The sequence below is a fragment of the Schistocerca nitens genome, chromosome 2, assembly GCF_023898315.1.
Source record: "Schistocerca nitens isolate TAMUIC-IGC-003100 chromosome 2, iqSchNite1.1, whole genome shotgun sequence".
Classification (NCBI taxonomy): Eukaryota; Metazoa; Arthropoda; class Insecta; order Orthoptera; family Acrididae; genus Schistocerca; species Schistocerca nitens.
In genome coordinates this window covers 736,819,148-736,891,236 of record NC_064615.1, presented here as the reverse complement: position 1 = coordinate 736,891,236, position 72,089 = coordinate 736,819,148, and the positions used below count along the sequence as shown (strand labels likewise).

The window sequence follows — 72,089 nt, the reverse complement described above, 5'->3', positions numbered from 1 at the left end:
CTTCATTAATCGAATTTTTATAATTTTAACAAATTGCACCAATTTCTAAATTTTTCACGCCAGTTAAGGCCATAGAAACATGGTCTTTTCTGAATATGCTGACCAAAATGTGCTCCTGGTTGCTGGAGTCGGAGATCGTTGTTAATCCGGACTTTTGAGTTCTTGTGGTGATATTTCCATAGAAACTTTAATGGCAAACACATATTTCTTTGTTTGTAAGTGGGAAGTGAAAAACCAGGTCTCGTAGACTTGGTTTTAGAAGCGTTTTAATATATAAAATATTTACTTAAGGGGCGATATAACGGAAAATGTAAACATTTATTTAAAAAACTATACAGCCATATTTATTAATGTACATATCTAAAATTTTGCATTTGTAAAGCAAAAGAGCTGTGTTTTAACTAAATAATATAATAAAATATGCAGGATTAAGATTTTATGTTGTCTTTTTTTTTTATAAAAAGCCATATCTCAAATTCTAATTATGCAATTGATCTGAAAATTTTATTGTAGTGTCCTAAGAAGTTTCTAAGATCACGGAACTACAGTTACGAATTTATGGTACAAAGTGTATCATTAACAGAGTTTTTAATTTTGCACTGCCAAAATTCACTTTTTTTCTACATACAGTCATCTAAAAATCAGAATGTAATTGCAGGATCTCGTATTTTTTAGTTCCAGGGAGACAGCAACACGTTTCGAACAGTTCCTGAAAGTTTCGTAGCATTAGCGCATAGAGTTTTTGAGAAAAGGCTTCTAATAACATAAAAAATGTAAAACAGAGAAAATTAGGTTCTAAGATTTTCTTCTCGTACTTCTACATGTAGCAAGATTAGCTCAATTTTAAAATCCTTGATACCGATACCGCCTGGCCTGTATTTGCAGGTAAGACACTGATCTTTTAGCTTTCTTGATCCTGCTCTCGTCGATGGTATAAAATACTTTTGTTGTAAACGGACCAGGATCTACACGAACTCTCTTCAGTGCTTTAATTCTGCCATTATTTCCATTATTGTAACATAAAACTGCATCATACACACCTATTTTGGGTACTTCAAGTCCACAGAACGTCGTTTTTGAGCATCTATCCCAAATTAAATTAGTGAGGCTTTCATTTGTAGTTTCGTTTCTTTCTGTGAAGACACTTTCTCAATAAATCAGGTTTTGTAAGAAACCTGAATGTGGGCTTGCTTGCATTCATAACAGGTTCTGGTAATGAGTGTTTATGTGAATACGTCTCATTTCTATTGTTGAACTTACACGAGTCGTCTTTCGAACACAGGTAGTGCATTGGTTTTTGGTCAGTGGATAGTTTGTGGAAAAAAAATTGCCCACACAGCACGCCTCATTGCCTCTAAATTATGTGTTCTTCCCGATATCTCTCCCATAAAATAACTGAAGAGAATCAATTTGCTTCAGAGTAAGCCTGCCTTTACTTCCTAGTGGTTTTCCATCCTCAAGTACTTCACCTTTCTTCTCTTCCAGCAAGCGACGAAGCCTACCACCAAGCCTCTTTTGGATCTGGCCAACACATTGCAACTTTTCTTTTGTTGTATTATACGGATTGTTATCTGTTACAGCTTTGAACGAAGAGGAGTCCCCATCAACAAGGTATTTAGTATATCAAACACCATACTGATCCCCAGATCTGGAGAACATCCTCACAACTGCAGCAGCCTCCATGCTCCCACTTGAGCCGCTATAATTTTTAGAGCATGCTGCTGTATGCTTTTCTTGCCACAGTTTCTCACTGTCTTCATTGTTGGACATTTCCCATGTTGCACAATGGCGGCAGTATTTAGACATAATTTATACATCTAAAAAGTTACTTAAGTCAATACCAATAACATATGTAACTCTATACAGAGATGTGCGACCCCTTTTCATCCAGTTTCCATCAACAGACACAAAAGCCAGGAACATTTGTAGGAGATTCACTGTCATGAATGTCTACCCCAGGATCTATTTCTTTTTGGTTTATTTCCACCAGTTACTCCGCTGATTTCTTCATAGAAACTTAGGAAATATCTCATACAGCATCAAACATTTCTTTATTTATTCTTTCAAACCTTGCACAAGGTGGAGGAATGTTCCGAAAACCACACAATAAATTACCTCCTTCCCTGCCCTGTCAAAGGCATCTCAGAACATGTGCTAACCTAAAATTGATTTCATAGGTGCCAGAGTCATTTTTTTGGAGGAGGAAAATGAAAAGTCATAGCCACACAAATTTCAAATTAATTTAAAATCGCAAGCTATTCCCACTTTTCTCTCTTAAATATCCATCATGCGTTCCCTAATTTTACAGCTAACACATGATCATGAAAACGTTATAACCTGGAAGAGAAACTCTAAGTCCGTAAGTCTGAATCCAGTGGAATCCATATCAACATCATACACTCACCTGTGCAATTCTCCTGTCCTAAGGAAGCTGAGAGCATATGTTCTTAATTTCGAGCTGCTTCCTCTTTTTTTTTTTTTTTTTGGTAAACCGATATCCATGATCCCTCCGTTTCCTAAACACAATTTTTCCCCCACTCATTATGCGTAAATCTTGATTTCCACGTAAAGGTTTGCGAATTCAATCTTCCACCCACTATGTGTTTGTATCGACAAAACGTAAATAAACCACATGCAAGAAAGTTTTCAGGCAGAAGAAAATAGCCTTCACACTGATAAGAATACAGCTGAAGCAGGCAGTTTCGCAAATGTCGGAAAAGGTGGGAGTGGCAGCCAGTGTAGAGTTAAACAGTTTAACAATTTAAAGGCATTCACACACAAGATAGATTCAACTGAGTAGATCAAGAAAATAATATTTTTGAAAAATCGATTTTTCTGACCAAAATCTATTACATCCCCCCTTAAAAATCCACATGCCCTATTTCACCCCTTTAAGGGCTAAGTTTCCAAAAACTCTGAAACACGTATTTTTTAATTTCTAACCGAGATGTCAAATAGGCCTACCAATTTTCATAGATATAGATTTAATATGCTTTAGTGGTACTTTAATAAAGTTTTATTTAAAAAAGACCTTTTAGCCATAATTTTATCCCTTAGTGGTTTAATTTCCAGAAATGACAAAACACGTATTTTATGTAGCTGCCCGGTAAACCAAATAAAAATTTTCGTAGTTCTAGCTTCAGAGATGCCTTAATAGTGACATGCTTCCAGAAAACCTTTCATCCCCTGATTCACCCCTTACGAGTGGAATTTCGAACAATTCCTTACTAAACGATATCTACAGTACAAGATCAACACTGTCTCCACATTTCAAGTGTATAACTTTAGCGGTTGGGGCTGACCGATCATGAAACAGTCAGTCAGAAGATTCACTTTTATCTACAGAGATTAGCGAACCCTGTGATGCTACGCAGTTGCTAAGTATATAGTGAAACTGCATATAAATACTAAATTCCTTGGCCACCCCCTATCTGTGTGCCCGTCTTCTCGAGCCCCTCTTTCTCTCTCTCCTCCTACCCCATATCTCTGCGCATAAACTCCTCCCACCCTCTCTCTGTCCATCTGCTCCTGCCCCCCTCCTTGCATCCATCTATCTCCGAATTTTCAGTGGAGTATCGTGTAAAAATTTGAAGTGAAGCTGTCAAAATATTTTTGAAATGTTTGGGCTATATCTATAGCCTATGTTCGTCCAAATGTTCATTAGAATATCGTGTAAAAGTTGGAAGTAAATCAGTCAAGAACTGTTCGACATTTGTGGTAACAACGCCTGTCTGCCTATGTCCGTCGGAATGTTAGTGTCATGTGAAAGTTTGAAATAAATAGATCAAGAACTCAAGAACTTTTCGACATTTGTGGTTTCTACGTTCTCTCTTTATACATTACATAGGTGTTAATATATTGTATATGTAGGTCTATAATCCTCACGCTGTTTCCTTTTTTTTTGCAAGCATGTGACAGCTAAACTGTAATACTGAATGCAAAGTTTTCTTTTATTTCTTTTCCTCACTTACACACACGCACAAACACACATAAATCAATCTGCGAGCTGTTCTGAGGTAATGATCTTTCACAACTGATTTTAATTTTCGACATTTCCGGTGAAGTTTCCCAAAATTATCTTTCATACAAAGCTGGTTCTGACAATTACGAACATAACAAAGACAAAAATCAACCAACTGCTTTTAGGCATTCTTAATTCATGATATGTTACACATGCTGCAACTGGCATAAATTTCTGAATTTTCTGTTGGATTAATAAGTCTTTTTGAAACAAATTTATTGGAAGAAATATTCATATCAGTGATAATGTCCTTAGAAGAAATAACTGTGGGGAAATGGCGCGTCGTCATCCCACTGTGGAGGCCAAAAAGCAACAAGTGTTATTCAGAATTACCGCTAAAATTGTCCTCTTGAAAGTGGGTACTTGTATGTGAAGGTAGCAGTAAATGAGTTGGTTTCAGTCTCCTAGTTTACCGAAGGATCTATAATCAGCAATGTATACCAAACGTGACCTATAATATTATTTGTAGTTCACAACACGCGCTCAGCGTCAAAGAAAGTCCACTTCGTAAACACGCTACTCCATGGTCGCACATGGTAGCTTTGGAATGACTTTGAGAAATATTAGTCCATGAGAAGACACATATTTGTACCTTAACTTCAAAGTCAGCTTGGTAAACCTCTCTCTTTACTCTCCGATTTTACTGCTTTCACATTATTATTTTCTGATATGATAGTTTATAACGGGAAGAACTTTGGTCATTGCGCCGTTCAAGTTCATAGTCCGCTCTGAAAATATTCCACTCAGCAAACTCGTTACTCCAGTGTCCGAACACCTAAATTTTCAGATTTCTTCGTGAGACGACAGGATTCACAATACAAGGTGCGACGAACAAAGCTCTATTCTTTCAGTGCGGATGCACACTAGGGGGGAATACGAAAAGGCGAGGGCGGAGTGTTCATGAGTGGGCTATGCTGCGCTTGTAGTGTGAAATAGGCTGGGATTTTGGGTGGGATGGAAAGCGTGCTCGGATGAGCAAGGCGGTTAAGACGCCTCTCGTGTTTAGCATAGATTTTCACCTGTTGGCAATGACATTTAGATGACGAAATACAACGAATGTCATTGAAAACCTTGAAATAATATATTTATATTTTTACTCTACAAGTCGTGATACTTATCGAAAACAGTCTCCGTTACACATCGGAAACACAGTGCAAAGCTATGCTATACACACGCTACTTCCTCGCCCACGTCCGACAAAAAGTCACTCCACTTCTCTCGAGATTCTTCTGTTACCGTTATACGCAGCGAGCTGTGGGTCACATTTCAAAACTCGTGTCTCTCGTAAAATTTACGTTAGTTACATTAACATACAATTTTATGCACGCTGAAGTATTTTAACAACACATTAATAAATAGGCAAGCACTCAATATGAGAAAATGAAAAATAACAGTGCCATGTACATGGCAGTTACAAAACATGTCTAAAAATAAACATAAAAATTACCCTGTCGCAAATCATTGATGTGAAAAGACAAGAAAAGAAAGAATGAAAAAAAAAAACAGACTATAGCAGTATCTTCATGCGTCTGGGAAATTTTATTTTAGTTTGTAAATACTTCTTCACCATCGGAAAGGTAATAATGTCCTAATGAAATTTAATAACAGACATCAAGAATATAGCTTTACAATGGTAAGTCTGCTACTCCTCTGTTCATATGCAATTCGTCTGTTGCTTTTCCCATTATCTTCCTCTGATCACCGTTTCCCTTATTTGTAAGCTCGCTTACTTATTCCTGCTGTATTATCGGTATCACTGCTGTGATTTGTAAGTTCGCTTACTTATTCGTACTGTATTATAGGTTATCAGTTCTCCTATTTATATCTTCGTTTGTTCTTGACTGTGGGTCACGTTTCAGTTCTCTTCAGTGCTGCACTACTTGAATCTAGTAATGCAACAAAACAATTTTTCTTTCTTCTTTCTTGCGCAGTTTCCTTTTCCTTTGTATGAGCGTTAGTGACTGCGTTTTTATAAATATTATTCTTAATTTATCTACAGCGGGTGCATTCCAACGTTTTATGCGTTACGAGAACGTGATAAGCACACGTATTAAGTTCATTTAGAAGCTTCTCGAAGCGCCTTATTTACTACTTCTATTCTTGTTCATATTTTGTTCTTATAATTACATATACTGTAACAGAGACTAACCCAGCCCTAAAACCGTGTACTAATAACATATATTACAGAATAATATAAGCAGCCTTTAAATTTTTCTAATGGTTTGCTCTGCCCTCTTTCATGAAAAGAAGCTGCATGTTAGACATACTTACCTACATATCCATTGCAAATTAAACAATAAATAAAATAATGCCAGTAAAATAGTAAAATTTATTAAACTTAGTCTAAGTTGAAGTTCAATAGGTTCAGTTATTCACGTATTTAATCAACCATCCTGTTGTGGATGTAGAAGAAGTTTATTGGCTTAGCGTTACTTTGGACGAGTTAACACACAAGCTCTCCTTACTCTATTGTTTCTTTAGTGTAGGTTATCCGTGACTGCGCCGTGTGGGAGCATTGAAATTCCAGCACCTTCAGAGTCACCTATTTTTTGTTGAAGCTATGTCCGCAATAGCAACAACTGATGACATACGACGTAAGTTTCAGTATTGAGTTATCTTTAAAACAACATCTACCAAATGTTATTAGACTGTCTAACATTCTGCGTGGTGTCTGTTTGTTCTAAGTCGTGTCTCCCTACCACTTTCGCGCAACGACGCTCTGAGCGTGTTTTTTAGGGAATTGACTAGTTTGAACCCGGGACCTGTTGCTGGTAAGGAGATGCCACACCACACATGACATGTAGAGTTCAGAAGAGTTCAGTGAGACTAGCGATGATATAATCAAATACTTAATGATTTCAGCGTCAGCTCCACTGCATTCCCTGTAAAAGAATATTAATACTAACTAAATTTAGTGGAAGGGGTTCAAGGCTTTCCTATTGTTAGTTAGCTGGTAAAATAACGTCGAAAAAGCAGTTAAGTTTACCATTGGAAATTTTATTCTACTCACAAAACATTGTTTATAAATTGCACTACTGATAAAAGGAAATATTTTTATACAGGATGATAAAAACCAACTGCGTTCAACAAAAATGTGAACAAATATTCCCTGAATGGGTTTCCAAGTTCAACAATGCATCGAAGGATGACCTATGCCATATCACATCTATAATCTAGGTTTAAATAAGTTTCACAAAAGAGAAAACTATCGAAATGGTCTACAGTGACCCTCAATTATCTTTAATTACTTATTTAACTTGTCGTAAATTACAGTGGCTGATGTGGCTTCTCAATAACTATATAACAGAAAAATCATCGCGTTTCAGATTTTTACTTCACATAGCAAATGTGAATACCATGAGCTTTAATTGACGATCGACACTAGTATTACGCAAAAAGGGGGTGTAACAGATGAGACTTCGGCATTTCTTAGTGAAGCTTTATGCGCTGTTATGCGGCATCGGGTGCGTTCATTACCTTGTCGTTGGTTAGGCAGCGTCAGGAGGCGGCGGGCGGCGCAGCTCCATACAGCTCGCCGTCTCGGAAGCAACTCTGTCTTCTAACTTCTCCTTACTACAATTTACCGAAGTTGGTTTAAAAAAAGGTATCTGGCTGTGTTTTCAACTGACCAATGAGGTACTCAATGTTAACCTTAAGCTCCGTCTACAAAAATTCTGTCTAGCCAATGAGAAACGTTATGCTTTTCGTGGTGGGGCAATGTTGTTAACGTTTGCAACGTAACACAGACGCGAAAAAGTCTCACGTTAAAACTTGCAGCTGGTGTGGCCCTTTTAGTGTTATCATAAGATCTATACTGTTCTTCTGGAGGGCTCTATCTTTTAACATCGGCTGAGGGTTGGTTTTGGCGGTCGGCTGGCGATGTGGGTGTCCGTCCTTTATCGTAGGGCCTACTAGCTTAACACGGCTCTGCTCTCGGCTTCTGTTCTCGTTTCTCCCCTCGGAACTGTGTCTGTTTCACGGTGGGAAGGTATGACATGTATTTAGGCGTTCTTGTGTTAGTCTGTGGTATTCCATTTGCTCACTCGTTGATCGTATTACTTTGGTTAATTTAATGTCAGGATTTATTCGGAGCTATGTGACATACTGCCGCATTTGCTTATCATGTCAGGGTTTTCATGGAAGGTGTTGGATGTGCCTGACACCTTACAACTGTCAACAAAAAGTTCTCGTCTTCTGCAATGTTTCTATTGCAATTCAGGATATTAATTGGTTTTGAAACTGTTTTTAATGTCCTGTGTTGACAGTCACTACAGTCTCCTAAATATCAAAAATAATTACACATCGTCTATTCCAAGAAATTGTCGCACAATTCATATTAGGTCGACGACTGTTTCTTCATTGTTTACTGTGTAGAAACCGCATGCAGCTCTATCTAAAGCTGTCTCTTCGCACCAACACTTCTAGTGTGTCGTCTGCTTGAGTTAGTTGTGGATGTTGCACAGTGTTCTCACAAATGGGTGCATCATCTTGTTGATGTTAATGTTGTGCAGTTTTTGTGTTCATTTATACAACGTAAAATGTATTTCTACACAAGGTTTTGGCAAGTCTTCACTGTACCTTGTTCAATGATGCAGTATTTTTGCCATTTACAAACCACAAAGATCACCTAATATGCATCTACATCTACATCTACATCCATACTCCGCAAGCCACCTGACGGTGTGTGGCGGAGGGTACCCTGAATACCTCTATCGGTTCTCCCTTCTATTCCAGTCTCGTATCTTTCGAGGAAAGAAGGATTGTCGGTATGCTTCTGTGTGGGCTCTACTCTCTCTGATTTTATCCTCATGGTCTCTTCACGAGATATACGTAGGAGGGAGCAATATACTGCTTGACTCTTCGGTGAAGGTATGTTCTCGAAACTTTAACAAAAGCCCGTACCGAGCTACTGAGCGTCTCTCCCGCAGAGTCTTCCACTGGAGTTTATCTATCATCTCCGTAACGCTTTCGCGATTACTAAATGATCCTGTAACGAAGCGCGCTGCTCTCCGTTGGATCTTCTCTATCTCTTCTATCAACCCTATCTGGTACGGATCCCACACTGCTGAGCAGTATTCAGGCAGTGGGCGAACAAGCGTACTGTAACCTACTTCCTTTGTTTTCGGATTGCATTTCCTTAGGATTATTCCAATGAATCTCAGTCTGGCATCTGCTTTACCGACGATCAACTTTATATGATCATTCCATTTTAAATCACTCCTAATGCGTACTCCCAGATAATTTATGGAATTAACTGCTTCCAGTTGCTGACCTGCTATTTTGTAGCTAAATGATAAATCTATCTTTCTATGTATTCGCAGCACATTACACTTGTCTACATTGAGATTCAATTGCCATTCCCTGCACCATGCGTCAATTCGCTACAGATCCTCCTGCATTTCAGTACAATTTTCCATTGTTACAACCTCTCGATACACCACAGCATCATCTGGAAAAAGCCTCAGTGAACTTCCGATGTCATCCACAAGGTCATTTATGTATATTGTGAATAGCAACGGTCCTATGACACTACCCTGCGGCACACCTCAAATCACTCTTACTTCGGAAGACTTCTCTCCATTGAGAATGACATGCTGCGTTCTGTTATCTAGGAACTCTTCAATCCAATCACAAAAATGGTCTGACAGTCCATATGCTCTTACTTTGTTCATTAACCGACTGTGGGGAACTGTATCGAACGCCTTGCGGAAGTCAAGAAACACAGCATCTACCTGTGAACCCGTGTCAATGGCCCTCTGAGCCTCGTGGACGAATAGCGCGAGATGGGTTTCGCACGACCGTCTTTTTCGAAACCCATGCTGATTCCTACAGAGTAGATTTCTAGTCTCCAGAAAAGTCATTATACTCGAACATAATATGTGTTCCAAAATTCTACAACTGATCGACGTTAGAGATATAGGTCTATAGTTCTGCACATCTGTTCGACGTCCCTTCTTGAAAACGGGGATGACCTGTGCCCTTTTCCAATCCTTTGGAACGCTACGCTCTTCTAGAGACCTACGGTACACCGCTGCAAGAAGGGGGGCAAGTTCCTTCGCGTACTCTGTGTAAAATCGAACTGGTATCCCATCAGGTCCAGCGGCCTTTCCCCTTTTGAGCGATTTTAATTGTTTCTCTAGCTCTCTGTCGTCTATTTCGATATCTACCATTTTGTCATCTGTGCGACAATCTAGAGAAGGAACTACAGTGCACTCTTTCTTTGTGAAACAGCTTTGGAAATAGACATTTAGTATTTCGGCCTTTAGTCTGTCATCGTCTGTTTCAGTACCAGTTTGGTCACAGAGTGTCTGGACATTTTGTTTTGATCCACCTACCGCTTTGACATAAGACCAAAATTTCTTAGGATTTTGTGCCAAGTCAGTACATAGAAGTTTACTTTCGAAGTCACTGAACGCCTCTCGCATAGCCCTCCTCACACTACATTTCGCCTCGCGTAATTTTTGTTTGTCTGCAAGGCTTAGGCTATGTTTATGTTTGCTGTGAAGTTCCCTTTGCTTCCGCAGCAGTTTTCTAACTCGGTTGTTGTACCACGGTGACTCTTTTCCATCTCTCACGATCTTGCTTGGCACATACTCATCTAACGCATATTGTACGATGGTTTTGAACTTTGTCCACTGATCCTCAACACTACCTATACTTGAGACAAAACTTTTGTGTTGAGCCGTCAGGTACTCTGTAATCTGCTTTTTGTCACTTTTGCTAAACAGAAAAATCTTCCTACCTTTTTAAATATTTCTATTTACGGCTGAAATCATCGATGCCGTAACCGCTTTATGGTCGCTGATTCCCTGTGCTGCGTTAACTGATTCATATAGTTCGGGTCTGTTTGTCACCAGAAGGTCTAATATGTTATCGCCACGAGTCGGTTCTCTGTTTAACTGCTCAAGGTAGTTTTCAGATAAAGCACTTAAAAAAATTTCACTGGATTCTTTGTCCTTGCCACCCGTTATGAACGTTTGAGCCTCCCAGTCTATATCCGGCAAATTAAAATCTCCACCCAGAACTATAACATGGTGGGGAAATCTACTCGAAATATTTTACAAATTATCCTTCAGGTGCTCAGCCACAACAGCTGCTGAGCCAGGGGGCCTATAGAGACATCCAATTACCATGTCTGAGCCTGCTTTAACCGTGACCTTCACCCAAATCATTTCACATTTCGGATCTCTGTCAATTTCCTTCGATACTATTGCACTTCTTATCGCTATAAACACGCCTCCCCCTTCACTGTCCAGCCTGTCTCTGCGGTATATATTCCAATCTGAGTTTAGGATTTCATTACTGTTTACATCTGGTTTCAGCCAACTTTCTGTCCCTAGGTTTAAGTAGTTCTAAGTTCTAGGGGACTGATGACCACAGCAGTTGAGTCCAATAGTGCTCAGAGCCATTTGAACCATTTGAACCTCGCTCGCGCGGTGGAATCAGAGCTAACTATTTGTAGTATCGTTTCCAGAACCGATCGCGGTCCTCTGGTTTGGAGCCGAGTGGAAGGCTTAGACCAGAGGCTCAGACGATTTTGCGGAGATGTATGAGAGCAGTTCTGGGACCTTTCTATAGACGCTCCTGCAGTTTACTATTAGCACATTAATATTGTTATTCCCTGTTGCATTTTGCCTACTCCTACCTTGCCGCGTCTCAGGAGGCGTCTTGTCGGGCCTAGGGAGGGAATTCTCTAACCTAAAAAACCCACATGTGCACTCCACACGTACTCCGCTACCCTTGTAGCCGCTTCCGGCGTGTAGTGCACGCCTGACCTATTCAGGGGGACCCTACATTTCTCCGCCCGACAGCGGAGGTCGAGAAATTTGCACCCCAGATCTCCGCAGAATCGTCTGAGCCTCTGGTTTAAGCCTTCCACTCGGCTCCAAACCAGAGGACCGCGATCGGTTCTGGAAACGATACTACAAATAGTTAGCTCTGATTCCACCGCGCGAGCGAGGTTCAAATGGTTCAAATGGCTCTGAGCACTATTGGACTCAAGTGCTGTGGTCATCAGTCGCCTAGAACTTGGAACTACTTAAACCTAACTAACCTAAGGACATCACACACATCCATGCCCGAGGCAGGATTTGAACCTGCGACCGTAGCAGTCGCACGGCTCCGGACTGCGCGCCTAGAACCGCGAGACCACCGCGGCCGGCGCGCGAGCGAGGCTTTCCGCCTTCACCAATTCCGCCAACCGCCTGTACGAACTGAGGATGACCTCTGAACCCAGACGGCAGGAGTCATTGGTGCCGACATGAGCAACAATTTGCAGTCGGGTGCGCCCAGTGCTCTCTATCGCCGCCCGTAGGGCCTCCTCCACATCTCGGATGAGACCACCCGGCAAGCAGACAGAGTGAACACTGGCCTTCTTCCCCGACCTTGCCGCTATTTCCCTAAGGGGCTCCATCACCCGCCTAACGTTGGAGCTCCCAATAACTAATAAACCCCTTCCCCCGTGTGCCTGCTCGGACCTTGCTGAAGGAGCAGCCACATGTCCACTCACAGGCAGAGCGGGCGATGCCACACGGCCAGCCTCCACATTTACCCTCCGCCTCGTGCGCCGCGAACGCCGCTGAACCCGCCACTCCCCTTGGGGAGAGGGTGGCCCAACCGCGCCCGGTACCCGCGAAGATGTCTCGACAGCAGGGACAGTGGGTGAAGCATGTACAACTACAACATTATGATATTACTGACGAATTCAATTTTTTTCTAATAAATATGCTTCAGTAATAATTAATAAAGTTGTTACATACGTGTATAGAATTAATGTTAGAATAGAGCGTCTTACCTTGGATGAAAGGGCTAACAAAAAAATATTTGAGGATCAAGGTGCACTTGAAAAAGTTCGTATAGCGTGTACTAACAAAATTGGTGCTTTTAATCTTAATCCGGAGCGTTCTGCAGGTGTTCCATGGCAGAAATATAGTAGGAGGAATAGATTTAAGTTTGTTATGAAAAGTTGTTTACTGTGTACATCATAGTACCCGGAATATTCAAAGTGGGAAAATTTTGTCAGTATTCTGACAAGATAGATGTATGACTAAAAAGAAGAGGGTGTATAAACAGCTAATCAGATATGCATGAAAATATTGGTTAACTGTCTTGTCATATTTAGGGAGGTGGAAATATTCAACTTTAGGAGTATACATACTGACAAAAAATGCTAAGAGTGATTGCCATAGTCTTTGACATAAAAAACAGTAGCGTGTATTAGTGCCATAGGACTGATTAAGCAAGATGAATGGAGACAGTTTTGAAAAGGTTTGAAAACGTGTACGTTGGGCAGCTCTTGATGACGGTCCCAGTCGAAATTTGAGAGTACCGATATCTAGAAATTTTGTGCTGAACAAAGTGGTACAGCGATTAAGACACTGCTGGCGTTTCCTGGAAGAGTATTGTTCCAACGCGATTTACCTTCCTCGTTTGGTTTTCTGTGGATTCCTTAACTTACCTGAGGGAAACGCAATGTCACGACAGAATTACTGCACAATCCTCCTCCATTCTAAACTTGTCCTCCACCTCTAATGAGGTCACGGTCGAAATTGCTTTGAAAGTTGGCCGCAGGATCGCGTCTGTCTTTCATAAACTCTTATTTTTATTCGTTTCTTTATTTCGAATCCTGGTGATGGGAACAAAATCGGAACTAATGGTCCGATACGAGGAGACAAGCTATTTGGTAAATCCTGGATTCAGTTCAATATTTTTCTGCAGAGTAATGGCATGTGTTCGAGTTCATGGGTCGACAAATCGACCACATCCGACTCATGAAGAGAGAAAATTTGTTGATTTTCACTAGATACCTATGTTTTGCACAGTCCTGGGTTTATGTGTTTGTTGCACTGAAGTGCCAAAGAAACTGGTATAGGCATACGTATTCAAATACAGAGATATGTAAACTTGGCAGAATATGGCGCTGCGGTCAGCAACGCCTATATAGAACAATAAGTATCTCGCACAGTTGTTAGATCGGTTACTACTGCTACAATGGCAGGTTTTCAAAGTTTAAGCATCTCCGAGGTAGCTATGAAGTGAGGATTTTCCCGGACAACCATTTCACGAGTGCACCATGAATATCAGGATTCTGGTATAACATCAAATCTCCGACATCACAGGGGGCGGAAAAAGATCCTGCAATAACGGAACCAATGACGACCAATGACGACTGAAGAGAATCATTCAACGTCACAGAAGTATAGCCCTTCCGCAAATGTCACCATGCAATCCATTCAACAAAACATCATCGATATAGGGTTTTGGAGCCGAAGACCCACTCATGTACGCTTGATGACTGAACGACACAAAGCTGTATGCCTCGCCTGGGCCCACAACATCGACATTGGACTGGTGATGACTGGAAACATTTTGCCTGGTCAGCTGAGATTCGTTTCAAATTGTATCGAGCTGTTAGACGCGTACAAGTATGGAGACAACCTCGTGAATCCATGGACCCTGCGTGTCAGCCCTCTAATGGTGTAGGACACGTGCTGTTGGAGTGATATGGGATCCCTGATACATCTAGATACGACTGACAGGTGACAAGCATGTAAGCATCCTGTCTGGTCACTGCATCCATTCATGTCCCTTGTGCGTTCCGACGGCCTTAGATAATTCCAGCAGGACAGTGCGACGCCCCACACGTCCAGAATTGCTACAGAGTGGCACTAGGAACACTCTTATGAGTTGAAACACTTCCGCTGGCCACCAAACTCCCCAGACACGAACATTATTGAGCACATGTGGGATGCCTTACAACGTGCCATTCAGAAGAAATCTCCACCCTTTCGTACTCTTACTGATCAATGGACAGCCCTGCAGGATTCATGGTGTCAATTCCTTCAAGCACTTCTTCAGACATTAGTCGAGTCCATGCCACGTTGTGCTGTGGCACTTCTGCGAGATCGTGGGGGCCCTATACAATATTAGGCAGTTTGAGAGGGGAGATTTCTCAGAAGGACAGATATCCCCAGGGAGTCATAATCCATTCAGCAGAACAATAGGTTAATGACCCTGAATGTAAGCCACCCGCTCTTACAACATGCCCTCGTGCCCACTTTGCCCCACAACTCATTTATACTTACATAGGTCACCAGGGTGGTACTTCCCTGTGATGTCCCTCTGAAATGTCTGTGCCCAGTTTCGACTGCCGGGGATATCTATTGGCTTTTGTGGTCGTATCCTCAAGAGCATCTGGTGCCTTTGTTGTGTGGAGACGTAGTTATTTTATCAAACACGCCAGATTGCGTCGTTTACGGCTGCACTTATCGATCCAATCATAATCTAAAGTTTTAAAAGAATCGCATTTCACTCTTACATGGAGCCCTTCAAATAATATTTTCTTTCGTATATATTAATTATGGTTGCACCGTTTATTATTAGCCTTTCCTGCTTTTTTCGAAACGCTCCAACATCCGAGCCATGCTGTATCAACTGTCCCATCCCCACACAATGCATGGCTATGTGATGGTGCTGATTGTTGGTGCTGTATGTTCTGCCTTAAATTCCTCCCACCGATAATAATTTATTGTTCACACTTCCTTCTTCTTGAAAAAAAAAATTCTGGCTGCAACAGCCAGAGACAGCGCTCTTTTGTGTTTATGATTGTATCAACGCTTTGCTTCCATTCTGAAGAAGTCTTTTGGTGAAAGCATACGCGAACACTTTTCCTCATATCTGCCTGTTGCTCGGTATGTGAGTAGCAATTAGTCTGGTTCTCAGTACAGTTATTCTCTCATGAAGTTTGTTGTAAACATTCCACTGTACTTCAACAGCAACAATGATGTAGAGAACTACACCACCAGAACGAAAAAAAAGACATTCATTACTCCACATTGTCGTAGCATGAATAGGGGTTCACAACGCTGCAAACAAAAGTTTTGATCACTTACACAGTCATAAAAAATTGAAATTTTAAACCAAACTGAAACGTTTCTCCTATTCCACAGAAGACTATTTATTACTGTAATGCGTAAATGATGATGTGTAGTATTATTGGCTAGCATATGTCTGTCTTTAATTCAAAAATAAAAAGAAACTAATAAATTATCAGCATGGAAGCATATTTAAAAAATTGATGCTAATATAAAATTACTCATTCCTCATCATTATGATTTATCATGCAAAAGATATATGAAACATGAAACTAATAACTAACTAACTGTTGGTTCTTTGAAATCCTCAGAATAAAATTCAAATACAAAATGAAGCAGATGATCAACGTAGGTGTACATTTCAATTGTGATACGTTTGGTTAATCCTGAAAAACTGACAGTTACTGGCGAGAAATATTCTGGAAAAAGAAGCCAATAGGCTGCAGTTGGAGAGGTAGGGCTATGTGTTACACCAGTTAGGCTATAATAACTAAAAAATGACTTGTAAGCTCTTAAATCAGAATATACATTTTACGGATCTAACCATTTGAGACAGTTTCCTTAGCCACATTTATAGTATTGCTCGATACTGGAACATGTTTACAAAACTATATCGTTCTTTTACCGTGTAAATTACTATTATTGGTCACACACTCAGTGAGGTACCTTAGGTAAGATTTCAAAGTGAGACGATGTGTAAATTACAGTGAAACTAATGTACTGATGATCTAATGAAACAAGAACTCAATCCTGCCAAGACGTATGCTTCTATGGAGTTCTGTTTCTTTCACGTTTCAACAATCGTACCTGTTTCTTCGGCTCTTCAGCGAATAAGTTGAGGATTATATGACGAAACTGCGAAAAACTCAAGTCGTTAAATTTATTCCAGTTTCTATTTTCTAAATCGAGAAGTTTTGTCATTTTATGGGTGAAAACAGGAAAATCGTGCCTGGTTCTTCAAAATAAATTTTGTGAGAAAGAAATTTCCGTCACATTGCGTGTTATGGAGCAATTATAAACGCTATTATGAATATTTCTGAAGTTCGTTTAGTAATTTACAGATGCTCCATTTGATGTCTACAAAAATAATATTTTTCTCATAGCTACGGAGGTTGTTGCCTTTTAGTGTTCCTTTTAACGCTTTCTGCTATTTCTTATGTACTTGTACGGATTGCCCCCTACTGGATGAGTGGACCAGCAGCTGATACTGCCTTCAAAGAGCGGTAAAAGTTCGTAATTCATCTTATTATTAGGTGTTGGAACATACTATAGAATGAGAAAAGAAATAATAAATCATCCTTAAAATCTCATGATACTCTTTACATATCTAAGAAGTCGAATGCAGTTCGCGCGTGTCTGACCCTGACCAAGTAAATGTGAATGCATGAATTCTCGTTGCGTTAAAGATTCTTGTGAACATGTACATATGTGAGAACTTACGTTTCTACAAACATATCTACTTTTAAGTCACTGAAATAATTATTATGCTGTTGGACGAATCATACACGAATATATTTAATGAATTAATTTTTCCTGTACATTTTGTGTACGTCTTACAGCGAATATTGTATTAATAGGTTTAGCATCAAGTAAGCAGTTGAAAAGTAAATGTAGGTCTTTATTACCGACATTTGTATAGATGTTGATAATGATTTAATGTTAATAAAATGAAGCGGTACATTGAGGATTATGAGTCAAACACGTACACGACAGCGCAGCATTTGGAAGATATCAACGTTGACCACTTTAGAATCAGTAAAGCATCACAAAAGTTACATTCCAGTTGTTGCGTTTAGTATGGCAGTAAACTGTGCCAGAAGTTCATGTAGGGCTCATATAACCTCATTCCTGGCTTCAGAGGAGATGTTAGTTCCATGTAGAAAGGCAGCGATTCGTTGTACGCCTCCCATTTTTGTGTCAGCATTGAGTTCAGTTCTGGAGTCGGATTACTGGAACAAAAGCAATAACATTTATAAATTGTATTGGAAACAGGTGTACAAGAAGACGTTTACAATCGATACCGAAAAGTTTGTCACATTTACATCTACATCGATACTCCGCAATCCATCCTACGGCGCATGGCAGGGGTACCCCTTACCACTACTAGTCATTTCCTTTCGTGTTCCACTCGCAAATAGAACAAGGAAAAACGACTGTGTATTGGCCTTCGTACGATCTAATTTTTCGTATCTTATCTTCAAGGTTGTTACGAGCAATATATGTTGGAGGCAAACAGAATAGTTCTGCAGCCAGCTACAAAAGCCGGTTCTCTGAATTTTCTCAATAGTGTTCCTCGAAAAGAAACATCGCCTTCCATCCAGGGGTCCCATTTGCGTGCCCAAGGCATCTCCGTAACTCTTGCGTGTTGGTAGGACCCATCAGTAACAAATCTAGCAGCCAGCCTCTCAACTGCTTCGATGTCTTCCTTTAATACGACGTGGTACAAATCCCAAATACTAGAGCAATAGGTCGCACCAGCGTCATACATGATGTCTCTTTTACGGATAAACCACACTTTCCTAAAATTGTCGCAATAAATCGAAGTCGGCCATTTGCCTTTCCAACCACAATCTTCACATGTTCGTTTCATTTCATATCACTTTGCAGTGTTACGCAAAAATAATTGAATAACGTGACTCTGTCAAGCAGGGCCCCACTAATGTTGTACCCAAACATTATGGTTTTATTTTTCTTATTCATCAGCATTAACTTATATTTTTCTACATTTAGAGCTAGCTCCCATTCACCAAACCAACTAAGAATTTTGTCTAAGTCAACTTCGACACATTACCGTACACATCAGCATCATCAGCAAGCGTCCACAAATTTTTACACCAGAACAAGCGAAAAATTCATATACACATGCGCCAGAAAATTTTACGTTTCTAAGATATTAATGAAAACACATTTTACAAATTTGTCTGATCAGATATTAATAATACTCGTAAGTATTTAAAATATACACATCTTGACTGTAGACATGCATGCATTTGAGGATAATGGTCTACCGTATCCTTTCAGTGACACGCAGCTGGGATGGAAATTTTCAGAGGCTTCCATGAACATTGATGAAAAGTCTGTACATTCGGAATGTAGTCTGTGTAAACGAAGTGCTTTACGTGACTCAATATAAATCATATAAATCAGTCCAATGGACTGATATGTGCAGTCGTGAAGCTAATAGAACTGGTTGCTTCCTTCATGTCTATGTTCGCTGCACAGGATGGTTGTAATTCAAGCGTAGTTACTGAAGGAGGTGCAGCGTGGGCTGTAATTACCGTATGGCATCGAAACTTGGTAGACATGCAAATGCGTTAATGTGTATCCGAGTAACGCTTCAGAAAAATTGTTTCTAATTTTGGTCACCAGGTGCTAATCTGGCGCTGAAAACTGTGTGACGGTACGATATACACGCTGTCATTTGACAAGCCATAACGTGAGTTGGCTATCGAGAAGATAGACCGTACACTATTAGTGAAATTGTTTTCTGTGAACGGCAGAAATTATTGCGCTGAATTGAGAGATTACCGCCGACTGAAAGGTTTGGGGAGGGGCCCGATATCATTAAATGGTTTAAAGAAGACGAGAATGAAATTCGAAAGCACTGGCGAGCTTGATGTGGCAGCTGGAAGAGGAAGGCGCCCTTGGTAGTGCTAGTGCTCGTGGAGTCTCATGAGAATTGTCCATCCCAAGATCAATAGTAAGGAAAGTTCTGCAGTCTGTATTACTCTGGTACCAGCATAAGATCCAGACGATGCAGCAACTGAAACTCAAGATCTGCAGCAATATTCTGAATCTTCGATTTCTGGCGTGGATCGAGGCTGATGACGTGTGGCTAGGCAATATTCTATGGATCAACGAGCCACATTTCACAGTGCAGGGTGCAGTAAATACACAGACCTGCCGAATTCGAGGTAATGTTAAACAGCGTGTTGTGCACGAATAGCCATTGCACTCGCCGTACCTGACTGTGTGATGTGGGAGTTCTCAAACACCTTAATTATCGGTCTGCTCTTCTTTGAAGAGAATATACCCAGAGGGCTGTCACGTCTACCCTGCCGACTGCACATTATCGAGACCGCCTTGTACAGCATATCATTCCCGCTTCGCAAAAGGGCAAAAATGTGGAGACCACTGTTTTCGCGCAAGATGGGACAACACATCACGCCACACGTCCAGTGAAAGATCTGCTTACTGCAACGTTCCACGAACATGTTACCTCAACAGGTTTCCCAGACGCGTGGCCTGCAAGATCGTATGGTCTAAATCCATGAGACTCTCTGCTTTGGGGGTATCTAAAAGAACGCGTTTACCGGGAGCACTTTCGGTCTCCAGCTGACCTTAATGCCAGTATACAGGAATACGTTGCTCAGATTCCACCGGAACTGCTGCGAGCATCTGTTGATCTCATCATTTTACCGATGCAGCATCCCGTCGACGTCTCCAGTGCTCAGATTCCACAGATTGTGCAAATGGAGGATAATAATAAAATCAACATTACGGCTTTCTTATTTGTTTGATCTGTTCTGTTCACGAAGCTTTCCTAATCCGTTACGTATGGAAACAATTCTATACGTCTTTCTTACATTCACACCACTAGATTTTTGCCTGGTAACCAGAATTAGCACTAGTATTTTTCAGCGTAAATCTACCAAATTTTCCTGCCATTCGCTACTTATAGACCGCACCTTACATCTGTCAATAGCTGCAATTTAACTTCAGCCGCTCGCTGCCTAAGACCCGATTAGTCTCGAACAATGTGACTGAAACGTGATGGGGACCATTACGCAAACAGTGCACCCGTGTTTATTAGTAGCTGGACGCCCTGTAATATGTCTGAAAGAGAGTTATGAATAAGACTGACACGCTGTTGAAGGCAACCACACATTCGCTCATCACTAGTGTCGCGTAGCTCATGCTAGGAGGGGGTATGCTTAAATATTAGGTCCAAAAATTATGCCAGTACTGTAGAATGCGGTGTTTGTGTTCTTTTGGAGTCTTCTTGTTTGATGGTTGTGAGATGGTTTCAAAATTATGTAATTCTAGCATGCGCTGATTTTTCGTATAGTTTCCGAAAGTCATATTTATTGTACTGTATGAGCCTAAGGCAGAGTGAAGAAAATAGTACTTACTCGTACTTAGCGAAGTTAGTCCACATTGCAGTCATCTGGTCTCGGAGAATAGCCCCGTCAGATGTGGGATCAAGCCAGAATGAAAGGAACATATATGCTATGTCGATAGCATGGCCCACGCCTGGAAGATAAGATAAAACATAAATCTAAAATAGCTATTTTGTTCTTATATTAACGTAACAAATGTAAGGAGCATTTGGTATTTCGTTTCTGTTGATTACAATAACTAGGAGTTCTCAGTACGAAATTCCGCACGCAATAACATCATGATCAAATTTATGTATTATAACAGGGAACCACCATAAGAAAGTTAATTATACAATTCTTGCGAAAGCCTCATAGCGATAAATCTATATATAAGTGATTATTAGATTGTGCATCAATAATCAGCGCATGTTGTGTTACATTCACGAGCATAGGATAAAGAGATAAAATTGAGGTATATGAAGATATACAACGCTGAGGTGGAAATAGTAAGAATACAAACTCAAGGAGTAACACAGCTACTGTTTTTTGGGATGAGGAGTTCGAGAACATGATCATTAACGTCGTACATTTATAGTCATAACTTGGAAAGGCATCGTATAGTTAGCAAAAGAAAGACTAACAATGAACTTTGATGTAATTCATAGTATGAGAGACTATGGCTGACATTGTTTACTGTTGTTTTATTTGGCTTCTCTCTTGTCTTTACTCTGCAGCAGAAGAAAGAAGCAAGACTATGCTTTATAGTCCCATTGAAGACGAGGTGACCAGAGGTGGAATGGGAAAGCGTGGGTACAAAATCGACCGTGCGCTTTCAGACGATCCATCCTGGTGTATACGGAAACGAAGGGTAACCTAAATCGGATAGGCTGGGCTGGGATTTGAATCCCTGTTTGCCAGGATGCCTCCAATTTTTGACTGCTGCACCGCCTTGCTTGGTACTGCGTGGTTGTAATTAAAGTGCTATTACTCAGGAAGATCCAGTGTGGGCTATAATTATCGTGTGTCACCGAATCTTGGTATATATGCGAATGAGTTAATGTGATGGAATCAATTTACGCTGAAAAAAACCGTTAGTTCCTATTTTGTTCAACAGGTGAAAATCTGTCGCTATGAACACAAGAAAGACATACAGAAATGCTTCCATAAGTAATGGATTGGGAACGGGACTTGGCAGAGAAGGTCAAATAAGCGAGAAAGGCATAATGTTGATTTCATCATTAACCGTTATGGATTGTGAAATGACAGCGTGGACGTTATAACGTCATACAAAAAATGTACAGTGACACATTTGCACCTGGTGGCCAGAATCGTAACTAATTTTTTTCCGCATTAACGCATTCGCATATCTAACATGTTTCGCTGTTATACCATAATAATTACAGTCCACACCTCCGTGAGTAGCTACACTTTAATCACAACCAACTCATACTGAACAGCATCGAGTCTGTTTGTCCTCTATGATATCGCAAGAGCATAACAGTAGAATTTATCTGAAGAGTTACCTGTTATCGACGATAAAAGCGGACACCTGGATCAAAGATACGAAGTGCAGACAGATAAACTCTTTGTTACTAGACATCATAAATCATTTTAATAGTTCGTTTTTGTTACATTATTTAACATACTTGGTTATGGATTATCGAGTGATAAAATACTTTTGTCTTTTAATTTCATGTGGGGACTGTTCTGTTTGCACCGAACTGTTCTTAATCACGGAGCTACGAACTTAATTTGCGTACATGAATTTTCCAGCGGTACAAGTAAAATAAGTAAGCATTTATTTCACTTGACGACAGATCAACCGATTTCCAGTCAGCTGACGATCTAAACGTTTTGAGATACAGATTAGTGGAACGAAATCTTGCAATGAGTATCTACATATGTTTGTAATTCTACATCTCTAAAATTATTTATTGGTGGTTAAAGTAATGTATTCTGTTATGGACACTGGAGACAGTAAAATATGGAATGAAGTTTTATGCCCTTCTTGATGTTCCAGTTACATCCCAGTGTTATCCTCCATCTGCTCCCGTTTAAAACTTACGCCGATCTAGGGAGCAGAGAACTAGTATGAGTTCTGTTTACCCTAACCATCGTTGGTATTCTGGACTGCCTGGATGATAAAACAGTAGATGAAAATTTTAAAAATAGGTACTATATCTTATAAATGTGTCTTTTCACATTTATTAAGTAGCCATATTTTCCTGCTTTCGATTTTCTGTAAAATTAATTTAAGTATCTGCTTGAAGAGTGGAACGTTCTCTAAAATTTCAAAAAAATGAGACATCCGTCACCTCTTTCATTAGAACATCTTTCATTGAACCTATTGACCAAATCAGTCTTCGATGACGAGATAAATATTCAGATATTAGTTAACTCTAAGAAATATGCAGTCCATTCTCTGTAGACTTGTTCTGTTTGTATGAAAAGTCTTGTTCAGCTAATATGACAATTTTGGTTATTCTCTGCAATCTCTTCACGCCTTTCAAACAAGCAAACGCTGATGGATAATGAAACCACACACGCCTTTCAATCATATAAACGTTGGTCGAAAATGAAACCACACAGTTACTGCTGCTTTTCAAATGTCAGTTTACTAAGTAAACTTCATTTGGTTTAATAATTCCTGTACTATTTTACCCTTACACATTCACTTGCCGTAGGTTAATCGTTTATATGCATAAGATCTAAAATGGAATTTAAACACACTGTTGGGGATATACACTCCTGGAAATGGAAAAAAGAACACATTGACACCGGTGTGTCAGACCCACCATACTTGCTCCTGTTCCAACAGGACAATGCACGTCCGCACGTATCCCGTGCCACCCAACGTGCTCTAGAAGGTGTAAGTCAACTACCCTGGCCAGCAAGATCTCCGGATCTGTCCCCCATTGAGCATGTTTGGGACTGGATGAAGCGTCGTCTCACGCGGTCTGCACGTCCGGCACGAACGCTGGTCCAACTGAGGCGCCAGGTGGAAATGGCATGGCAAGCCGTTCCACAGGACTACATCCAGCATCTCTACGATCGTCTCCATGGGAGAATAGCAGCCTGCATTGCTGCGAAAGGTGGATATACACTGTACTAGTGCCGACATTGTGCATGCTCTGTTGCCTGTGTCTATGTGCCTGTGGTTCTGTCAGTGTGATCATGTGATGTATCTGACCCCAGGAATGTGTCAATAAAGTTTCCCCTTCCTGGGACAATGAATTCACGGTGTTCTTATTTCAATTTCCAGGAGTGTATATTATAGGAAATACAGTGCATTTTTTTTCATATTTGATCGTACTCTACACTTTTCATTAGTACATTTGACGTACTATATTGTTTGTATGAGAATTTCTAATATGTCTATTTCTTTTCTTAAGGAGACCTGCATTCCATAGAAACATTCACGTAGTCTGTTCGTAATAAGACTTACCTTCAGGATATCGGTTGAATGGTCCGTCGTTGTAAGTAAATACATAGTAGTATACAGGCTCTGAAGAATAGTTAGCCATATTCCTTACGACAGCGTCAGCTCCCTCCACGAAAAACATATGAGAATCTAACTGAAAATTATAATTAAAAATATGAAAATAATAAACCTGGATCCAGTCAAAATATCATTTTTTAGTAAGAGTATGAAATAAGCGAATAAACACTTTATTCCCAATGATATTACATAAAATAACAAACAAAAACACTGGTACAACGGACATAACTTTCGTGAGTTACGTATTTTACAGTGAAACTTGGAACCAGAGCTATACAAAACGATTTTCTATTGTTTTAACTATCCAATAACGAAAAGTGCTATTACAATTTTTCTATGACTGTATGAAAAATATAAGAAACATAGTTTCCTATTGTAACATTTGTACTCAGACCGTATGTTGGTCTAGGTCTTGCACGCAGAAAACAATTGATAGTGTTTAGTTCACAGTGAATTCCACTTCATAGATGAAACATACACTCCTGGAAATGGAAAAAAGAACACATTGACACCGGTGTGTCAGACCCACCATACTTGCTCCGGACACTGCGAGAGGGCTGTACAAGCAATGATCACACGCACGGCACAGCGGACACACCAGGAACCGCGGTGTTGGCCGTCGAATGGCGCTAGCTGCGCAGCATTTGTGCACCGCCGCCGTCAGTGTCAGCCAGTTTGCCGTGGCATACGGAGCTCCATCGCAGTCTTTAACACCGGTAGCATGCCGCGACAGCGTGGACGTGCACCGTATGTGCAGTTGACGGACTTTGAGCGAGGGCGTATAGTGGGCATGCGGGAGGCCGGGTGGACGTACCGCCGAATTGCTCAACACGTGGGGCGTGAGGTCTCCACAGTACATCGATGTTGTCACCAGTGGTCGGCGGAAGGTGCACGTGCCCGTCGACCTGGGACCGGACCGCAGCGACGCACGAATGCACGCCAAGACCGTAGGATCCTACGCAGTGCCGTAGGGGACCGCACCACCACTTCCCAGCAAATTAGGGACACTGTTGCTCCTGGGGTATCGGCGAGGACCATTCGCAACCGTCTCCATGAAGCTGGGCTACGGTCCCGCACACCGTTAGGCCGTCTTCCGCTCACGCCCCAACATCGTGCAGCCCGCCTCCAGTGGTGTCGCGACAGGCGTGAATGGAGGGACGAATGGAGACGTGTCGTCTTCAGCGATGAGAGTCGCTTCTGCCTTGGTGCCAATGATGGTCGTATGCGTGTTTGGCGCCGTGCAGGTGAGCGCCACAATCAGGACTGCATACGACCGAGGCACACAGGGCCAACACCCGGCATCATGGTGTGGGGAGCGATCTCCTACACTGGCCGTACACCACTGGTGATCGTCGAGGGGACACTGAATAGTGCACGGTACATCCAAACCGTCATCGAACCCATCGTTCTACCATTCCTAGACCGGCAAGGGAACTTGCTGTTCCAACAGGACAATGCACGTCCGCATGTATCCCGTGCCACCCAACGTGCTCTAGAAGGTGTAAGTCAACTACCCTGGCCAGCAAGATCTCCGGATCTGTCCCCCATTGAGCATGTTTGGGACTGGATGAAGCGTCGTCTCACGCGGTCTGCACGTCCAGCACGAACGCTGGTCCAACTGAGGCGCCAGGGGGAAATGGCATGGCAAGCCGTTCCACAGGACTACATCCAGCATCTCTATGATCGTCTCCATGGGAGAATAGCAGCCTGCATTGCTGCGAAAGGTGGATATACACTGTACTAGTGCCGACATTGTGCATGCTCTGTTGCCTGTGTCTATGTGCCTGTGGTTCTGTCAGTGTGATCATGTGATTTATCTGACCCCAGGAATGTGTCAATAAAGTTTCCCCTTCCTGGGACAATGAATTCACGGTGTTCTTATTTCAATTTCCGGGAGTGTATTTAAAACTTTTGTTAGAATGAGGATCTCCTGGTTTGGGTACATGTGAGTAGTAGTGTTGCTTTAACAGACTCATTTTCGACCTTGTTAAATACTGTGTGCACATGACTGAAAAAAGAACTGTTTTCCACCAGGATAAAGTATTTATTTCTCTTTGCAAGTGGTCTTGAGTTGCAGTTGTACGATGAGGTGGACTGTACTCGAGCAGTGCAACAAGGAAAAGGTCCAAGGCACCTTATCAATGGCGATACCACAGCCGTTGGTCGAGCAACAAAAAGTGACAGTTCAGAACAAAACTATGAAGTGGACCATTTGTTTTTGCTGCTCTATGACCTGAGCGTCAGAAAAATTGTGTAAAATCTGCGTGACATAGTAACACTATGTTTCACCGGTATAATCATCGTTACTAATTTTATTCTTTTTAACTGGTAATAGAGGAAACCAAAGAGTTTCTTATGTTCCAAGTAACTCGAAACTTAACAATTACTCATCCTCGGTACTACAATTTGTACGTCAAGTGTCAGCACTAGCGCACGTTGACGTTGCCCGTTGAAGGGGTGCAGTCAGTTGGGAATCGGTAACCTGGCTCACTTCTATAGTTATTTCACTCTGCGAGAGTGCTGAGGTCAGATAAGTGATTCACAAATGTCTGCATCAGGTTTAAATTCTATACCCTCTACAATGTAACTGAACGGTTTGAAATATGCTCGTAGCTAGTCACTTTTTAAGTGAAATACGAATCTGGGAACTCTTTTTACTTGAAGAGCCACTTTGTAGATTGGCTGCACCGTGCAGGAACTCCAGAAGCTATAGAAGTACGGAAATATTGGAACGAACTGTTGGTCGACAAATTTTGCGTGACAGTTTATACTTTCCAGATGAGGAATTTAATCGAGTACTTCTGCCACTTACCAAAGCTGTGGTGAAATTATCCTGCACTGTGATGTCGCTGCCATTGTAATAAAACTGTTTCACTGCACGAGCGCCATTCAGCCGTTCGGCTCTGGTCGGAAGTCTCAAATCACAGCCAATAATTGCCTCAAAGTTTTCGTTGAAGAACCTAATACCTTCTTCTGTTGCTAGCGTTGCATTACCTGCAATGAAAAAAAATCAAACGATTGTTACTTCCTGTAGTGAAATGTGTTATCACTGGCAGATTGTCTGTTAATTGTACCACTCATTTGAGCTCTTCTGCTTTAGGTGTCTTCTTTACATTATGTATCACTGATATGCTTAGGTGCTTTTTCACAACCTAGATTTACGTAATGCTAATACGTCTCTCAAAATTAACAGCAAATTAATTGTCAGAGGCCAAATTTGAAGCGACTTCTAAGTAATTGAAGTCAATAACACTTCTAAATATTTCATCCACTCGATACTGTTTTGCTACCCACTCCGATTAATACTGTATTTCGTCATGTAATTCTACACACAGAGGTCTTGAGAGTTCTACCTGATTTGTATCTGGATCATGGGCCTTTTTAATATGCTACAAGTTTGGTTGCATTAATTATTTGATGTCACACCTTAATGACATGGAACGAGTATCTTACGAAATAGAAGTTCTGCTGTGAAATTGGTAGAGGTTTAAAAATTTCTCAGTTCAGTTTTAGCATTTTATAAGATAAGTGATAACAGAATATGTTATGGATAAAGTCGATGAAGAAGAATGCCGTACCGTTATAACATTTGTTTTTTTGGACGTTTTACTGCCAACAGAAGTTGATCGTAAGTTGTCAGCCATTATAAAGAGTTCGCTGTTTTACTTTGAACTTAATTCAGTGATACTTCTATTCAAGATGATCGTCGTCAAGGTCGATACTAAACAATGATCAGAATTGTAAGTATCTATAAAATGCATGACATGGTGTTAAATGAAATTAAGATATGTGAAATATCTGACACCATGCGCATATTTGAAGAATTAGGTATAAGAATGCTTTGAGCAAAGTGGGTACCAGTTTGTTAAATGATAACCATTTAAAAGAATTTAATACTTTTCACAGCTTTATATCCGCGGGTGACATGTTGGTGCTTTAATTCGCGGCACAAACGAAACAGCAACAACGCACTGAGTGGAAAGCCAATGCCCCTTCACCTACGATGAAGAAATCACTTTCTTGTGACAGAAAGACTATTCCCAGAGTTTTCAGCGATGCAGTCTTAAGATAAAGTTGCAAAACATGAAAAATTTTAACCTTTGTCACCACATGTATGGAGGAGAAATGCAAAGTGGATGCTGCACAGTAGTGGCTTCTTGGAGGTGCGGTTGCGAATTGAGCCCGCCAAGTTGAAGCCCGATGTGGAATGGTGCGTGCGCTGCAGTTGTGAGCAGCATAGGCCAATTCCAGTCCATAACAGAGAGTCCGTCGAGGGCTGAACCTTAATTATTGCTGCTGAACGACAGATCACAGTGAACAGTGCCAAATGTCAGCATAGGTGAGAGCTCGTGGTTTTTTTTTCTGCGTTTCATTCTCTACTCGGACGGATAGAACAGCCTGTTCGAGGTGAAAGTTTTTGTAGACGTTGTGTCTGGGCGTTTAGCTCACCACTTTAGCATGATAGTGCAGCAGGTAGCCGGTACACTAGCTCTTAGGCGCCATGGAAACGAGAACCAAAACAGCGTCAATTCCGTACGACAGCAACCAGCATTGCACAATGTCAGGGGCAATTCACGACGCCACCGCTGCGACCAGGGCGCTCGTCTCGCTGACGGCGCCAGCCCCGTAGCCCCTAGGAGCCGCGGTTAAGCCAGGCCTTCTCGCTTCTGCCCTTATACTTGGTCGCAAATGGTCCACAATGGATATTTCCACTCAAGCGGTACTTGTGATGTTGCACGGCAGGGTCCTGCAGTTGAAGCCTGCTCACCAGCCAGGGAGCGCTGCCAACAGAGATTACGTCGAGCCCACAGCCATCAATGTCTTCACTGCGCTCTGATTGACCTCTCTGAGCACTGTAACCCGGACTGTGTTTTCTTGCAGCTTGTTACTGTCTCATTTTCCTGGACAGCCATCCAAACCTGTGGTACTTTTGGACATAGACTTTCGTCTGATAGAGTCATTGGGCTTGTCTATTATGGCAAACAGTTGCTTTCTGTGACGTGCTCGAAGAGAGATATTACTGGTTTTTCCTTTTTGTTATTTACACGTCAAGAGCTACAGAAATGGCAATTACTGTTTAATGTGGTTAATAATAAATGAACTCTGAAGAGCCAAAGAAACTAGTACACCTGCCTAACATTGCGTAGGGCCCCTGCGAGCACGCAGAAGTGCCGCAACGGGACGTGGCAAGTACTCGACTAATTTCTGAAGTAATGTTGTAGGAAACTGACACGATCAATCCTGCAAGACTGTCCAAAACTCCATAAGACAACGCGGGGATGGAGATCTCTACCGAACAGCACGTTGCAAGTCATCCCAGATATGCTCAATAATGTTCATGCCTAGTAGCCAGTGGAAGGGCTTAAACTCAGAAGAGTGTTCCTGGAGCCACTCTGCTGCAATTCTGGAAGTGTCGAGTGTCCCATTGTCCTGCTGGAATTGCCCAAGTCCATCGGAATGCACAATAGACATGAATGGATGCAGGTGAACAGGCAGGATGCTTACGTACGTGTCACTTGTCAGAGCCGTATCTAGACGTATCAGGGGTCCCATATCACTCCAATTACACACGCCCCACACCATTACAGAGCCTCCATCAGTTTGAACAGACCCGTGTTGACACGCAGGGTCCATGGAGTCATGAGGTTGTCTCCGTATCAGCACACGTCTATCCGCTCTATAGAATTTGAAACGAGACTCGTCAGATCAGGCAACATGTTTCCATTCATCAACAGTCCAATGTCGGTGTTGAGGGTCCCAGGCGAGGAGAAACGATTTGTGTTGTGCAGTCATCAAGGGTACACGAGTGGGCCCTCGGCCCCGAAAGCCAGTATCGATGATGTTTCGTTGAATGGTTGGCACGCCGACACTTGTTGATGGCCCAGCATTGAAATCTGCAGCAATTTCCGGAAGGGCACTTCTGTCACGTTGAACGATTCTCTTCAGTCGCCTTTGGTCGCGTTCTTGCAGGATCTTTTACCGACGCAGCGATGTCAGGGATCTGATGTTTTACCGATTACCTGATATTCTCGTGAAATGGTCGAACAGGAAAATCCTCGCTTCATCGCTGCTTCTCCCGTGCGCCGACTATAGCACCACGTTCAAACTCACTTATAAGTCTTGATAACCTGCCATTGTTGCAGCAATAACCGATCTAACAGCTGCGCCTGACACTTGTTTTCTGCCGGCCACGGTGGCCGAGCGGTTCTAGGCGCTTCAGTCCGGAACCACGCGGCTGCTACGGTTGCAGGTTCGAATCCTGCCTCGGGCATGGATGTGTGTGATGTCTTTAGGTTAGTTCCTGCCTCGGGCATGGATGTGTTGTTATGTCTTTAGGTTAGTTAGGTTTACGTAGTTCTAAGTCTAGGGGATTGATGACCTCCGATGTTAAGTCCCATAGTGCTTAGAACCATTTGAACCATTTTTGAAGTTATTTTCTTATATAGGCGCTGCCGCCCGCAATGCCCTATTCTGCCTGTTTACCTATCTCTGTATTTGAAAACGCATGCCTCTACCAGTTTCTTTGGCGCTTCAGTCTATGTGGCCATTAATAAATGTATTTTGCCTTGTCTACCTGGGAGTAAGTTCTTGCTTACTGATTCCTTAGCAGACACTTCAATAATGTCCATGTTCCTTCTTTTTCTTTTTTTCGGCCAAGTACCACGAGGTGGTATTGGGAGTGCGGTAGATAATATCCAATTGGAGTTACTAGAGAGTGGATTTACAGTTCCTGTTTTCGCCTTACACCCATGGGAAACTTCACAAAAACCTTGAGCGGAATTAAATGGACTGAAGCTACATTCGATATACTACTGGGACAATACGTTGCAAAGAATAATATGAAGCCCTATGCGTGTATGAGCGACGTAATGGACAAAGACCACTTGAGCCATTGGGTATAACATGGGCTGTTGCCTCCTTTTTAGTGACAGTAACCAAACAATTATCACTATATCAGGTAGACCTCAAGAACGTAAGATGCTGTTTCTCTCTCAGACACTCAACATTCCACACTTCAACAGGATGTTCTGTGTCAACAGACAGCGAAAAATGAACATGTCTTTTTGGAAGAACAACGGGTAGGTATGACTAAAACGCTGGTCAGCCATCATTTAAATGACAGAAAAACGTTATTCGTAGTGGTGAAGCTTATATCTATTTGTAAAGCTTGTTTCTGATTTTTCATCGCTTCTTCCACGTGCCAACATGATACCAAAGACGATAAACTTTTGATATTAATTTAGCCATTTTTTAAATAACAATACTCATTTGCTTTTCCATATCTTACAACAAACCGTTTGCACGTCTTTGCTTACGTGAATATCAACAAAAATAAAACAAGGGTTACTGAATATTGTAGAGATGCATACGGTGGTGCCGGCGGAATTAAATCAGGGAATGAATTTTGCTATATGGGTAGCAAAATATGCGAGAAAATATATAATGCAGACTGGCAATGGCGAAAAGTGTGTTTCTGAAGACGAATAATTTGTTAACATTGTACATAAATTGAAGTGTTAGGAATAATTTTCTGAAACTATTTGTCTCGTGTAGAACTGAAACGCTGGCGATAAGCATTATTCAAATAGAAAGATAATGGAAGCTGTTGAAGTTTGGTGCTACAGAAGAATGCTGAAAATTAGAGGCGTAGATATAAATAATAAAGAGGTGCTATATCGGATTAGGGAGAAAATAACCTTTATGGAAGAATCTGATTAAAAGAAGAAATTGAGTGATAGGACACATCTTGAGGCGTCAAGGAATCATCAGTTTGATAATGGTGCGAACTGTATGTGTGGAGGCAGTTCGGGGGCGGGGGAATGAAACTTCTAGAGAGAGACCAATGCCTGACTATTGTTAGTAAGTCAAGCCGTATAGGCTGCTGTATTTCTATAGAAATGAAAAACTGGCACAGGATAGACTGGTGTGAATGGTTGCATAAAAGCAGTCTTCGGCCTGAACACCAAGGAAACATTTCGAGTCAGGCGAAAACTTTCAGCATGATTTAAAAACCCCATAACTTCGTAGTTATTATTTATCAACTTTGTTCTTCGTTGTTAAACGTATACCTATATTTAGTTATTTCTTTTCTTGGTTCCTGTAAATCAAACATGTCAATATTTGGTGTACCTTTCATTTTCCTTCATTTGCTAGAGGAAATTATTCTGATCAAGATATCAAGTTTCGTTTATCCTGGTCTTACCATCAACGGAGAGGAATGAGTGTGCAAGAATTTAGAACCCGTAGCCATAGAACCAACAGGGGATATTGGGAGTGTACAATAAATTACAGCACAAATTTTCACTTGTCGCCATCGAATTACTTCAATGTCCTCATGCGACTGACTTCAGTATTTCTCTTTCATCATGTATATACAAAGGTGCAGAATCACGACTGATGTCGGAGACACGTAGTAGTAATACTAACAAATTACAATAGTAGCTCTAAAACTATTGAGAGTTGTCATCCAAAAGGAACTTGTAAATCCTTTCCATACAAACCGTGAATATTGTTTACTAGTTCGAGGTCCGTGACTCCCGACATGAATGGGACGCGATTGTAGCGACCTTCAGCCACCAGCCGCCACGGTTCTTCAGTGATAAACGCTGCTTCGTGCTCTGGTTCGGCACTGGGGGCCCAAACGCAAGTGCCGATACTTTGACTATCCTATTACAAAAAATATTCATATGTTAACACTTACACACGCAATAATTCAAAGTAAATGTAGCAACGTTCACAAAAAATTTAGACAATACAGAAATGGCCATCAATTTAAGGCAACTGTATGTATGAGATAGTGTTGTAAGCTTCTTTACCACAACAAAGATAACATGTCAGGGGTGTTTGATCAACATTTTATTTTGTTTTAATGAGTGCCAGTTACACACAGATATTTTTAATTTAGGACAGCACGTTAAATGATAGGTTCCTAATGCTGCTAAAGATACATTCTGCATATCATTACTATTACTACATGCAAATACTGTAGCCTCTGAAGTAGAATTGACTATATTGATAGGACTACATTATAACAATTGCATTGTCAGTAACAGTATCTTTCATTTATCAGTCCTTAACTTCTCTATTGTGTGTAGTAGTATATATGATGAGTCTCACAAAAAGGATAAAATGTTACTTATACGAAAGGATCTTATGTTCCTATTCGTCCTCGACGAAATAAATGCATATGTAAAATGAAAGAATGTTGGTACAGAGGTTCACTTCCCTCGGTTTTATTCGAAAATGATGCAGCAACTTTAATCCCATCCTTCAAGACTTGTCACCCGATCTGAACTAGAGGACCTGCTAGTATGTCATACATTGATTCATGTACTCTACTCACATCTGTTTTGAGCCCAAAAACGTGTCACTACGAATTAGCTCTTCATTTTATTAAGTAATTGTCATAGCATTCATTGCCATACTTGCACTCCCTGATCTCATGCTACAGAAATCATTTCATCCTTTGAACCCCTTTTATTATTACCGCCATGTTGACGTTTCTGTAACGTCAGAATCACACGCGGACGTCTATGGATTCCTATACAGGATAACGGGCGTGCTATTTTGGTGGGAATAACTGCTCATATTTTTTTCCATTCCTTGACATGAGAACTCTATCAATACTAGGCATACATTATTATGTTGTTCTGTCTGTAACACAGCGTATCGCTGAGCAAATAAATCCACAATGAAAGGAAGGCAACCGCGCCATACTTTAAAATCAGCATGGTAGTACTTTCTACAAACGTGAATACAGTACGAGTGATTATCAAGGGTTCAAATAAAGTGATATACACTTCCTCCGGCTAGCCCAACTTCCGCAGCGATCACAGAGGGACATAATGGAATATATACCTGCTCTGAAGTAAAAATTTTGAAGAGTATGTAGTGAAATAAAAATACACTGACAGAAAAAAATCGCAACACCAAAAAATAAGTAACGTAGATTAATGAAGTTTCGGGAATACACTTGTCTATGTAACATGTGTAAGATGTAACATTGCAAGAAGATTGGTTAATGTAAGCTCGAGATAAACCACTGCAAATGTGAAATGCTGGTATATTAATAACCGGCTGAATGTTGAATGCACTTTCATGCATTGTGTTGTACAAGTGCTGGATGTCAGTTTCTGGGGTGGAGTTCCATGCATGCTGCACTTACAATACAAGGACGGTTAATGCTGTTTGTGGATGACGCTGGAGTCGTCGTCCGATGAGGTCCCATATGTGCTCTATTGGAGACAGATCTAGTGATCGAACAGCGCACAGTAACATGTCGACATTCTATAGATCATGTTGGGTTGTAACAGGGATCTGTGGGCAACTCTGTAGAGCATGTTGAGTTACACCAGCGGTTCGTGGGTGAGCGTTATCCCGTTGGAAAACACCTCCTGGAATGTTGTTCATGAGTTGCAGCACAACGGGTCGATTCGCAAGACTGAGGCACACATGTGCGGTCAGTGAGCGTGGCATAACCAGGAGAGTGCTCCTGCTGGCATATGAAATCACACCCTAGACCATAACGCACGGCGTAGGTCCAGTGTGTCCAGCACCCAGACAGTTTGGTTGCAGGCCCTTAACTGATGTCCTTCTACTCAACACACGGCCATCACAGTCACCGAGGCAGAACCGGCTTTCACCCAAAGTCGCAAATGGTAGTCAGCTGTCATGTAAAGTGGCTACATTTCTTCCAGGTCTTTCTGCAATATTGCTAAGGAACATCTAGATTCTCCTAGTCCTATATAGACTAGAATGCAGATCGTTGAAGAACGAATTCTGCGTCAGTAAATGTAGACAGAGCTGCTGTTATATCATTTCAAAATCAACATATTCTTCGATTAAGGGTGTAGTTGCGGAGAGCCTACGTCCGCCAAGTGCACCATAAAAATGCGACTTTAAATCCAAGCTTAGCTGTTAACAATCATCAGAAGCTTAGTTTCGATACTGCTATGCATATTCTTCTTTCGATGTACAGTTATTAGCAAAGGTGTTTCTACTGTCCGTCTATTTGGCATCACTGTACACAGCAGGATCATGTGAATTACTCTGGTGTACACGAATGCGCTTGTAACTACTTACTAACATGGTCAGTTGCTCCGTTGTTGACCGTGACGGGACATTACAGTTGACTTCTACCTCCACCATCATTGACAAATGGAGTTCCGTAGTTTTCAACGACAGTCACTAACTGTGCTGCCGCTAGTCCTGTCTCAGTACTACACTGAGTGGCCAAGTTAAGGGAAGGCAGAGGACGTGACGTTTGATTTTTGGCTGCTGAAACCTACCTCTCCGGACATCTACAGTGGTTGGACAAAAATACTGAAACGCCACGAGAAATGCTTGCTTGAACATAAATGCAAATGCTAGCCATGCCTGTACAATGTCCTCATAATGTTACAAGTGCAGGTCGTGGTCGGAACAGTATTTTGCGCAGTTTTGAGTGCATTATGTCTGAGCAAAGTACTTCGAACTTGGGCTAATTGTTGGTGCTCGTATGATGGGCACTTCCGTAACCAGGGTAGCCGCAGTTTTATTGTTTCAAAAGGCACCGAATCTAAGATTTATACCGCATACGGGGAAAGCGAAGAAACGTTGCTCCCGAAGTAACATCGCGGACGATAGTGTAAGTTAAATGATCGTAACAGACGATCCTGGAAGCGGACTGTGACGAAAAATAAGAGGAGGACAAGAAGACAAAAAAAATGGTTCAAATGGCTCTGAGCACTATGGGACTTAACATTTGTGGTCATCAGTCCCCTAGAACTTAGAACTACTTAAACCTAACTAACCTAAGGACATCACACACATCCATTCCCGAGGCAGTAAGGTTTTCAAGGTAATCTTGTACCATTCTTCCCACAAAATAGTGGCAAGTTCGGGTAACAATGGTGGAGGAGGATAGCGATTATTCTCCTTTCTCAGCAAAGTGGATCACAAAGGCTCAATAACAAGGAGATCTGGTGACTGGGGTGGCCAGGGGAGACGTGACAATTTTTCCTCGTGCTCAGAAAAACAGTTCTGGAAGATGTGACCTTTATGTACAGAGGCCCTCTCGTCTTGGGTAACAGCATCGCTATTTGAGAACAAACAGCGTACCACGGAACGGACCTGCAGCCAAAATGATAAAGTTAACTGATTCTCCCGTCGTTTCTTGGTAGAACAACACCTGTACAACATCATCAAAATGGTCATATTATCCTTGGCTGTACTTCGACCTTGCAGAGTAAACATGGGGGCCATAGGATACCACGACGTGGCTGCTCAAATCATCACCGAACCCCTCCATGTTTCATTTTTGGAATGTAAATTCTGCCAGTAGTAGGTCACAATGTGAAACAAGACTCATCTGACCAAATGATTTCCTTCCATTTTTTCGTAGTCCACTTTTCATGGTTTGGTTCAAAAATGGCCCTAACTAATCTAAGGGCAGCATACACATCCATGCCCGAGGCAGGATTCGAACCTGCGACCGTAGCGGTCACGCGGTTCCAGACTGTAGCGCCTAGAACTGCTCGACCACTCCAGCCGGCCATCTTTAAGAGCTTCCACAAAAAATTCGAAGGCATTACTTTTCAGCACGTCCTTGTAGATACGAAATACAGTAGAAATGAACATTTTTGACGTAAGCACATGTAAGTAACTTCGAGCAAGTGCATACCTCCTCTGAAAGGGCGTAGTAAATGTCGTTTGCTAGGGTCCGTGCATCCACGGTTTTGAGAAAATCTACAAGCTCTGTGGTGTTCTGCCCTGAGAATCCCAAATGCTGCGCGAAGCGTATTGCTCTGTCTGTTGCGTTTCTCGAGAAACCCCAGGGGCTCAGAGCTGATCCGCTCATTGCTATGGCGTTCTTGTACAGACCTGTCAACGAACAGAAATGCGGATTAGTCACAGCAACAATTTAGCACTTAAGCTTAACGATAAAAATAATATAATAAATCTAATGTAAATGAAATGTGCATTGTTACGCGCGAAACGGCTTCACATTTGAACTGATGAATAAGGCTATGCATTAAATACTAAAGGCAGCAAATAAAGTTTATGCGCCGATATATCGTCAAGTTTTACAGTATACACTGAGGGGACAGCCATGCGATAGCGATATGAATATATACAGATGGCGGCGCTATCGCGTACACAAGGTATAAGAGGGCAGTGCATTGGCGGAGCTGTCATTTCTACTCAAGTGATTCATGTTAAAAAGTTTCCGACGTGATTATGGCCGCACGGCGAGAATTAACAGACTTCGAACGCGGAACGCCAGTTGGAACTAGAGGCACGGGACATTCCATTTCGGAAATCGTTAGGGAATTCAGTATTCTGAGACGCACAGTGTCAAGGGTGTACCCAGATTACCAAATTTCAGCATTATTTCTCACCGCAGACAACACAGTGGCGGACGGCCTTCACTTAGCGACCGAGAGCAGATGCGTTTGCGTAGAGTTGTCAGTGCTAACAGACAAGCAACATTGCCTGAAATAATAGTAGAAATGGATGTGGGTCATACGACGAACGTATCCTTTAGGACAGTGACCCAAAATGGGGTGTCAGTGGACTGTGGCAGCAGTTGACAGACGCGAGTGTCTTTGTTAACAATACATCGCCTGGGCTTGTGAACACATCGGTTGGACCCTAGAAGACTGAAAAACGATGGACTGGTGAGATGAGTTCAGGTTTCAATTGGTAAGAGCTGATGGTAGGGTTCCAGTGTGGCGCAGGCTCACGAAACCAGAGACTCAAGCTGTCAACAAGGCACTGTGCAGGCTGGTGGTGGCTCCATAACAGTTTGGGCCTTGTTTGCATGGAATGGGCTAGGTCCTGATTGTATTCGGCTACTTGGAGGCCATTTACGACTTCATGCAGCCAGACAAAGATGCCATGTCATCTAGCCTCAAATGTTCACGACTGGTTTGGAGAAAATTCTGGATAGCTCGAGCGGTGATTTGGCCATCGAGATCGCACGCCATAAATATCATCGAATATTTGTGGGACATAATGAGAGGTCAGTTCGTTCACATAATCCTGCACCGGCAACAGTTTCGGAATTATGGTCGGCTAAAAAGGCAGCATGGGTCAATATATCTGCAGAGGACTTCCAACGACTTTTTGAGTTCATGCTACGTCGACGTACTGCACTACGACAGGCAAAAGGAGCTCCGAATCGATATTAAGATATATGCCATGACTTTTGTAACCTCAGTGTATTTTATCAGTGAAATAGGTTACGTTATGACACTTACTTTTTTGGAATTGAAATAGCTCTTCTCCAATATAATATCGAAAATCTACACATCCTTAATTTCATTCAGTGGAACAAAGATTATAGTAACATTTTTACTGCCGTGCGCATAGTGGATGTTCACCGCCAGGCCAGCGGCTGGTGGCGGTTTCGTGGCAGTCAACGTGTTAATAATGATCTTGAGGTGAGAAGTACGTACAACGATCAGCATTATCTCGGGAAGGTACAGAAAAACACGCTAGCAGGCCGGAAAATTAAGAGAGTATTCTCTTAAGATCAGTATACAAGGAGTGTTCAATAAAAATGCGACACATTTTTGTCAGCCAATTTCGGTTGCAAAAATTATGAATTTGTTGTGGGACATTGTGGAATATTCCCTTTTTTGCACCTTTAGTTTCATAAAGCTCCGATGGGTTGTGGTGCTATGCGTAGCCTTCAAAATACCGATTGATTATAACTAAACTTTCCCTATTTAACACGTCATAACACGGAAAATAATTACCGTACTAGGACCAAACCTGGTAGCATTAATATCAAGGATACGGGAAAGATAAATAATGCAGAATTAAGTGTTCGGAAACACTTTTAATGTTCTGCTACGGTACGTCATACTATTACAGACTGGTACCATTCCTGCTATATAGGGCTCCATGTGGCGCCCATCAGAGTGCAGAGTAGTCTGAAAGTGCAGGATTGCATTCTGCACAGCAGAACGAAGCATGTTGATAGGTATGCTGGCTACCCGAACTGCAGATTACCAAAAATGGTTCAAATGGCTCTGAGCACTATGGGACTTAACATCTGAGGTCATCATTCCCCTAGAACTTAGAACTACTTAAACCTAACTAACGTAAGGACAAAACACACATCCATGCCCGAGGCAGGATTAGAACCTGCGGCCGTAGCAATCGCGCGGTTCCAAATTGAAGCGCCTAGAACTCATCGGCCACCGCGGACGGCCTGCAGACCAGCACACGTGTGAATGTTTCCGTGGTAAACCTAGTCCCCACAACCAGAAAACATATTGAGAGAGATCAGGAGATCGCGCCGGCTAAACTTTTGGAAGCGATCGGCTGATAATTCGATCGTTTCCAAATGTGTTTCGGAGAAGCAGGTGACCTTCATGAGGGATGTACGGTAGGGCCCCATCTTGCATTAAAACTGTTCAGTGCGTCTCTCTCCTGTAGAGTGGGGATGACATGCTGGCGAAGCATATCGCTTTGGTTCTTGTGCGCAAACTTGTTTAAAAAAAGAATGGGCCAATGACAAACGTAGTCGCGAAGCCACACTGTTCGGTGACACGTTCACCATACAGCGGCAGTTCATGCACTGTGACTGGAGGTGAAGATCCCCACAGTCGGCAATTCTGTGTGTTCACCTCACACGTCAGAGAAAAATGAGCTTCGTCTGCCCATAGGATGGTCGAGGGCTAGCCTTCGTCAGTTTCAATCCTTGTGGGAAAGTGGAGAGCGAAGTGAACACGTCGCCGTGCGTCATTTGGTGCAAGCTGCTGTACAATATGGACCTTGTACGGATACCATTTGAGAATGGTTCGAAACACCTTCCGTACAATGGAGCACGGGATGTTCAACTGTCGTCACACAGCACGCACAATGCATGACGATCGGGAATTGCGCGCAGCGTTGTCTACCATAACAACAGCGATTTCATCGACCACCTGCCTTGCAGACGGTGGTCGGCCTCTTCCCAGAGCCATGCCCACTTCTCCATTTCATTCGAACTTCCGCAGAGCAGGCGAACAAAGAGGACCCTTCCATAATCCTTTCAGCCGGCGATATTCTCTAAATGCATCTGTAGCATTACTGTTGTTTTGATAATAGAGCTTCACCATGAATGCCCTGCTCCTTTTGTTCAAGATCGTGTTGATACGTCAACAAGTGCACGGCGACTGGTCAGGTGTGTGAGACTATGAACCACGGTGGCTGATTACGGCACCTGGTGGCCATAGCAGGAACTGAACGGTGGAGCTGTGATGCATGGAAATCATGCACTCCATGCTACCAAGTTTGGTACTTGTTCGGTAATTAATTCCCTATTATAACGTGTTAAATTGGGAAAGTTTAATTACAACCACCTGGTGTCTGTAAATGTCAAGGCCTTGCCGCAGTGGCAACACCAGTTCCCGTCAGATCACCGAAGTTAAGCGCTGTCGGGCTGGGCTAGCACTTGGGTTGGTGACCATCCGATCTGTATCACGCAAACTTGTTCGATCTTCCCTCGAGCGGACACTCTCACTTGAGGTGATCGAGGATGGCAATGAAACACCTCGCTGCTCAACAAGACGTGTTTGCTGGTAGTGCTGAAGCAGTCGTCCATCATTTGGGATACTCAAAAGCGTGTGCCAGCTTGGTTTCTCGCCGCCTACAGAAGACCATAAAAAGCAACGAAAGACCTTCTGTGCACTATCGATTACGCATTACGAAGTTGATAGTGGCAATTTTTTGTCGAACATCGTCACAGGCGGTAAAACGTGGGTTCAACACTTCGAACCCCAAACAGAACGGCAGTCCATGGAGTGGCACCACTTCACTTCTCTTCCGAAGAGAAAATTCGAAGCAACACCTTCAGCAGGTACATTTACGACGACGATCTTCTGGAACTCTGGAGGGGTTATTCTGTATGACGTCGTCCCTATTGGTGCAACGATCAACTCAGAAATGTACTATGATACCCTCAGGAAAATGAAAGAACGACTTCATTCTGTTCCTCGTCCCCACAAAAATATAAACGCACTTCTTCTTCTCCATGAAAACATAAGGTTTCACAAAGTCTGCACACCCAAGAGGAACTCATAGAACTTCATTGAGCTGTTCTTCCTCGTTTACCCAACAACCAGTCATGCACCTTTCAACTTCCATCTGTTTGGCCCAGTGAAGGACGCACTCCACGGGGAGCAGTATGTCGATGATGGAGAAGTTAGCGATGCTGCAAAACTCGACCAGTAGAGTAGTACCATGAGGGCACATAGCTCTCCTAGGAAGTTGGCGTAAGGACGTCGCGTGGAACGGAGATTATGTTGAAAAATAGTCTTTTGCAGCCAAAAAGGGGAGAACGATATGATGTATTACAGTCCACAATAAAAACAGGCTGTTTATAGAAAAAAACCTATTGCACTACTTACTGAATACCCCTTGCACATACAACAGAATCTGTATCCCCTCTCTGTCCTCCTCCCTCTGCGCCTCTCTACTATTTACCTGAATGTTTTTTCACGAAGCACTAGAAAGTGCTATTACTTAATAAGACTGGTACCTAAGTAAACCTCATTAGCTGATGAAAGGAGGTGTATTCCATCTGTCGATCAATACTTACCGATTATTAAGCATTGCTGGGCAATTCTTGACCGTTACCTGGAAAGACTGATAAAGGATATAAAGCGAATCCAAAAAAGAATGCATCATTGAGTCACGGGTTCATTAAGAAAGCCCAAAAGCGTCGCGGACATGCTGAACAACTCCAGCGGCAGATCAAAAATTGAGGCGTTATTCATCAGTATTACAATTCCGCAACTAACGTTCCATTAAAGTCAAGAAAAACGTGATTCACATTTCGTACATGTCGCGAAAAGGCTAAGACTGTGAAATTATAGGTACTGCAGCTCATACGGTGGCTTACTTATAGTCGTTATTCGACCGCAGGATTCACAACTGGATAAATGTGGGGTTAAATATTAACGGTGCCCAAATTAACATGTTGTAGCTTGTGGATATATGTGGAGACTAATCATTATTCCACAGATTGTCTATGGGAAAGCTGGATAAGGAAACGAAGATGATAAGATGAATTTGACAATTCACAACTGTACCGTTGGCCGTTCATGGCCTGGTCGGGCGGAGTTTAGTTTACTTTAGTATTTAACTAAGCCCAACAGATTTTCAAGTATTATTTTGTTGGCGTTTTTACTGCGCGTTATCTGAAATTTTAGCTATTTGAAGAAATATCAATACACTACTGTTAGTGACTTAGGTAAACCACCTAGGTAGAAATATCATCAGCCTCAAAATTAGTTTGAACATAGTGTTTCATCGGAAATCATATACCATTAACTTCCTTCGCTCATTGAACTAACTTACTCAGCTAGAAGTGGCATTAATTGTTTAACAAGGCCTCCGATCTACGCTGCAAGTCGATCTTTTTCGCATTAACCAATATTGTCAGAGGTGAAAGCAGTGATAAGAGATACAAATTCTATGAATGATAGGGGAACCGTTTTAGCGTTACCACTAAGTCAGTCAGCAAAACCTGGTCACATGCAAATCTGCTCGTCTTCTTCCTACAATGAGGATGATTTCTAACCTGCGGAAAATTCCGACTGGGTTAGGAAAAACTACAATCCCGGACAAAAAACGCGAAGCACCTAGAAGTAATGATTGGATGTCGGTGCAACTACGGACACGTACACGTCATCGGATGGTATGTAAATGACCATAGTTGCAGGTGGAATGGCCATCATATTGCAGTAATGTTATTCATGTTCAGTGTTGTTACGGGTGTTGTTAGTGTTGTGGTAGGATATACAAGCAGTGAGAACATCGTCAGATGCTGATTGATCACTGCGAAGAACACGGTGATTTCATTTATTTGTATGAGACTGCATTTTCAGCACCTTACAGAGTTTGAATGCGGCCTCATTGTAGGTCTCCATTTGGAAGGCTGGCCGGATTTGTGGGGCAGTTAGCTGTGACAGTGGCCTCATGTTGGACAACACGGGAACGTGAGGGCGGTCGACAACATCAAACCGCCACACTGGAGGATCGTCTTATTGTGCACTAAACATGCACTAAACACATTTTAACCCCGTCACATCTGTGCCTGCTATCCGTGAACAAGTAATTGTCTCCGTGCACCATTGGTTGGGGACTACCAACAGCCGGAGTAGGGAATTGAGTGGGTTGCCGTGAAAACCACAATACGAACACCTGCGTTTGGAGTGGTGCCGTTATGGGGAAGCGTGGACTGCTGATGAATAGCATCGTGTTGTGTGCAGCGATGAATCGCGGTTGTCCACTACCGTGTATGAACGTCGTCGGCAACTATGATGGCGACCTGGGGTGAAGACTCACTCTTCCGACGTGTTGGATATGCAGGACAACCTGGAGTCATAATGTTGGGAGCCTTCGGGTATGATTTTAGTTCACGGCTGGTAGTGGTTGCGAGAACACTGACATCGTAATGGTTCGTGACGGACGTCCTCCGTCTTCAAGTGTTCTCTCATGCAGCAGTATTGTGGGGACAGTTTTCAGCGACATGGTGGTCGCCCACAGATAGCACGTGTCTCTGTGAAACTGTCTGCGTGATACTAAGCAATTTCTTTGGTAATTAAGATGCCCAGACCTTCCCCGGTAGAACGTGTGTGGGATTAATTCTCACGTTAACTCTGTTCCAGTGCCAGTCTTGAGGTCAGTTACGTCAGTTGTGGGTCGGTTTGTCTCTGGAGAAGGTATAGTGTCTTTACAAACGAAACAGTGCTTGGAGCCAGGACAAAGAGGGTGCGTAATTAGTGCCAAGTTATTAGTAAATTTGAGTCCAATTTATAATCACTGAAATAAGAGCACGGACCCTTCCAAAATGGGAAGTTTCACTCGCTTTCCTCCTGTTGTTCTGCAGGCTTCACTTTGTTTCTTGTCAGGTAGTATAAGTCGCCTAAGAAGAAATTACATTTTATGCACCTCACTAGCATTCTAGTAAAAGAGGCCTTCGTAGAGAGAAAGAAAACAGCGGAGTAGAAAAAGAAGAGAAATCGAGTGAGACAGTATCTGTTGGTAATAACTGTACGCTCCAATAGCTATCGGGATCAGCGTGACGGATTGCCGTCCTACGGGCCCAGGTTCGATTTCCGGCTGGGTCAGGGATTTTCTCCGCTCAGGGACTGGGTGTTGTGTTGTCTTCATCATCATTTCATCCCCATCCGGTGCGTAGGTCTCCCAATGTGGCGTCGAATGTAATAAGACCTCCACCAAGGCGGCCGGACCTGCCCCGCAAGGGTCCTTCCGGCTCATTTCCATTTTGTTGATAATAACTGCTGTCACCAAAGCCAAACGCACCATTCTGTCGGTTCTTGAGTTTTACTGAAAAGACGAAGCCATTCAAGCGTCATTAGAGCTTTTATTCCTCATGTATCAGTTTAAATGTCTCCTGAACTTTTATTCATCGGGTATCAGATTCCATCGATTTCCTGCAGATTGATACAGAGGACGATATGGACCGAGAAAACATTTATGAAGGATGAACCTGCATTATTAGTTGCTTCGTATTTGCCATGCTGTTAACGGTGAGCGTTGGGTATCTCATTAAATTTAACTATAAAAGTTTTCAGCGCACATCGTATAGCAGCTGCTAACAAGATTACACAGATTCATTACAAGTAAGGACAGTGATAAGATCGTAGGTCGCCGCATTCAGTTAAAGAATCAACAGTATGTGTAAGAAAATTTAGATTTGATTACAGTTTATGTAGTTGTAAGTAAATAAGAGGAACACTTTCACAGTCATAAATCGGAGGTAATTTCGTAATTTCGTCGGTTGGTACTCTGAATTCATTATATTTTGTGAACTTTTCAAAAATTATTTTCAAGAAAATTTACAGTTTATCATACGACAACACAGACACTATGTCTACAGGCGTGAAACTGTTAAAAAACACAAAAATATTGCTGATATAATGGTTTCTGTACCACATCTACATGTACATGACTATACAATTCACAATTACGTGTCTGGCAGACGGCTCATCGAATCACCTTCAAGCTATTTATCCATCGTAACGGTCTAGAAAATCGCGCGGTAAAAACAAAGACTTAAGTTTCTCTCTTTTTTTGTTACATTGATCATTACTTCTATGTAGGTAGACCCGAAATAAATGTTTTCGAATTCACAGGAAAAGATTAAACCACATCAAGAAACGCCACCCGAACTGGCGTATCATAGCAGAGGCATTCTCTCCCTCATATGTCGATAAAAAACGAGCTGCTCTTCTTTTAACTTTTAGATGTCCTCCATCAGTACTATCTGATACAGGTCCCACATCACGCAGCAATATTACAGAAGAGGACGGACAAACGTAGTCTCTTTAGTAGATCTGTTGGATCTCCTAAGTGTTCGGCCAATAAATCACTGTCTTTGGTTCGCTTTTCCTACGCTATCTATATGATTGTTCCAATTTAAGTTGTTGGCAACTGTAAACCTTAGATATTTAGTTAAATCAACGCCTTCAGATTCGTGTGATTTATCGTGTAACCGAAGTTTAACGGATTCCTTTAATACTCATGTGATGATATGACAGTTTTTACATTTTAGAGTCAACTGCCACTTTTCACATCATAGAGATATCTAATTTCATAATTAATTTTGAACTTGGTTTTGGTCTTCTGATGACTTTACTAGATGGTAAACGACAGAATCAGCTGCAACCAGTCAAAGAGAGCTGTTCAGTTTGTCTCCTAAATCGTTTATGTAGATTAGTAACAGCAGAGAGCATAAGCACTTCCTTTGGGAACGTCAGATACCTCAAATGTCTTGCTCGATTACTTTCCATGAGTTACTACGAGCCGTGATCTTTGTGACAGGAAATCACGAATCCAGCAGCACAACTGAGACGACAGACCACAGGCATGCAATCTGATCAGAAGCCGTTTCAGAGGAACGCTTCAGAAGTCTTCTGGAAATCTAGAAGTATGGAATCAATTTGACATCTCCTGTCGATATCCCTCATAGGCTCGTGCGAATAAAGAGATAGTTGAGTTTCACAGAAACGATATTGTCTCAGTCTGTGTTGACTAGGTGTCTTCTAGATAATTCATGATGATCGAACACAGTACATGTTCCAAAATCCTACTACAAACCGACATTAGCGATATTGGTCTGTAATTCAGTGGATTACTCCTACATCCTTTCTTGAGTACTGCTGTGACCAGTGCAAGTTTCCAGTCATTAGTTTCGAATCTTTCGCCGAGTGAGCAATTGCATATGACTGCAAAGTGCGGAGCTATTGTATCAGCTTGTATACAAGGCCTTGCCTTTATTAAGTAATTTAAGCTGTTTCACTAAATCATAGATATCTACTTATAAGTCGCAGCAGTTCTTGATTCGAATTCTTTATATTTATTTCTTCATATTCGGCGAAAGAATTTCGCAAAACGGCTTTTAGTATCTCTGCTTTAGTGGCAATTCCACTGCCACTGTTAATAACTGGTCGCATTTTGAGCATTTAAGGAGACTAAAAAGCACTCATTTTTCTTTATGTTTTACTTTAATTTCGAAGGTTGTATGCTGAAACAAGATTTTGTAATTATAACACCGATATCAGTACAAGTGATTTCTGATTACACCAGAATGTTCAACAGCCTTTATTTTTAATTCATGAGAGTAAATGTCGCTATAGAGACGAATTTTTTTTAATTGTGTTAAATTATGCACTTTAGCGAATTTATACTCTTTTACTTGGAGTCGCAACACGTTTTACCCGCAGAAAATGGTACGAGTTGAGAAATTCGAGTCTAAACTCTATGAAGTAGGTTCATAAGGTGCCTTAAAATTTAACGCTAAGTAATTTACCTTTACTAAGTGGAGACAAGACGTGGTAATGAACAGAAGCTCCTCCAGCGCTTTGGCCAAAGATAGTCACTCTCTCTGGATCTCCGCCAAACGCAGCTACATTTCTCTGCACCCACCTCAGGGCCTCCACTTGATCCTTAAGGGCCATGTTTCCAGGGACGACGTCGTCTCCGGTGCTGAGGAAACCTAGACAGAGAATGTATAATGAATTCATTGGGCGTCCAAGTAAGGTTGCAAACATTACAATTCCTTTTGAACAATGACATCAGGATAACGTATTTCGAAGGAATGAGACTTATAACTCGTATAGGATCACCTTTCATTACCTTCTGTCACAATTATTTCTACCCTAACCATTCCATCTGTACCTTGAAATAAAAAAAAAAAACTACACTCCTGGAAATTGAAATAAGAACACCGTGAATTCATTATCCCAGGAAGGGGAAACTTTATTGACACATTCCTGGGGTCAGATACATCACATGATCACACTGACAGAACCACAGGCACATAGACACAGGCAACAGAGCATGCACAATGTCGGCACTAGTACAGTGTATATCCACCTTTCGCAGCAATGCAGGCTGCTATTCTCCCATGGAGACGATCGTAGAGATGCTGGATGTAGTCCTGTGAAACGGCTTGCCATGCCATTTCCACCTGGCGCCTCAGTTGGACCAGCGTTCGTGCTGGACGTGCAGACCGCGTGAGACGACGCTTCATCCAGTCCCAAACATGCTCAATGGGGGACAGATCCGGAGATCTTGCTGGCCAGGGTAGTTGACTTACACCTTCTAGAGCACGTTGGGTGGCACGGGATACATGCGGACGTGCATTGTCCTGTTGGAACAGCAAGTTCCCTTGCCGGTCTAGGAATGGTAGAACGATGGGTTCGATGACGGTTTGGATGTACCGTGCACTATTCAGTGTCCCCTCGACGATCACCAGTGGTGTACGGCCAGTGTAGGAGATCGCTCCCCACACCATGATGCCGGGTGTTGGCCCTGTGTGCCTCGGTCGTATGCAGTCCTGATTGTGGCGCTCACCTGCACGGCGCCAAACACGCATACGACCATCATTGGCACCAAGGCAGAAGCGACTCTTATCGCTGAAGACGACACGTCTCCATTCGTCCCTCCATTCACGCCTGTCGCGACACCACTGGAGGCGGGCTGCACGATGTTGGGGCGTGAGCGGAAGACGGCCTAACGTTGTGCGGGACCGTAGCCCAGCTTCATGGAGACGGTTGCGAATGGTCCTCGCCGATACCCCAGGAGCAACAGTGTCCCTAATTTGCTGGGAAGTGGCGGTGCGGTCCCCTACGGCACTGCGTAGGATCCTACGGTCTTGGCGTGCATCCGTGCGTCGCTGCGGTCCGGTCCCAGGTCGACGGGCACGTGCACCTTCCGCCGACCACTGGCGACAACATCGATGTACTGTGGAGACCTCACGCCCCACGTGTTGAGCAATTCGGCGGTACGTCCACCCGGCCTCCCGCATGCCCACTATACGCCCTCGCTCAAAGTCCGTCAACTGCACATACGGTTCACGTCCACGCTGTCGCGGCATGCTACCAGTGTTAAAGACTGCGATGGAGCTCGGTATGCCACGGCAAACTGGCTGACACTGACGGCGGCGGTGCACAAATGCTGCGCAGCTAGCGCCATTCGACGGCCAACACCGCGGTTCCTGGTGTGTCCGCTGTGCCGTGCGTGTGATCATTGCTTGTACAGCCCTCTCGCAGTGTCCGGAGCAAGTATGGTGGGTCTGACACACCGGTGTCAATGTGTTCTTTTTTCCATTTCCAGGAGTGTATATTGCACTTGGTCATTAAAGAACTCTAACCAAATTATCTCTTTTTCACATCGTAACGTAATTACTCTTGTAGTATTTGATGGAATTAATACAATATTCTGCATTGTTGTCTTTCAAGTGCGGAAAGAGTCACTATGTGTGCATTACTTCCGGAAGAATTTCATTGAGAACTTCCTTTAAGAATCTGCATTTTCCATGAAGATGATACTGAAATGCCAGTATTAACATGTGTTGCGTGGCCACAGTACTCGATTCAGCGTACAGTAGTATACTCACGAAACAATAGACAGAAAACACAACGAAATAAATCGTAACATATAATAAAAGTGCATTTCCTAGCGTACATTACCTAGTAGTCCGAGACGGTAATTCATACTAACAAACACAACATCGTTGTCCACAAAGTAATGGGGCTTATACAAATTAGCCTTTCCCGCGGTGAAACATCCTCCGTGAATCCAAACCATGACAGCTTTCAGGGCTTCACCTTGCGCTGGCATCTGTACTGACATTGCGAATAATACTTTAGAGACTGGACAAATATTTAATACGACAGTAATGGTAAATATAATAAAAAATATTTATTCATCATTCTATCAAGTTCTAGGCCTTGCTCAAGTTGAAACTTCAGGAAAGTACCACCGTTTCAATATTAAAGGAAATCATGGGTCCACTGAGGCTGTGTAACATTTAAATAATTTTTTCCTACGCTGCCGAATTTCAAATTAACAGGTCTTTTAAAGTCTCCAGATACATACATAGGCAGACTGCATATAAAATACAAAAAGAAAAAGAGAAAATGTCAACCATATTTCAAATACATAGTCTAAAAAATTGGATTTAAATGTCATTATACAACTGTAGAACAAATAACTATTTCATATCTGTAGCCAAAAAACTACTCAACAAAATTACGTTATCCTGCACATAATGAGTCAATATCAGGGTTTCCAAAACTGTGTTCCACAAAACACCAATGTTCTGGCGGAAGAGAATAAGGACTACACTAAAATGTGGTTAATAATATGGAGTTCTTTTTCGATATTTTGACTATGCCACTTTTTTAAAATTTTATAATTTCTGTGTCATTAGATATCATTTAAAATTGAATTAATCACTGAATAAAACAAGTTTCTCTCATTCTTAAAAATTTTGGTGTCCTTCAAAATAACTAAGATGATGCATCAAAGCACCAGGATTCTCAGAGCTCCATCAGAGGAAACGTTTGGGAACTCCTGGTCTAGATGGTCAGTGGTGACTATTACATGTTCCACGTGTAGAAAAGGACAAAAAATGAAAAAGGAAACTAGAAAAAACTGTGTAGTGAGTTTGATAAAGATGTGAGCACAGTTACCTATTCATGTGTTTTGCAATAAAATGTACACCGATGAACCAAACCATTACGATCACCTCCTTGATAGTCTGATGGTGCACCTTCGCAACTCGTTACAGCAGCGATTCCACGTGTCACGGATTCAAAAGTTCTTTGTAGGTTAATTTAGTTTTGATGTTTGTCGATCGAAGCGTAAGGAAAGTAATTAAATTCAAAATTACTTTGAGTTACAGCTTATTTTACTGGACATACGTACTGCCGGTGTGAACACGTTGAGGTATAAGCAGTCCTCTGAACCATACGTGGCCTGGGTGCAGGCTGATCCGAACTCCAGAGCATCTCGAACTCCTGTCCAGGCTGCCTTTCTTACAGGCGGCTGTGAAAAGTAAATACATCATTTCACTTCACAGGGTATTCCAGACGATGTCATACAAAAGGTTATCGATTTACTTTAAGTATGTTTTGAATAAAACTACAACCTCCTGCTGTACTTTAGTATTGGAAGTGGCCTAATTCGGTCGCAACTGGTGATTAAAATAAGAAAGGAAAAAATGATTTTGAGCTGTGCTACGTTTCTAAAAGAATAAAAACCAGGTCACTATTATCTCCTGTCGATACAACGCCGCTGTTCTGCATACCACTAATTGCTTCTAAGTTATCAGACATATTGGAATCAGTTAATGCTAACAAAATCAATTCAGATAAATTAAAATTAATTACGTTAAGGGTGCAACAAATAATGACTTAGATTCATCGGTAGGCTAGAGGAGAAACTGCGAATTCTTTGCGAATGTATAATGATGAAAACATACAAAATACCACATTTTATGCAATCTCTACGAATCGAAAAGTTTTGGAAATTTGCGGTAAGTTCCTATGGGGTCAAACCACTTAGGTCACTAGTCCCTAGGCTTACATCCTACTTAATCTACCTTAAACTAACTTACGCTCAGTGAAACACATACACCCACGCCTGAGGGAAGACTCAAACCTCCGGCGGGGGAAGCCGCTCGAACCGTGGCTAGACACCTGAGACCCCACGGCTACCCCGGGTGGCCCTACAAATGAAACTGGCAACAAAACACTAGTACAGACTATGCTAAAACACAGTTGTATTACGTACTTTCGACATCAGAAGGAACTAATTGGGAATGTGAACCCGTACAAAGGTCGGCAAAATAAAAGGTCACAAGCTTCTTCGCCTCGTGAGGGAGTGTCATCTAAATTCTATAATATCTTAGCTGGCAGGCACTCAAATACTGTATATCTCGCAAGATCTTCGTGACAAAACTTTAAGAAATAGTAGAGTTTGTGAAAATGTTTCATCCCACTGCATATGATTCCCACAGAAACACTGCAACAAAAGTGTACTATAACGTCACGCAAGGCAGCATGAAAACAGATGTTCTAAGAAACTCCATTATATCATCCGAACAGTAGCCACTCCCACTCATATTGACGTCATTAGCTAAAATTTGATGTAATTGCAAAGTAGGGTAACCATTTTAGCTTACGTCACAGTTTCTTAATAGGTAACAATTTCTTAACTGGAACATTTTCATACTCTGAGCACACTTGCCTTTTAAGTAATGAGTGTGTGATATTTCTTACGCACTGGTGTTCAGCTTAAATAACTACGAAAGAGTGTAGATACAGTTATTCCAAGGATTTTGCTGTTCGTGTTTATTATATGTCATATGATGATCAATAACACCCCACATACCTATCAATATCGCTGAGATATTTGTTGTTGTTCGAACGCACGAGTATTACATAAGGATAGTAAATTGGTGTATATGACGACGCGTTTGTACGTTGGTGCAGTTTACGCATTCTCATTTTGTGGCTGTTTTATATGTTTGTATATTTCTGTCTGAGCTTACATTTACATTTTTTCTGTACGTGAAATAAACAAGTGTGATACGTAGAGCGGGAATGCTGAATACAAGTTCTGCTGGCCGCCATACTTCCTGCATCATCGTGAATTTAATAAAATTGTCTCCCTGTAACTTTTTGAGCAACTGTAGACCGACATGTTTCGCTTACCGTATGTGAAACCCTGATCCACAATTGCCTATCATATTTTTGTTTTGTGTTGCCACATCTCTTCATTATGCCTTGAAATGCAAGTTATACTCGCCATGTACTTATAATGGTAATATTTTAATTTTATCTTTATACGTATTTTTGTGCGTATCCCTCTACATATGCTTGCAGAACTACGCTGGATTCACTTCCTTTTTCCAGATTTATGATAACTGACACGAAAAGAATGATTCTTTGAAGTTTATATCGCATTGTACTGTACTTATTCCTTGAACCCAGTTTTAATTCACTAAATGTTTCAAGTAATGCGATGTTACCTTTGCAAAATCTGTTTGATTTGTGATATTGTCACTTGTGTTTAATAAAGCTCCCACCTCTTTGTAATTTTATTTTATATCATACTAAGCTTACGTTCTGGTAAGCGCATCTGCATAAAGTGTTATTGCCTCTTATAGAAGCTGTCCTGAGTATCTCTTGTATTACATAAATGATGAACTGTGTAACTGATGTAAACTGGATGTACAGTAGCGACAGCTATCGTGCAATTTGTGAGTTGTTGCTGAATCTCAGTCTGCTGAGAGATTTTTGTGTGTGTGTGTGTGTGTGTGTGTGTGTGTGTGTGTGTGTGTGTATGTGCATACGGAGTGAATGGACAGGAGAACCTATAAGTGGATCTATACATATATATTCCTTTCTTACAACCAGTTTAAACTAGTGAGAAAACTAATGGGGAATGTGAGTCGGTGCAAAGAACGGCAGAGCAAACAGTCACAAGCTTCTACGCATCAGTGACGGAGTGTCATATCTTAGCTGGCAGGCACGCAAATACTGTACGTCTCGTAAGATCTTCATGATAAAATTTCAGGATGGTAGAGTTTGTGAAAATGTCCTACTTCCGTGTTTATTCTCTACTGTTACAAGATATGCAAAATTCATGTAAACTCGCAGTCAGGGATATCTAACAGCCACCAGCTTGATACTCTTGCGATACTCTTGTATCACCTACAGCAAACGCTTTTACCTGTAGACAGGAATGACCCTTTCTCCCTGTTTCTCATGTCTATATACAAAAAAATGTAAATGTTCATTTGTTGAAAATCGTATACCTCCGAAGGTTCTTCATCGACTGCTTTGAAATTTTGACACAATGTCGCATTCTAAAACGAGCGTGTTTTGATATATCTGCTGAAGTGCCATAACCTCATGGTCGTTTATTCAGCACTTTAAATCTCCAAAAATTTCTACACCAGCTGCTTCCAAATTTTGACACAAAGCTACATGAAACCATGTGCGTGTTTCCATACACCTATTTTTAATAAATCTAATATATGGATAGAAAAGTACTATGTAAAGGGGAATCGTTTTAACCAAAAATATGTAAAAGTTTTTGACCGATTTACTTCAAAATTATACCCAATGAACATTCGAATGGACATAAGCTATCTATTGTTAATATATGTATAATACATAATGTGTGTATAACACATAAAGAAAGAGTTGGGAGGAGAAAATGAACATAGAAAAGGGGGGGGGGGAGTTGATGGACAGAGAGAGAGGGATACAGTTAGGGTAGGAGAAGATGGGCAGAAGTTGGACAGAGAAAGGGGAGGAGGTGATGAACACAGAGAGAGCGAAGGAGTAAGAGATAGACAAAGAAATGGGAAGGAGGAGATGGACGCAGACAGGGGAGACAAGGAGATTAGGACGTGTTTCCAATTCCCACACATATTAAAAATGAGTACTTTCTCTTTTCCTTGTTTTCCATTTATCCAGACCAAGTCACGGTGAGAAGCGTTGCGAACAGTTAGAAACAATTACATCGAAAATAACCGTAGTTTCTGGACTAGAATAAATAGTTGGTCTCTAAAAACACCACTAAAAATATTATGTGTCTTGTATTCTGATTCAGGTATCGAGAAACATCAGTTAACACCACTAAATGAGACAAGAAGATAGCATAACATGCATAGCAGCTGAGTGACTTGCCTGGAATCTATGGTCCCCGACTGGAGGTTCTGCGTACGGGATACCTCTGAAGCTGTACATCGTCTTATTTGTACGTGTGCTCTCCACTTGACCTCGGACGTCTCCTTCTTGTATACTGACTGTCACATATTCCTGTGCCTGCAAGGAAACTTTCTGCGTTAGACACCTCATTTATTAGAATTTAGAAGTTTTCAAAAGAAATTATACTCTTAACTAGCATTCTAAATGTTTTAAAATGAAGTACTTTTTAGCAGATGATTAAATGTGAATGGCCGCCCGAAGTGGCCGTGCGGTTAAAGGCGCTGCAGTCTGGAACCGCAAGACCGCTACGGTCGCAGGTTCGAATCCTGCCTCGGGCATGGATGTTTGTGATGTCCTTAGGTTAGTTAGGTTTAACTAGTTCTAAGTTCTAGGGGACTAATGACCTCAGCAGTTGAGTCCCATAGTGCTCAGAGCCATTTTTGAAATGTGAATGTCTTATAGTGTAAAGAGTCTGAGCACTGGTATTTAACCGAGTGACGTCATCTTGTGGTGAGACAAGAGACTCGTCTGTCAGTCAGTCTAGATTTTTCCGTAAATCACCTAGGGGGAAATGCAAGGAAGGATGACTAGGAGATATCCCGGCGAAATTCGTTTCCCATCCTTCCCCCACCCGAGATTGTCAACCTTCTCTTAAAATTTCATCGTCGACATTGTATTGAACCCTATCTATAAAGGTTGTAAGCGATACTTGTTTACAGTGTACCACATGGATGTAGAGAAAGTCGAGACGAACAATTTGATACAGCACACTTATTGTGTAACAAGCTGTAGAACAACCTGAAATTGGCCTACGTAAGTCATCTATGTCACGCCCCTCACCCTCATCCGCCACCGACTTTCTTTATCATTGGTAAGATAACATTTTCTGTGAGGGAAGTGAAAGAATAAGATTTTGGAACACCTTATGCAAAAACTAATTTTGTTTCCAATTCGAACTATATTTAACTCCTACAGCAACAGTAGCCTCGTAATAGTAAGACCAGAGAGATAAAACGATTACGCTGTTAACATTCACAAAATTGTCAGATAACATTTACATGAACGTCAGTTTTATATTTTGTAAGTGCACGACTAAGCTGTAACGTAAGAGGGCCAGAGAGTATTACAAACGTCTCGCGACGCGCAAGCGCTATACATTAGGTGGCTGTTTTACGCTAGTTTGAGGTCATTTTCGGACTTAATAGACAAGTGCCTTATATCTAACTGTTCACTTCGAGTTCCCCTATAACACTGTGTACGGTGTAAACAGTTACTGTTTAAATCTCCATCATGTAAAAAGAGTAAAGTCATACACAGGCACAGCAAATGTAGCTGACGTGTTTTCATGATAAATCGTTTTCCCTTTCAGTTGATATTGTTTTTCTCAGGATAAATAGCTCCTGTGCCGTGATGCAATATAAGCAGTTTAGTGAAAAGACACTGCTTGACTGTTGATGTACAGTACGATGAGTAATCTCAAATTATGGACTGCCAAGAAACTACTGATAATAATTTACATTTATTCATTTTCCTTGGTTGATTATCTATTGCTAGGATGTTAAATCATCTGTACATATTTCACAATGAGTTATGCCGTAACTTTCGCACTGACTTTTCAAACTCATATACAGGGTGGTCCATTGATAGTGATCGGGCAAAATACCTCACGAAATAAGCATCAAACGAAAAACTACAAAGAACGAAAGTCATCTAGCTGGAAGGGGGAAACCAGATGGCGCTATGGTTGGCCCACTAGATGGCGCTGCCATAGATCAAACGGATATCAACTGCGTTTTTTTAAAATAGGAACCCCCAAGGTGGACCACCTCTTACGCTTTGTGATAGTGCTGTAATAGTCACAAACGTGTAAGTACGTGGTACCACATAACATTCCGCCAGTGTGGACGGTATTTGCTTCGTGATACATTACCCGTGTTAAAATGGACCGTTTACCAATTGCGAAAAGGTCGATATCGTGTTGATGTACGGCTATTGTGATCAAAATGCCCAACGGGCGTATGCTATGTATGCTGCTCGGTATCCTGGACGACATCATCCAAGTGTCCGGACCGTTCGCCGGATAGTTACGTTATTTAAGGAAACAGGAAGTGTTCATCCACATGTGAAACGTCAAACTCGACTTTCAACAAATGATGATGCCCAAGTAAATGTAAATTCACCAACAGCGGTAACGTAAATCGGCATAATATGCACTATTGGGCAACGGAAAATCCACGATGGCTGCGAGAAGTGGAACATCAGCGACTTTGGCGAATTAATGTATTGTGCGGCATTAAGAGAGAAAGAATAATTGGCCCCCATTTTATCGATGGCAATCTAAATGGTGCAATGTATGCTGATTTCCTACGTGATTTTCTAGCGATGTTACTACAAGATGTTTCAGCGCATTGGCAATGCATGTACGAACATTACGAATGGTGAACTACTCGCTGTTGAGAGGAATGTCGTTACATGTATTTCTAAGTGCGTTGAGGCTGACGGACATCATTTTGAGCATTTATTCCATTAACGTGGTATTTGCAGGTAATCATGCTGTAACAGTATGCGTTCTCAGAAATGACAAGTTCGAAATGGTACATGTATCACATTGGAACACACGAAATAAAATGTTCAAACGTACCTACGTTCTGTATTTTAATTTAAAAACCTACCTGTTACCAACTGTTCGTCTAAAATTGCGAGCCATATGTTTGTGGCTATTACAGCGCCATCTATCACAAAGCGAAAAAAGTGGTCCAACTAAAATATTCATATTTCTTTACGTACAAGACGAATATGTAATAAAAATGGGGGTTCCTATTTAAAAAAACGCAGTTGGTATCAGTTTGACCTATGGCAGCGCCATCTAGCGGGCCAACAATAGCGCCATCTGGTTTCCTCCTTCAAGCTAGACAAGTTTCGTCGTTGAGTTTTTTCGTTTGACGCTTATTTCGTGAGATATTTGGCCAGGTCAAGATCAATGGACCACCCTCTGTATGCCTTCTGAATATCTAACGGCTGTAGAGGAACGAAGGGTATGATTTAACTCCTCGTACATTGTATGATTTCTGGAAAAAGAGCTCAAACCATACCGGATAATGTTCCATGCCGGAAAACATTCGAAATTATTTAAAGTGACCTCGTGGAACGCCATCGGAAATGCTTAGACAATGATCTGCACAGAAATCCTCAGGCATGAGGGTCAAGTGCTTCAACCACAGCAGTACGAAGTCCAGTGCTAATGGTAAATGGTGTCACTACAGTGAATGGCTTTCTCAGTTTTCCATTTGAGGATAATATTCAGTTGATTGGTTTGAAACCAGTTTTAATTTGCTGTCTTTAGCCTTGCTTCTACATGTATCTCATACCCAACAAGTACGTCTAGTTCTTTCTTTCGGTTGAAAGCAGTCTGGTACGAACCTACGTGGTAGACGAAACTGTCGGTGTCAGAACGTACTGTCGACGAGAGACTGGTAGAGTCACACAGGTTCTGATGACCAGGTTGTGTACGTAAATGCTGAACTGTTTAACACATCTCCTCACAGTGCCTAATGTAGTAAAGTTGAGTGACACTGTTGATGATGATTCGACAGTTGCATGACGACGCCATGTCCACCGTCATCTTGTGACTGTTTTGTGGGCGCTGGATCCTCCTTTTACTCTCCTGTCGTTCCTATCAACGTTCGTAAAAATACAGAAGTACCGCCCAAGCACGTGATTTATTTTGTTGAGCAAGAAAGCAGGACCCTTCACCAATATTTAATTATGGTCGCGAACAAAAAGTATACCATGCACTATCCACGGTCCTAAAGCAGACATTAAGCAGAAGAAGCTTATCTAAACTAATAACTAACTGAATAAAGTACTAGCAACGCCACGGCAGGACTATTGGATATCGTCGAAAAACTTTTAACAGCTAGATTTCCACATGAAGTACGTAAAATGCCTATGAAATAATAGTATGAGATGGAATTGCATGGATTATGATAAATACTGTTACCTAGCAAGTTTATGGGTATCCACATACTACATGCGGATCACGATGAATGAATGATCCTGCCTATGTTCATATACTACGTGTAACTTTCCCGCTGGTTGATTCTTCCTCCATTCACTGTCATTGCTGACAAGTGCACTTGAAGAACCTTCCGCTATCTCATAACTGGGCACCATCCAGAGTCAATCTTAAGGGCGTCATTTCAGCGGTATACTTCTGGTCATATTTCTAAAAATTATTTAGTTCCCCATAGTTCTCGGTAGGGTGTGGCTACTGTCGTTATCGACACGATACTAATCACTGAAGCGGAAGTGGAATTGGTGATTTCAAACGTAAACGCAATGAAGCATTCGACTGTTTACTGTTAATTTTAGGAAGTCCCGCGATTGAGGAAGTTAAGCATAATATTTGTCAGTTTAGGTACCGCGTATTGTCCCTCAATTGTTTCATTCCGGCTACAGCCTTCGAACGCTGTTACATTCTATTTTTACCTCACGTTCCACATGTGCAAACAATTCGCTATTGAGACGTCAATATGACAATTATCATTTAGTTGGTACTACACTCGTATAGTCAACATACTATATAGTAGCATTAAATGAGTTCCAAAAATGATAACACTATGTGAAACAAAGAAACTTACGTTTATGAAACATTGTGAGAAACAAGAAAGCACTATCGTGCTCACAAAAAGCACTGTGATGCAGTTCATGTTGCTTCTGAAATGCTGGCGCTGCAAAGTAATTATGTGTGTCTGTCTTTATATAGCAGTCGTGCTTATCGCCGCAGAGTACTTAACCTTTTAAAGAAATACTTGATTACGATGTATATCGGTGCATAGAGTGGATGGTGTGCGTCACGGAAACTGCTACTTCTATACAGTCTTTCAGATCTTACTGCGAAGGACGTATTGCGTTGCAGTTGAAGTTCACCGAAGTCTGATATTGAATGATTATCAGGGAAAGAGATTAGCTGCCATTATAATTTAAACGAAGCACAGTGCTTATAACTTATCAAAGCGTCCGTTCAAAAAATGGTTCAAATGGCTCTGAGCACTATGGGACTTAACTTCTGAGGTCATCAGTCCCCTAGAACTTAGAACTACTTAAACCTATCTAACCTAAGGACATCACACACATACATACCCGAGGCAGGATTCGAACCTGCGCCCGTAGCGGTCACGCGGTTCCAAACGGAAGCGCTTAGAACCGCACGGCCACACCGGCCGGCAAAGCGTCCGTGTTCACGAAGAAAAGAATTTATTAATACTACCAAAATTTTGTAAAAGAGTTATGGAAGGACTTCGCAGGTGCAGAAACATTAGGAAAAATAGTAAACTTGAAAGAATGACATATGTATCGCAACCGATTTATCACAGATAGTTTAACTTCGTTTGCTCAACAGTTTCAACTTTTGAGGATCATGGAAACATGCATGGGGTGGAAACACAAAACACTAGAAAGACAACGCATTACCATGTTTAACACGGTTCAGGAAAACCGTTGTCATTAAAAACCGCTTCATGTCGTCGCAGAATGGATAACTACAGGTACTGTATGGTCCTCAAGGTTATCTCATACAATACTTCCTGCAAAATAGTGACAAGTTCAGGTTACGATTATGGAGTGGAAACTCTCATGCACCCTTCTCTCCAAACAGGACCACAAAGGCCCAATAATAGTGAGATATCTTAAGTATGGTGACCAGAATAGATACGACAGTTCATCCTCATTCTCAAAAAAACAGCCATGGACAATGCGAGCTGTGTGACCATGGGGCGACACGTCTTGGGAGACAACATCTCCATGGAGAAACAAAAGTTGTATCATACGTTATACCTGAGCACCCCAAATAGTCAACATAATCCTTGGCAGTAGTTGCGACCTTTCAGAACACCCATGGGGCCTACGGAATACCATGAAGTGGCTGCGAAAATAATCACCGACCTCACCTCATAGTTTACTCTTGGCTTGTGAACTTGGATATACACTACTGGCCATTAAAATTGCTACACCACGAAGATGACGTTCTACAGAAGCGAAATTTAACCGACAGGAAGACGATGCTGTGATATGCAAATGATTAGCTTTTCAGAGCATTCACACAAGGTTGGCGCCGGTGGCGACACCTACAACGTGCAGACATGAGGAAAGTTTCCAACAGGTTTCTCATACACAAACAGCAGTTGACCGGCGTTGGCTGGTGAAACGTTGTTGTGATGCCTCGTGTAAGGAGGAGAAATGCGTACCATCACGATTCCGACTTTGATAAAGGTCGGATTGTAGCCTATCGCGATTGCAGTTTATCGTATCACGTCATTGATGCTCGCGTTGGTCGAGATCCATTGACTGTCAGCAGAATATGGAATCGGTGGATTCAGGAGGGTAATACGGAACGCGTGCTGGATCCCAACAGCCTCGTATCAGTAGCAGTCGAGATGACAGGCATCTTATCTGCATGGCTGTACGGATCGTGCAGCCACATCTCGATCCCTGAATCAACAGATGGGGACGTTTGCAAGACAACAACCATCTGCACTGAACAGTTCGACGACGTTTGCAGCAGCATGGACTATCAGCTCGGAGACCATAGCCGCGGTTACCCTTAATCTGCATCACAGACAGGAGCGCCTGCGATGGTGTACTCAACGACGAACCTGGGTGCACGAATGGCTAAACGTCATTTTTTCGGATGAATCCAGGTTCTGTTGTAAGTAGGCTGTTTAGGTTTTTATGTCGGTAACGTCACCTAGCGCTCCGTATGAAAATCACTGGGTGTGCTGTGTGCAGTCTGTGGCTGGTTGGCATTGTTGAAATATTTGCTATTGTTGTGTTGGCAGTTGACTGTTAACAGCGCGTAGCGTTGCGCAGTTGGAAGTGAGCCGCCAGCAGTGGTGGATGTGGGGAGTGAGATGGCGGAGTTTTGAGAGCGGATGATCTGGACGTGTGTCCATCAGAGAGAGTAAATCTGTAAGACTGGATGTCATGGACTAATATGTATACACTCCTGGAAATTGAAATAAGAACACCGTGAATTCATTGTCCCAGGAAGGGGAGACTTTATTGACACATTCCTGGGGTCAGATACATCACATGATCACACTGACAGAACCACAGGCACATAGACACAGGCAACAGAGCATGCACAATGTCGGCACTAGTACAGTGTATATCCACCTTTCGCAGCAATGCAGGCTGCTATTCTCCCATGGAGACGATCGTAGAGATGCTGGATGTAGTCCTGTGGAACGGCTTGCCATGCCATTTCCACCTGGCGCCTCAGTTGGACCAGCGTTCGTGCTGGACGTGCAGACCGCGTGAGACGACGCTTCATCCAGTCCCAAACATGCTCAATGGGGGACAGATCCGGAAATCTTGCTGGCCAGGGTAGTTGACTTACACCTTCTAGAGCACGTTGGGTGGCACGGGATACATGCGGACGTGCATTGTCCTGTTGGAACAGCAAGTTCCCTTGCCGGTCTAGGAATGGTAGAACGATGGGTTCGATGACGGTTTGGATGTACCGTGCACTATTCAGTGTCCCCTCGACGATCACCAGTGGTGTACGGCCAGTGTAGGAGATCGCTCCCCACACCATGATGCCGGGTGTTGGCCCTGTGTGCCTCGGTCGTATGCAGTCCTGATTGTGGCGCTCACCTGCACGGCGCCAAACACGCATACGACCATCATTGGCACCAAGGCAGAAGCGACTCTCATCGCTGAAGACGACACGTCTCCATTCGTCCCTCCATTCACGCCTGTCGCGACACCACTGGAGGCGGGCTGCACGATGTTGGGGCGTGAGCGGAAGACGGCCTAACGGTGTGCGGGACCGTAGCCCAGCTTCATGGAGACGGTTGCGAATGGTCCTCGCCGATACCCCAGGAGCAGCAGTGTGCCTAATTTGCTGGGAAGTGGCGGTGCGGTCCCCTACGGCACTGCGTAGGATCCTACGGTCTTGGCGTTCATCCGTGCGTCGCTGCGGTCCAGTCCCAGGTCGACGGGCACGTGCACCTTCCGCCGACCACTGGCGACAACATCGATGTACTGTGGAGACCTCACGCCCCACGTGTTGAGCTATTCGGCGGTACGTCCACCCGGCCTCCCGCATGCCCACTATACGCCCTCGCTCAAAGTCCGTCAACTGCACATACGGTTCACGTCCACGCTGTCGCGGCATGCTACCAGTGTTAAAGACTGCGATGGAGCTCCGTATGCCACGGCAAACTGGCTGACACTGACGGCGGCGGTGCACAAATGCTGCGCAGCTAGCGCCATTCGACGGCCAACACCGCGGTTCCTGGTGTGTCCGCTGTGCCGTGCGTGTGATCATTGCTTGTACAGCCCTCTCGCAGTGTCCGGAGCAAGTATGGTGGGTCTGACACACCGGTGTCAATGTGTTCTGTTTTCCATTTCCAGGAGTGTATATATATTATGACTTTTGAACACTATTAAGGTAAATACATTGTTTGTTCTCTATCGAACTCTTTCATTTGCTAACTATGCCTATCAGGAGTTACTGCCTTCAGTAGCTAGAATCCTTTATTTAGCTGGCAGTATTGGCGCTCGCTGTATTGAAGTAGTTCGAGTAACGAATATTTTTGTGAGGTAAGTGATTCATGAGAGGTACAGGTAATTCTTAGTCACGGCCATTCTTTTGTAGAAATCTTTGAAAGTCAGATTGCATTGCGCAAAAATTGATCAGAATAAGTAAAGAGAGAAATGTCTGAGTACGTTCAGTTTTGCTGAGCTGTTTGAAAATCAAATAAAGTAAAGGGTTTACCAGCACAGTAATTCACTAATTTTTGTAAGGGGACGTTTCATATGTCAACCCTTAGCCGAGGATACCTCACCGGAATCTCGTTATTTTTTCTTGTAGTTTGTGTAATTAGTGTAGCTATTGTTTATTGCTAGCGCGTAATTGTAGAGAGAATCTTATTTGTAGCAGTAGTTTTTCATTGTTGTACAGTAGAACAGATGTGGCATTCACATAGATTTGCACCAAGTATTTCGCAGCTGTGTTTGCAATTAATTAGATATTATTTTCAGTGCTATGTTAATGTGTTTTATTATTTTGCTCTTCAAATTGTGCTTTTCAGTGTGATCGTGCGAAATATTGTGACAATAATGGCGAGAGAAAAACGTAATACTAGGCTCCAAAGTAAACTGAGAAACGACAGTGAAGACGAGAGTAGCGTAAAAGCGCCACCGTGTAATGAATTAACTAATGTTCAACATTGTAATTTGGTAATTGTGCATAGGGAAATGGTGCAGGCGGCAAATAATGGCGCAGACAGTGAAACAATTAGTGAACAGGGAAGCATTATCGATCGATCGGCCGGCAACAACTCGTCTCAGGATTCCGGAATGACAGGACACAATCTTGCAAATATTGTAGATTCAGATTTTGCGTCCGCACCGTTTTCTCAAATAAGTCAAGACACATTTTCTGCTTTTCGAAATGCGAATATTGCCGGTTCAAATGCACTGCCGACTAGCACTGCGGAACATGTTTCAGACACCAGTGCATTGTTATTACAATTAATGCAGCAAATGGGACAAAAGCTTCAAAAGTTAGACACAACGGAACAAAATCTTCAAAAGTTAGACACAATGGAACAAAATCTTCGACAGTTAGACACAACAATGAACAAAATCAAAGGCAAACACAGCAACAGCTTCAAAAGTTAGACTCAATTGAACAAACGCTTGAACAAACACGTGAAGGTTTAACTGCTGAGTTACTTAAAATCGAATCGAAATGTCAAAAAGTCTCTAATGACGTAAAAACAAAAATGTGTGGCATTTTCAACCTATTTCTTTTGCGTCACGAAAATGCATTTCATAATCAGGAAGCAGCCATAAAATAACTACAAACTATTGTTCATGAAAATCACGACACCTTGCAAGCTAAAACTGACTCAGTTGCATCTACCGATTCGGTTACGCAACTTTCAAAAACTCAGGAAAACTTAAAGGACACAGTAGATGCGATTTCAACACAAATTGACACACTGAAACTTGGTTCAGAAAAACACTGACGAAATAAGTTCACTAACGGAGAAAGTAGCCGAACTTACAGATCAACTTATCTACAAAGGTAGATGATGATCTGAATGACACAAGACCCGTAGCCTTCACTGACGTAGAAGAGTATGAACAAATTAGAAAATTCAAACAAAATCAAAAATACACAGTACAAAAGAGAAATCCGGGAAGTACAAGATCAGTTGGCAGAAGTAATACAAGAATTACATATTTCAGCGGAGACTCGCGCTGCAATACGGGAAGAGGGACTTGGATATACGGAAAAGCCACAAAATAATAACACAGGGCATTTCGGATATTATGAAAGAAATTAGCAAGGTGCACCGAATTTTGAGATGGAACCGCCGAAAAGAAGTAACAATGACCGATATGCGACTCGCCAACATGATGATTTTGACTATAAGCTGTTTATTACTACACGTATACTCAAAACATTTATGAATTCTGACAACGACATTCATCCACAAGCATGGCTTCATCAATTCTTTGTTTTCCTCCCAACTGGTCATTGGAGCACAGGTTAGAATTTATGTGTGGCTACTTAGAAAATGAACCAGCTGTAAGAATGCGACCGATCATTCACGATTGTCACAGTGAAGGAGAATTTTATCATGCCTTCCTCTCAGCATATTGGTCTCAAGCTACACAAGACCGAGTAAAACATAGCATCATAATGATGAAACATTTCGAACAATCTGAATTTTCCAGTCTTGTGAAATATTTTGAAGACATGTTGCATAAGAATCAGTTCCTGTCAAACCCGTACAGCCCCTCAGAACTCATCCGCATTTGCTTAATGAAATTGCCTGAACATTTACGACATATTATTTTGGCAAGACGTTGCAAAGACGACATTGAAGCTTTCCAGGGACTCTTACAAGAATTGGAAATCGGTACTGACAATCGCGGGACGAGAAAACAGGAACACAACAATTACAGGTCACATCCGTCACAATTCCGCGATGAAAGAAATAATAACTGGATACGACAAGGCTATTCTTACACGCAAATCGTGACCAAAACAGACACCGCCCGTATGACAACCGTTGGTACAATAATAGTTACAGAGAAAGATCGCATTTCTGTTGTAATGAATATGACAGAGATAACCACAGAAACAGACAATATGGGAACCAAAACAATTATTATCATGGGAGACAGAATAACTTCAGACGCAACAGTTCAGAGTGCAGTTACGATTCAGGGAGACATTTTCCACCATGTGACCAACAAGAAAGAAATTATGGAATCTACCGACATGACGACAGACGATATAATCGTAACAACAGACCAGAATTTAATCTGAACTGGCGGGTTTAAAACAGGGCAGGGCCCTCTCGACAAGGTGAATTTGTAGAAATTAGACTTCCAGATCCCAGTAACGACGCGTGACAACAAAGGTAACAGACAATGACTCGCACCGCAGGCAGCCATGTGCGCCGGCAGGCTCAGAGAAAAATAACATAAGCTAACCTTGAGAAAAATTCCAGTATTCCTTACCGACATATACAACACAGTAATTGCTTTGAAGTTGAAACTCTGCGTACTAGGAAGAGTAAAGGATTGCACCACATTTCCCATGTAAAACCGTTTATTGAGAGATAATCTGCTTTTTAACTTAATCTTTGCTACAAAATTTTTCACTTCACGTTACTAGTACGCTTTGTCATACTTAGAAACTGTTAATATGCAACAATGTTTTGAAGTTAACTAGAACCTAGGGAACATATTTAGACAGTAATTACGAATGCATTGTTATAGTGAACAGACGACACAGTGTTATTGTGTGTGTAAATTCTTGCTTGTTAGTTGCACGATTATGTAACGACTATAAGGCTCACATACTTAGAACATATACTGGTACTGCTAACGAGATTTTAATGCAACATTTTGGTTTACTTTCTGTGAGATTAAAGATGACTTACCATTTGGTTTCTTTGACAGCTACACGATTATATCACGATGGTACTAATGTGTGACAGAATTTACATTGTGACAGAATTTACATTGTTGCTTTTGCGGTGTATCTGTTTTATTTCTGCACAGTTTTTATGTATTATTCTGGAAAGTATAACATGTTTTAGTAGTAACTTTTGTGGTGTAGCTACAATGAAACAGCCTTTTCTGTAGCACAACCATACGATACATTATAGTACTTTTTTTGATCATGGCAAGGTACGCAATAACTACAATATCTACATGCATAGCATTTCACTTTTGTTTATTACGAGGTAAGTACTTTGACTTCTGCAGAACTTTGCTTACGGACGACGATAATTACGACACTTGGCACCTTTTTTACCCTTAAGTAATAACAGAGATTATCTTACAACAAGACGCACAGTCTAGCGCTACAGCACACGTATTTGAGTGATTAATTTTGTACTTAAAACATTTATTATTAAAGATATTTGAAATACAAAGATACAAAGGTTTTCCGTGATACATTTCATTCCATTGCTGTAATCAGTAACACCTGAGGGTATAATTACATTAATACTCAAGGGTACACGCCTACTTTGTGTACCAAGCGCGTAGCGAGCGCTAGGAGCCCTAGATAATATGGTATTTGCTTATACAACTTTACACATCGGTACCATATTTCTCTAACACAGAATTACACAGCTATCTGATCATTTAACTGAGAGAGACAAACATTTTTTTTACTATGTCAGTGACACATGTTTACGCAATTACACAGTTGGATAACTACACACTTATGAAATTGTATTTTGTCTGTACTTTGTGAGCTGTTCATATTTTTTCGGAACCATTGTGATACTATGAGAGCTTTGAATGTCGTATTTGGTAAGGGATCATGATTTTTGAAATACGTTTGAGGTAGATGACTTTATTGAAGGTTTTGAAATTATTGAAAGAAGCTGCGACGATTTTGAGATGTGATTGATCTGTTATGATGTTATTACTACGATAACGATGTGTATTATGCTGTTGAGGTATGTTTATGATCAATAAGCTGATGCTATATGAGGAAGTTGATTATGCTATGTATGTACTATGATGAAACATTGAAGAAGTGTTGACGAATATGTATATGTGTAATAAGGCAAGGAATAATGAGTAGTGGTTAGGGACTCTGATTTGTGAAAACGGATGTTGGAAACCAAGAATCGTTCTTTAGCAGTTATGAAATGTGTGTACATGTGTGAATGTTTCACAATGCCGGCGAAAGTTTTTTGGACACTGTTATATTTATAGGATTTTGTTTCTACACATTTGTAACGCAAATTCTCGACCTTTGAAATTTTTTATATTAGACTGTTACTGTAGTGCGAACTGCTGTCGTAAATATTTCGGTAAGAAAGCTAAGTGATCTTGACGTAATGCGTTGTGGGCGCCCACCTGCCTGAAAAAAAAAAAAAGCCATTAGGTGGAGAAAAAAGAGGTCATTAACCTCACTATTGACATTCCTTTGTAGAAAGCATCGCAAATATGACACGCTATTACTTGGAAACATATGATTATACTGTGGAGCTCGTACTTTCTGATATTTACTGAAATGCCTAATGAAATGAAGAGAAATATTTTATGTCTATATACCTGATTATGACTACTGTCTCTCTAGTTGAGAGATTTTTTTTACTGCCTTGCGAATTGCCATATGGCTAGTAAATGATGTTTCATGCCTTGCTTGATGTATATATTTGCCTATTTTGTTTGATATCTGGTTTCCAGCTGTGTTGCAGCATTGGTTTTATAAAATAAAATAAAATGCATTTGCTAATGAGAACACTTTCTGTCAACAGAACTATTAAATAATAATTTTATGATCCACATTCTTCGAAAAAGAGTACTTGGAAAGGAAAGAACAATAACAAGGGACTAATAACAGTAACTGAATACATAATTTTCTCTTCAAGTACTTGGTAAATTTTTTTAGAATAAGTTGTTGTGGTGCACCACTTTAATGACATAGACATTAAGATGTGAATAGATATTTCCCTTATCTGCATTGTTCTCTTTAGTGTACTATTTTTTCTGCTTGTGGGTTTGTCATGTTTAGATATAAGTTATTGCATTTGCTGCTGCTGTTTCCCAGGCATAGTGCTGCTGAATTTCACTTGGTATTTCTCTGTTAAGCCAGTTTTGCTACTGATTTATTTTTCTTGTTGCTGTTCATTGGCTCATGTTGTTGTTGTTGTGGTCTTCAGACCTGAGACTGGTTTGATGCAGCTCTCCATGCTACCCTACATCTACATCTACATCTAAATTTATACTCCGCAAGCCACCCAATGGTGTGTGGTGGAGGGCACTTTACGTGCCACTGTCATTACCTCCCTTTTCTGTTCCAGTCGCGTATGGTTCGCAGGAAGAACGACTGTCTGAAAGCCTCCGTGCGCGCTCGAATCTCTCTAATTTTACATTCGTGAATTCGTGATCTCTTCGGGAGGTATAAGTAGGGGGAGGCAATATATTCGATACCTCATCCAGAAACGCACCCTCTCAAAACCTGGCGAGCAAGCTACACCGCGATGCAGAGCGCCTCTCTTGCAGAGTCTGCCACTTGAGTTTGCTGAACATCTCCGTAACGCTATCACAGTTACCAAATAACCCCGTGACGAAACGCGCCACTCTTCTTTGGATCTTCTCTATCTCCTCCGTCAACCCGATCTGGTACGGATCCCACACTGATGAGCAATACTCAAGTATAGGTCAAACGAGTGTTTTGTAAGCCACCTCCTTTGTCGATGGACTACATTTTCTAAGGACTCTCTCAATGAATCTCAACCTGGTACCCACCTTACCAACAATTAATTTTATGTGATTATTCCACTTCAAATCGTTCCACACGCATACTACCAGATATTTTACAGAAGTAACTGCTACCAGTGTTTGTTCCGCTATGATATAATCATACAATAAAGGATCCTTCTTTATATGTATTCGCAATACGTTACATTTATCTATGTTAAGGGACAGTTGCCACTCCCTGCGCCAAGTGCCTATCCGCTGCAGATCTTCCTGCATTTCGCTACAATTTTCTAATGCTGCAACTTCTCTGTATACTACAGCATCATCTGCGAAAAGCCGCATGGAACTTCCGATACTATCTACTAGGTCATTTATATATATTGTGAAAAGCATTGGTCCCATAACACTCCCCTGTGGCACGCCAGAGGTTACCTTAACGTCTGTAGACGTCTCTCCATTGATAACAACATGCTGTGTTCTGTTTGCTAAAAACTGTTCAATCCAGCCACACAGCTGGTCTGATATTCAGTAGGCTCTTACTTTGTTTATCAGGCGACAGTGCGGAACTGTATCGAATGCCTTCCGGAAGTCAAGGAGAATAGCATCTATCTGGGAGCCTGTATCTAATATTTTCTGGGTCTCACGAACAAACAAAGCGAGTTGGGTCTCACACGGTCACTGTTTCCGGAATCCATGTCGATTCCTACAGAGTAGATTCTGGGTTTCCAAAAACGACATGATACGCGAGCAAAAAACATGTTCTAAAATTCTACAACAGATCGACGTCAGAGATATAGGTCTATAGTTTTGCGCATCTGCTCGACGACCCTTCTTGAAGACTGGGACTACCTGTGCTCTTTTCCAATCATTTGGAACCTTCTGTTCCTCTATAGACTTTCGGTACACGGCTGTTAGAACGAGGGCAAGTTCTTTCGCGTACTCTTGTGTAGAATCGAATTGGTATCCTGTCAGGTCCAGTGGACTTTCCTCTGTTGAGTGATTCCAGTCGCTTTTCTATTCCTTGGACACTTATTTCGATGTCAGCCATTTTTTCGTTTGTGCGAGGATTTAGAGGAGGAACTGCAGTGCGGTCTCCCACTGTGAAACAGCTTTGGAAAAAGGTGTTTAGTATTTCAGCTTTACGCGTGTCATCCTCTGTTTCAATGCCATCATCATCCCGGAGTGTCTGGATATGCTGTTTCGAGCCACTCACTGATTTAACGTAAGACCAGAACTTCCTAGGATTTTCTGTCAAGTCGGTACATAGAATTTTACTTTCGAATTCACTGAACGCTTCACTCAAAGCTAACTTTGATATCGTTTAGCTTCTGTTTGTCTGAGAGGTTTTGGCTGCTTTTAAATTTGCAGTGAAGCTCTCTTTGCTTTCGCAGTAGTTTCCTGAGTTTGTTGTTGAACCACGGTGGGTTTTTCCCGTCCTTCACAGTTTTACTCTGCACGTGCCTGTCTAAAACGGATTTTACGATTGCCTTGAACTTTTTCCATGAACCCTCAACATTGTCAGTGTCGGAACAGAAATTTTCGTTTTGATCTGTTAGGTAGTCTGAAATCTGCCTCCTATTACTCTAGCTAAACAGATAAACCTTCCTCCCTTTTTCTATATTCACTCATAGCCTTCTTACGCTAACTTTGACATCATTTAGTTTCTGTTTGTCTGAGAGGTTTTGGCTGCGTTTAAACTTGGAGTGAAGCTCTCTTTGCTTTCGCAGTAGTTTCCTAACTTTGTTGTTGAACCACGGTGGGTTTTTCCCGTCCCTCGCAGTTTTACTCGGCACGTACCTTGTAACAACAACGACGTTGTACTATTGTACATATAAATAATATTTTGTTTCCATCTGTTTTTGCGTTAAACTTAAGTAATTGATGTTCTGATTTCATTTGTTTACGTGTTTCATGCCATTGTGTTAAGAAAACTGTAAACAATTTTCAATGTGAATATTAATGTTTATGTCAAATGTCAAGCAATATTGTAATAGAATTGAAATGTAACAAATGTTGAGACTGTTGTAAGATGTTTAAGATTGTAAATGTGCGTCTGGTCCATACGTAGGCAATGTGTTAGAATACGTAGAATGCAAAACCTCGGGTGAATACCCTGTCTGTAAGGGAGCGGTAAAAGGTGGATGGCAGGCGAGCGCGGGAAAATGCGCACGGGCGCTGTACGGCACAACGGGCTCAGCAGTAGTAGTTGGAGTTTGGCATTGGTCTGAGCAACACCTTCTGGAGCGAGGAAGCTCTCCTGGAAGACGTAGTTTCACTGAGCCTCGGGTATGCCGTTCCAACACCCATACAGCATGGCAAAATTCCATAGGCACTAAACGGAAAAGGATTGCGACGCTAAGAAGAATTAAAGTGCCGATACGTCAAGAGCCATAGCTGTGATTGTATGTGTGCTCTGTGCCTCGCCATCTCGCCGCCTGCCAACCGCCGCATCGATACAAACAGGTTGAAACTTTTAGTACTGTATTCGTATGGACCAGTGTTACTTAAATTTTACCAGAACATTCCTATCATTTAATTATCCTCACAACTAACCTAGATAGGGTCCTTTCCAAATGTTGTGCAATCCGAGTGTCCCGAAATGAAAAATTAAATTTTGTGTTAATAGTAATTACTTATAGACCTAACTATGTTAGAATGGTGTTTAAAGAACTGTTTTGTTAATGAACCAGTAAATGAATAACGAAGGTCTGATAAAGTTGGAAGATAACTTTAATATTGATTTAGTAATTAAGTTTAATTATTTCGAGACAGATATAAAGGTATTTAAATGAGTAGGAAATAAGATAAAGAGAGTAGTAACTCATA

The 72,089-nt window shown here is 41.8% G+C and overlaps 1 protein-coding gene across 1 annotated transcript; it reads right to left on the bottom strand.

Annotated features, from left to right (window-relative positions):
• Window positions 1–17,491: 17,491 nt before the first annotated feature.
• Window positions 17,492–50,826, bottom strand: LOC126236950 (esterase FE4-like). Its single transcript, XM_049946645.1, has 9 exons — window positions 50,710–50,826; window positions 49,470–49,620; window positions 47,306–47,491; window positions 37,154–37,353; window positions 32,994–33,159; window positions 27,305–27,486; window positions 24,439–24,568; window positions 21,027–21,147; window positions 17,492–17,843 (listed from the first exon to the last, which is right to left on the bottom strand). The coding sequence occupies exons 2-9, from the start codon at window positions 49,618–49,620 to the stop codon at window positions 17,687–17,689; spliced, it is 1,293 nt and encodes a 430-aa protein (XP_049802602.1). The 5' UTR covers window positions 50,710–50,826; the 3' UTR covers window positions 17,492–17,686.
• Between the last annotated feature and the right edge of the window lie 21,263 nt (window positions 50,827–72,089).

What these genes read in the sequence shown, in the direction of transcription:
- LOC126236950 (XM_049946645.1), bottom strand. Translation starts at nt 49,620, where the DNA reads ATGCCAGCGCAAGGTGAAGCCCTGAAAGCTGTCATGGTTTGGATTCAC. An exon ending in ACTACGCCCTTTCAGAGGAG is followed by an intron (nt 33,160 to 37,153) that starts GTATGCACTTGC and finishes TTTTTGTAATAG; the next exon opens with GATAGTCAAAGTATCGGCAC. An exon ending in ACTAACTTCGCTAAGTACGA is followed by an intron (nt 17,844 to 21,026) that starts GTAAGTACTATT and finishes CTTTTGTTCCAG; the next exon opens with TAATCCGACTCCAGAACTGA.